The sequence below is a fragment of the Alosa alosa genome, chromosome 13, assembly GCF_017589495.1.
Source record: "Alosa alosa isolate M-15738 ecotype Scorff River chromosome 13, AALO_Geno_1.1, whole genome shotgun sequence".
In the NCBI taxonomy this organism is placed as follows: domain Eukaryota; kingdom Metazoa; phylum Chordata; class Actinopteri; order Clupeiformes; family Clupeidae; genus Alosa; species Alosa alosa.
In genome coordinates, this window is record NC_063201.1 from 2,416,691 (window position 1) to 2,488,779 (window position 72,089).

Sequence of the window (72,089 nt, forward strand, 5' to 3'; positions counted from 1 at the left end):
CAATCGGCATAACATATTTAAGACGCCGAAAGCGATGCTGGTTAACGTCACTTCTGTTGACGTTCAAACAAAACAGAAAGCTAGCTCGCTACTTCCTCCCCCTCCCTCCCATGCAATTGAAACTCTCATAAAACGGTGATTTGCTGGAACAGTTTGTTATGTTTTTATGGGCAAGGTTTGCCCAAGTTGTTTTGTGGCTGTTTTTGGAGCCTGGGTTGCAGAGCCATAGAAAAATATGTTTTATCTACCGCTCTGCTGGGTTGTCCACAGAGATCACCTTTTTTTACAGTGTATTCAGGACACAGGCAGCTAGCGGATGGTGAGGTGATGTTTGCTTTAGGCCTAATTGACAAAAAGTGTTTTAGCCTAAACGTATGACATCGCTTAGAGCACCTTTAATGACAGCTGGACATTAACCAACAGAGACAGAAGAGCAGAATAACTGGCAGTTTACGTATGCAGTTCATTAAACAGCTTCGCAGTGAACTTTATACATAAACTGCCTGTTCAAATTATACTATACACTATACTATACTATTCTTACTAAACAGGTATGCGCGTGCGCATAACAAATCGGGCAGGCGGTATGGATCAGGCGCTGACAGGGGAGCTGGAGTCTGTTGCAATATTCCCCTTGAATTTCCCCTTGGGGATCAATAAAGTATCTATCTATCCATCTATCTATCTATCTACTGTATCTATATACCATCTTACCACTAGATGGGAGGATTTTCCCCAAGAAATACACAATGTAGCTTTAAATTAATTTATTCATGCCATATAAATATACAATATAATTTTGTAGTTACCCTTATTGTAATAATAAAAAATATGACACTTTCCATGATTTTGTCCACATCAGAGGGTTATAGTTGGGTTAATTTACAGTTTGTATAGCCTATCAACAACTAAGGGTGCAGTGGGATCTAACAGCATCTATCTATCTATCTATCTATCTATCTATAGTGTCTATCCATTGTGAAATCAAATTGTGCTCTGTGTGATAGGCATCAAAGGAATTCAGAAGTAGAAATCTGGCTTTTCCTTAAACCTTTCATCCTGTGAAACTTGCTCCTATAGCTGCGTTTACATTCAACTTAAGCTTTTTCAATTATTTCTACCTGTTTCCGTAAACGCTACCATGACAACCTTATGTTTGATCCCAAAATGTTCAGAGCTCTTCCATTTACACACAGGCAAACGCTACCATGACAACCTTATGTTTTATCCCAAAGATGCTTTAAACACGGGCAAATGCTGAATTTTCATGTGGATAAAATATGCAAATGAGCAGACAGAACATTACTGGGAGTTTTCCACTATAGTGGCCAATATTGGCGAAAGAAGTTCATGAGAAGTTCACCACAAACATATAACTTTTGAAAGGGGATATATGATTTATCATATATCATTTTCCCCATAAGGACATTCACGCAATACCCCTGCATCAGTGGATCATTTTGGAATATTTAATTTAATGGATTGCAGGCTATACATGCATCCTTACAATAATAAAAAAAGATGCTTAAGTATGGTTTAGTCATGAAAATAAATGCACTTGACAACCAAATGTGTTGCTTCAATATTTTTTTTATTTAGAAGAATATTTTACAACTTATCTTTACACTAACCAAATATGACTGTCAAAGACTGTTCAGAAGCCAGTCCTCAAAAATGCTTTCGATTTTTGTTGTTTTTTGCTCTTTTTTTTAAAGCCCAATTCCATTCATTAAGGAAATAGTGCAGAGTCCTTCAACATTTTTCCATTTTTACAGCATAAATAGTTATTTTTTTCCTGTTCTTCAAAGACTGCAGTTCTAATACTGAAATAAATTATGGAGCAATCTTTTTTTTTTCTCGGTCAAGTCGCAGATGACAGAGAGAGAGATAAAGAGACAGAGACAGAAAGAGAAAGACCTCCGATGGCAAAACAATCAAGTAACGGCATTTAAGATTCAACACGTCATGGATGACTGAATTCCGTAGGCCTGTGTGAAGCTCAGGAACAAAGGGCCTGCTTCACACATCACATTCAGAGACTGCTTCCATTGGGTCCGTAGAAAAAGTGAGTCTTTCATGAATACTTAGAGCAGTCAGAACAGAACTTCACCAAACTAGCTTTTCAGTAATCAGCTAGATCACCCCTTATGTCTGCGGTTTTGACCACAGGGATGCAACAATAATTTGAAGATAGAAGGTGTCTCTACATTGGTTGGTAAGAATGTCCATATGTTCAATTTCTGTGTTGTATTGTGTGCAAGTTATTCTGCTACACACTGCAACCTCAGTACATCAAAACTGTAATACTGAATAATAATAATAATAATAATAATAATAATAATAATAATAATAATAATACTGTTGTGCTAACTGATTCCAACACACACAGAGGTTGATCAGTCTGCCGTGAGGACTCGACAGAAAGTCGTTTGAGAGCGCCAGTGGCAGCGGCAGAGAGCATACAGATTACACATAACCCATCAGATTACACAACCCATCAGATGACACATAACCCATCAGATTACACATATCCCATAGTTTGTTACAGCAGGAACATAATGCGAAGTATGCTCCTGCGATGTCAAGGACAGCTATGTGAACATAAAAAAGGGAACAATCAAAGCATGTGCACATATCATTTCTCATACACACATTCCCTTAGACAGGGGGAAAGAGAAACTGAAATAAATCTCTCTCTCTCTCTCTCTCTCTCTCTCTCTCTCTCTCTCTCTCTCTCTCTCTCTCTCTCTCTCTCTCTCTCTCTCTCTCTCTCTCTCTCACACACACACACACACACACAGGAACACTTAAAATTTCAGCACAATGTTGAAATGCATCTACATGCACAGAAATAAATAGTGAGATCAGATCAAAAACAGAAAAGAAAACTACCCTGCCAGCGCAATGACTGAAAACTGCCACAAGGAGATGATCCAAGTCAGGAGGAAAGTAAACAGATTTACATGATAAGGGGTTACACTTTACTTGAAGGTATCTACATAAGAGTGACACGACACTGTCATGAACGTGTGATAAACATAATAAACAAGTCATAAACATGTATGACATAACGCTTCTGTCATTAAGTGTCATTTGGTTTTTGTTATGACAAGTTAGGGTTCATGTGTCATAACAGTGTCATATGGTCATGTCACTCTTATGTAGATACTTTCAAGTAAAGTGTTACAGAATAAGGTTACCGTTTCTGTCAGTGTTTCTACTCCCCTTAGATGACAACTAAGTGGGAAAAGCCAGGCAGGCTCGTCTGTATTGATGTGCTCACTCTTCTTTGCTCGATCAAACTCATGATTATTTCCTCGGAGATGAGTGTAGTGTAGTGTAGTGTAGTGTGATGTGTGTGTGTGTGTGTGTGTGGTGTGTGTGAGTTTTGTTCACCAGTCTCTTGACGGGCGGGATCTCAGGTGAGTGCCCTGACCTCTGTTCTACAAGTCAAAGTTGGGTAAGACAAGTCCACCCAGAGCCCTTCACTAGTCCTTTCTGCAGCCACACCACACATCCAGTCACATCCTAGAGGTCACTCCTAGCCACGAATGTTGCCAAGACACCCATATTCTAGACCAATGACGTTGCAGATATCCTTCCCTTCTGGCGAGAAGGTCGTCCATGTGTGTCAAAGGAGGAGCCAGTCTGCTGGATTTTTTTTTTGTCTTGATGTAGATATTGTTCCCTTTGTCCAGTCATGCAGTGGATCAGGTTGGTCACAGTGAAATGCGACACACAATTTCAGTCAGTTTCCGGGCAAGTTTCCATTTGTACCTGCTGGCTGCTAAATAGTGTCTGATTCATCAGTCAGTTTAAGACGTGGTGTGTCATGGGAGTTGCAATGAGGTGAAGTGCAATGTTTGTTGCAGAAATGTATGTATATTTTAAATCACTTTTAAAATGCAGCCAAGAGTTCTTTCAGAGGACTCCTATGTCTGATGTTATAGGCATATACAGTAAACATTTATTTTTTCACAATGCTTGCTTTAGTGTAATATTTATATTGAGTTAGTGATGGGTGTGTGTGTGTGCGCGCCAGTGTTCAAGAGGTAATGACCTCCTCATTCAAGTGCCTCCATCCCTTCTGTTTCTCAGCAGCTGGAAGATATTCTGTAACAGAACAGTATTGCACACACATACACACACACACACACACACACACATACACAGAGAGAGAATGTAGGTGTTGTAAAGCAACAAACACACACACACACACATACAGAGAGAGAAAGAGAGAGAGAGAGAATGTAGGTGTTGTAAAGCAACAAACACACACACACACACATACAGAGAGAGAAAGAGAGAGAGAGGGAGAGAATGTAGGTGTTGTAAAGCAACAAAACACACACACACACACACACAGAGAGAAAGAGAGAGAGGGAGAGAATGTAGGTGTTGTAAAGCAACAAACACACACACACACACACACACACACAGAGAGAGAAAGAGAGAGAGGGAGAGAATGTAGGTGTTGTAAAGCAAACAAAACACACACACACACACACACAGACAGAGAGAAAGAGAGAGAGAGGGAGAGAATGTAGGTGTTGTAAAGCAACAAACACACACACACACACATACAGAGAGAGAAAGAGAGAGAGAGAATGTAGGTGTTGTAGAAACAAACAAACACACACACACACACATACAGAGAGAGAAAGAGAGAGAGAGGGAGAGAATGTAGGTGTTGTAAAGCAACAAACACACAGAACTAGTGGAAAGAGGGTGAAGAGGAAGAGGAAGAGGAAGGCAGGCAGGGCCTTACCTTACTACACATACCATCTCTGCTGCAGTTCTTATTGTCTTTATCAGTCACCTCCTCCTCCAGCTACAGAGAGAGAGAGAGAGAGAGAAGAGAGAAGAGAGAGAGTGTGAGAGAGAGAGAAGATATAATTGGCTACATACAAAAACATACATATATTCTTACTTAGATTCGCTAGCGATGCCAAGAGATGAAAAGGGCTTACCTCTTTCCTCCATCTGAGCTCACAGAAAACTCTCTCAAAGCACTCGTGCATGTAGTTGAACTAGGGGAGACACAAAGCACATAATGATCTACATGGTGTAAAAGACATAGCATACCACACAATCATCTTCATTTCCTTGCACTGTGTACAAGTACAGGGCAATGGTCATGTAAGACCAAGTGTGTGTGTGTGTGTGTGTGTGACCTGAACATGGGTATACCCATTGATTGGATTCAGAGAACATGTATAATCTGATGGCTATAATTTGGGACAGGTGCAAAAAAGCCACCAGACAAATAAAAGACAACCTTTTAAAATAAGGCTCTTAACATGTAGGGATAATGGACGACACTCCATTAGATTATCCGAAAATAAACGCACGTTCAAGGTTGTAATGCGGTCACGACGCACAGCGGAGTGGCCGTTCAACCTCGTAGTGCGTTAATTTTTTTTGGATAATCTAATGGAGTGAAGTCCATTATCCCGCTTATTCTACTGTTAACAACATGTTAAATATTAACTTAATTTTACATTTTTTTGTTAGCTCATTTGGATAGTTAAAGCTGTTAAATAAGTATTTATTTCAGACTGTTACTATAGTCCCGCATGAATGGTTGCTACACTGGAACACTAACCAGCGGGTCTACCACCTAGGCTACATATTAAACAGTCAAAACATTGATGGAATCAAAATAAGGCATTTTTATTTTTGTAAATTGAACTGCAGTCTCCAGTCCAGCCTCGGACAGCAGCTGAACGGCGGTAGCGTGCAAAGAATGGTTGGTGAAGCACTTCTCAAGTCCAACAGCCTCACCTGGCAGCAGGTGTTCATTGAATGTCAATTCTGGTTGGCCGTAATCAGACATATTCAGCACAGCGGTGTTTCTTCGCTGTTTTTCCTTGATACAATGTTTCAAATTAACGGTAATTTTCACTGAACGTTCTAAAGAACTCGGCCAAATTGATACAAAATATGTAGGCCTAAGAAGGTCAAAAAAATGTGACTACTTCATAGCCGTGCAAATAACCGATTTTTAATTGCACGTTCTAAAGAACCTTCACAATGGGAAACTGAATCAAGCAGTAAAATAAGACAACATATTAGGCAGGCACCTGTGCCGACACATCTTTTAGTTTGCATGACTTGTCTGCATGGTTAATGAAGTGTTAGCTTTAGGTATTTGAGCATTTAAATGCCTTAGTAATGTATAAGTTCAAAAGTGAACTTTCCTTGCTCTTGTTTGGTTCAAGCAGATGCTCATTGTCTTCCTATTTGTTTTCTTTTTTCTAAGTTGCTTTGGATAAAAGCGTCAGCTAAATTACTACTATGTCATGTAATTTAATGTAAGAATAGATTAGGCTAGATATGTGGGTGTACTGTGGTAAACATTGAGTCTTACATAGGGGGCAAAGACCTTAAGTCTTACATTGGGGGTGAAGATCTTGAGTCTTACATAGGGGGTAAAGATCTTAAGTGTTACATTGGGGGTGAAGATCTTGAGTCTTACATAGGGGGCAAAGATCTTGAGTCTTACATGTACATATGGGATAAAGATCTTGAGTCTTACATATGGGATGAAGATCTTGAGTGTTACATAGGGGGTAAAGATCTTGAGTCTTACATGTACATATGGGATAAAGATCTTGAGTCTTACATAGGGGGCAAAGACCTTAAGTCTTACATAGGATATAAAGATCTTGAGTCTTACATATGGGATGAAGATCTTGAGTGTTACATAGGGGGTAAAGATCTTGAGTCTTACATGTACATATGGGATAAAGATCTTGAGTCTTACATAGGGGCAAACAGTCTTACATGGGATATAAAGATCTTGAGTCTTACATATGGGATGAAGATCTTGAGTGTTACATAGGGGGTAAAGATCTTGAGTCTTACATGTACATATGGGATAAAGATCTTGAGTCTTACATGTACATATGGGGTAAAGATCTTGAGTCTTACATATGGAGTGAACATCTTGAGTCTTAGGGGGTAAAGATCTTGAGTCTTACATAGGGGGTACAGATCTTGAGTCTTACAAAAGGGGTAAAGATCTTGAGTCTTACATAGGGGGTAAAGATCTTGAGTCTTACATAGGGGGTGAAGATCTTGACCCAGCGTGGCTTCTTCTCTCCCCTGGCGTACTCGAAGCAGAAGGCCATGCCCTCCTCATCCGTGTCCCAGCGCTGCATCTCACCCCACTCAAAGGCAATCACCTGGTTCTGAGAGAGAGAGAGTGTGTGTTAAAACACACACACACACACGATCACCTGGTTCTGAACGCACACAACATGGAAGGATCATTAGTGTCTCACGCACACATTCCATGCCAAATTAAGCATTTAATAAATGGCGCATCTTGAGTCGAAATGCTTGAAATTCAAAGAAGGTGAATGTAGGTATATAGTAAGAAATGAATGTAGAATCCCTAAGTTCCAAGGTGGAATGTCCACTTTTGTTCCCCATGTTCTAGGCCAGGGATGCTCTCCAGCAGTAGCCCCACCTCCTTTGAATGCTTCCCCATCTCCCTTGTCACACCGGCCAGCAGTAATCTTGGTATAGTATACGTATAAGAATATATACTCTTTTGATCCCTATATAAGCATACGCATATATACTCTTTTGATCCCTATATAAGCATAAGCATATATACTCTTTTGATCCCTATATAAGCATAGCATATATACTCTTTTGATCCCTATATAAGCATAAGCATATATACTCTTGATCCCTATATAAGTATAAGTATGTGTGTGTGCGTGTGTGTGTGTCCAGGTCTGCCCTCTTGGGGTTCAATGTATCTCATATTTATCAAAATAAATATGAGATACATTGCACCTCCTGCCTCAGGGGAGCATGGGAGGGAGGTGGAGAGAGGAGAGATGGAGAGATGGAGGAGAAGAGAGATGGAGAGATGGAGGAGAAGAGAGATGGAGGAGAGGAGAGATGGAGGAGAAGAGGAGAGATGGAGGAGAGGAGAGATGGAGGAGAAGAGAGATGGAGAGATGGAGATGGAGGAGAAGAGAGATGGAGGAGAAGAGAGATGGAGGAGAAGAGAGATGGAGGAGAAGAGAGATGGAGAGATGGAGGAGAAGAGAGATGGAGGAGAGGAGAGATGGAGGAGAAGAGAGATGGAGAGATGGAGGAGAAGAGAGATGGAGGAGAGGAGAGATGGAGGAGATGGAGGGAGGAGAAGAGAGATGGAGAGATTAAGGAGAAGAGAGATGGAGGAGAAGAGAGATGGAGGAGAAGAGAGATGGAGAGATGGAGGAGAAGAGAGATGGAGGAGAGGAGAGATGGAGAGATGGAGGAGAAGAGAGATGGAGGAGAAGAGAGATGGAGGAGAAGAGATGGAGAGAGAAGAGAGATGGAGGAGAGGAGAGATGGAGGAGAGGAGAGATGGAGAAGAGACGGGAGGAGAAGAGAGATGGAGAGATGGAGGAGAAGAGAGATGGAGAGATGGAGAGATGGAGGAGAAGAGAGATGGAGAGATGGATGAGATGGAGAGATGGAGAGATTGAGGAGAGGAGATATGGAGAGATGGAGGAGAAGAGAGATGGAGAAGAAGAGAGATGGAGAGATGGAGGAGAGGAGGAGTATAAGTATAAGTATAAATACTCTTTTGATCCCGTGAGGGAAATTTGGTCTCTGCATTTAACCCAATCCGTGAATTAGTGAAACACACTCAGCACTCAGTGGACACACAGTGAGGTGAAGCATACACTAATCCCAGGCAGTGAGCTGCCTGCAACAACAGCGGCACTCGGGGAGCAGTGAGGGGTTAGGTGCCTTGCTCAAGGGCACGTCAGCCGTGCCTACTGGTCGGGATTCGAACCGGCAACCCTCCGGTTACAAGTCCGAAGTGCTAACCAGTAGGCCACGGCTGCCCCATTTGTTGAGCTAAACACACCAAAGCTATTGTAATAGCACCCACATACCGGTAGCTAACAGTACATGTGTTCTACATGTTTATGATTTTACATTCCTTTGCTACATCTTGTATGAGAGAGTAAACCCTTGGGCTTCTCTAGCCACCTTATTCATGAAACCATCCTTCCGTCCATTTTCCATCCAACTAGAATTTGCTTCAACTTATATTTCTTTTGAAATGTTGACAATTCTGCACTCAATATGGACATTCTATATAATATATGACACAGAAAAATATAGAAGTTTGCTTGTACATGGCTTAGGATACATCAAGCACTGTCTACCGCCACATTGAAATCAATAAAACGCAGCTTCGGCCGGAAATAGAAAACTGGATTTCTGAATACTGAGGATGGCACTGTTGGCTCAGCAATATCGTGGATATTGCAGCAACAAATAGTAATAGTATTATGTGTCTAATGGTGTGTGTGTTGTGCAGTACAGTACACAATACTGTAGTTTGCTATGTAGGGAATAACCTCAATGTAGTTATTGGGCCGCAAACTAAAAGGCATTAAAAGGAAAAGTGCAAAGTCTTAAGTCTAAACTAGAACTTATTTAATAATCAGGCACAATCTATTTGCAAATAAGACCATACGATAGGCAAGATGCTACGCTCAAACATCGGTGGATCAGCTTAATACTTCCACATGCCACTTGATAGGTTCAGCTTATGCATAAGACACTTTGCTCATTGGGCGACTTTATTCTTTGCCCAAGGAAGGCCCATCGAGTGTAATATGCACTATGTCACTACTAAACAATGAAGGTTTTGAGCACAGCGAGGGATGTGCCTGTCCACAGAGAGTGTGTGTGTGTGTGTGTGTGTGTGTGTAGGTGTGTGTGTGTCCATTAAACTCATTGTGTGTGTGTGTGAGTGTGAGTGTGTGTGTGTGTGTGTGTGTGTGTGTGTGTGTGTGTGTGTGTGTGTGTGTGTGTGCATGTGTATGCAGGTGTGTGTGTGTCCATTAAACTAATTGTGTGTGTGTGTGTGTGTGTGTGTGAGTGTGTGTGTGTGTGAATGTGTGTGTGTGTGTGTGTGTGTGTGTGTGTGTGTGTGTGTGTGTGTGTGTGTGTGTGTGTGTGTGTGTGTGTGTGTGTGTGTGTGTGTGTGTGTGTGTGTGTGTGTGTGTGTGTGTGTCCACAGAGAGCTGTTGTGGCGGCCACAGCGGCAGCTCACCTCCAGAGTCCCGTCCTCGGTGCAGGCGTGCAGCTTGAAGTGGTGGATGCTGATGGCAGTGAGCACATGGCCTTTGCGCCTAGAGTCACACGCGCAGTGAGGGAACACGATCTCATTGTAGCCTTCACATGTGCTCAACATACTCAAGTACTGATGGAGAAGTAACAGAGAAGTAGGGTCACAAGGGTGCTAAAGAGGGCCAGTGGAAATACAACAGCAGAGATGTTAACAGTGCAATAATAAATAATAAATCAGTAGTCAGTAGTAAAATAGTAATCACTGTCCTTTTTATGGAAAGGAATATTGATCATTTGGAAATTATTCTTGCTCATTTGACCAAGCTAGACATGAAGGCATTAGCAGGAAGATCACAAAGGAGGGTGAAGGAATGTTAACTTATTACTGTGAAGTGTTGCTTATCTTTAATATCCTGTGCATTTCTCACTCAAAGCCAGCAGGTGGCGACAGAGACTGAATACAGCAGACCTGTATATCGTCTATCTATCGCTCTGGCGCACAAGGGACATACAGACTACAGAACTGTATCTTTCGACCCTTATGCTTTAGATTGGGAGAAAATACATTGAAAACTTAATTGCAAAAATCTAAAACACCCATTACTCTAACGACATGCCACACACACACACACACACGACACGACACGACACGACACGACACGACACGACACAACTTACAATATTTATCTTCTTCTGCTCGGCGAGTTTCTGGAGCTGATAAGACTTCTCCCCCACCTTTATGGATCCCTTCTTCACGTCCTCCATGGCCTGGTGGGGAGAGAGAAGGAGGAGAGAGTGAGTGAGGAGAGAGAAGGAGGAGAGAGTGAAGTGAGTGAAGCATGGAGCGCTGTGAGGAAAACAAGCAGAAAGAAGTTACAGAAAGAGGGTTGGATAGAAAGAAACACGTAGAGACAAACACATTCAGCACATAGACAGACACATGCATGCTCGCCACACTCCCTGTCTCACTCTGTTATCTCTCTCTCTCTGTCTCTCTCTCTCTCTGTCTCTATCTCTACCTCTCTCTCTTTCTCTCATCTCTCTCTCTCTCTCTCTCTCTCCTCTCTCTCTCTCTCTCTCTCTCACACACACACACACACAAAAGGGCGTGGGAATGTGGGTGCTGAGGGCGCTGCTAGCAAACGATTTTTCATTAAAAAAATTTTTATCAATACAAATTCCCAGTTCATCATTACGCACAGTTTTTGTGTTCTTATATACCGGTAGGCTAATTAAGCACTAGGCCTACTAAGCGAGACTGGTGATATGTTGCACATAAACCATGAAGTTGGTTCAAATTTGACAGATAGAAGCAAACTTTCCCAGCAGACTTTTTTGTTTGAAATCTGAATGGTGTTGTGTGGGTTCTCAGTTGTTTGTTTTTAAACTGAAAACAACAACAACAAACAAAGGAACAAAAGACTCGGGAGGATAATTCGCAAGGTGTTCTTGGATTTTGAGTTGGATTGTTTGGATACTACACACAAGTGGACCCACTTTTTAATCGCGTAGACTACAACTAAGCCTACCAAGTTGAAATCAAAGCACATCTATTTCCCTCTCACATAAGTATAGCCTACACATGCACTTCCAACAAGCAAACCCAGCGCATACCGGACATAATTAACATAATTATTCAACCTGACAGAACAGATTGCCTGCATTATCGCAGTGACACGACTAAAAAAGATTTAAGACCTATCCAATCTGAATTTAAGACAATTTAATAGTTTTTAAGGCTTTTTAAGGACCCGCAGCCACCCTGAAAACATTCTCTCTCCCTCTTTTCTCTCTCTCTCTCTCTCTCTTACACACACACACACACACACACACAAAAGCACACAGGCACACCTGGTGGAAGCAGTAGGTTATGGCCAGCTGGTTGTCGTTGAGCAGCACTTCCTCCTCTGCGCTAAAGAGCCACTTGCGAAGGGTCAGACAGGTGCCCGGCACTGCAGACGTGTAGTTTTGCACATACAGCTTATGGGGAAACTCATTAGGGGCCAGCTTACGCACTGGACAGAGAGAGAGAGAGAGAGAGAGAGAGAGAGAGAGACTGGAGAGAGAGAGAGAGTGGGAGGAGAGAGAGAGAGAGAGAGAGAGAGAGAGAGAGAGATGCAATCATGTGGTGACAAAAGGAAGTCAGGGATTGAAGCAAAAATAAATAACAAATAATAATCAGGCCGCAACCAAGATTGTTCTGGGGGGCACTGTGTGTGTGTGTGTGTGTGTGTGTGTGTGTGTGTGTGTGTGTGTGTGTGTGTGTGTGTGTGTGTGTGTGTGTGTGTGTGTGTGTGTGTGTGTGTGTGTGTGTGATAGATACTTTATTGATCCTCAAGGGGAAATTCAAGGGTTAAGGGTCAAGGGTGTGTTGATAGCTTACTCTTAAAAGTTGGGACGCTTTGTAAAAATGTGAATTAAAAAGAATGCTATGATTTACAAATCATGTCAACCCTATATTTAATTAAGAATTGTCCCAACTTTTTTTGAGACATGTTGCTGGCTTCAACGGTTGATATGTTGTCTTTGAACTATTCTTAGTTAAATATAGGGCTGACATGATTTGTAGTAACATTAATAACAAGGGTACAGATTCTTAGTTATCTAGTTCAAATCTCTACACATACATTTATTACAAAAGGGGTCATCCCTATGTTCCCTGGGTCCTATGTTCTCTGGGTCCTATGTTCCCCGCTCGTGGTTAGGGTTAGGGTTTTAAAAAGGGTCCCATGTTCCCCGGTCCCTTACAAAGCGGGGGACATAGGACCCGGGGAACATAGGTACGCTCCCTTATAAAGATGGCAAACACACCTGTTGCATTGCAGCCTATTACGCCTATTACATTTTGACCACTATGTCCATTATGTGGATCTATAGCAGATGGCCAAGCCTGTAGTCTCAACTGACCCAGGTGCACAGACACTCAGATGAAAGCTCATGAAGATGTACTTACCAAATGTATGATTAATCACTTCAAAAAGTGCAAAGTAACTGGCTGTGATGCTATCCATTTCGACTCTCATTACAACAGCCTGAAACACACAGACCCAGACACACGCACACACACACACACACACACACACACACACATATGCACAGACCCATGTATTTTATCACCAAGCACTTGCTATTCTCTGTGTGGCATTGATATGAATTTATGACAACATGAAAGGTGCTATATGTACTGTAAGAACAAACACTAGTGTTTAAAATGGGCATTGCAGTTCAAAATCAAAACATTTGAGAGCATTAAGTAGGCTAATCTGGTAATTCAAAGGTCAAAATGCTACTAGCCGTGTGATTGGTAAAATTGGCGGAAGGTGGCGAAGCAGGCCAAAACACAAACTCAAACATAAACAGTATTTGCAGGCTGTAGTGTTGTCACAATACCAAAATTATTGTTTCGATACCAAGTCAAGAATTTTTTACATTTTGTTTGATTTGGAGGCCTTGAACACCCCAACACCTTGAAGCCATCAGTAATAATGAATATTGTGTGATCATTCACACCAGTGGTAGACTCTGCTTGACCCTCTACACACACACACACACACACACACACACATACACACACACACACACACACACACACACACACAGAAAATGATGAAAATGATGAAAATGATGGCTTAGGCCATACGTATGTTTCTATTTCATATATGTTGGAATGCATATAAAATATATATTAGGTTAAAGGACAAGTTCGGTATTTTACACTTAAAGCCCTGTTTTCAGATAGTTTATGATTAAATAGAACGTTAAAGATTGAAATTTGGACACATGCTGCTGTCCTGAGAATTTTCGGTTTCTGTGGTAGCCCCCTCCTCCAGAACGCTGCATAGGTGCACTGGAACAATCCTTCCTAAACGCATTAAACTTTTCGTTTACAAAGGCGTGAAACTCACCCGAAAGTGGTCAGGGGTGTTCACTGATATGCTCACACAAAAATCGCTGCAAAGATGCTTTCCAACAGGTGTTTACCATGCGTTGTAAAACTGTGGAGCTATTTTTCCAAAGCGCCTCACTCACACCCGTACATTCTTCCGTTGAGAGCTTGAATAATAGACACTCCAGCCCAGTTGGTGGCGATAATGCACCTTACACCGTCTTGCCAATTACAAGCAAACCACTGGCATTTCATTGAATACACAGAAGCAGCAGAAGATCGCTGTTGAAGTATTTTGCAACAGACAGCTAAAAATGAGGCGATTTTGTGCAGTTCCGAATTACTCACAGACTTCCTTTCAACGATCCAGAAAGGCTAATGTTGTGGCTGGAATTTCTGGTGTTGGATGTGAGCACACCTGTTGAGAATCTGCAGAAAGCTGATCACCGTGTCTCTGCGGTCTGCATTTTACTGAACTTCGCTGGAGGTCGAAAGAAATCGCCCAAAAAGCTCTTTCGCCTGAGAAATACAGCGGTTCCCACATTACCTCCTGGGACAACAGAGTTGGAAGAACTTGGGGTAAGCTTGACATTTTGTGACGTAACGTTTGTAACAGGCGGAAAATTAACTTATTTGTTATGTACATAACCTGTCATGTTCACATCATAAGCCTAATACTATCTGAAAACAGGGCTTTAAGTGTAAAATACCGAACTTGTCCTTTAATAATTTATAGTATTTTATGATCTGCATAATTACTAATAGCTAAAAAGTATAATTTGAATACTTAATTTTGATTTTTTAACTATTACACATATTTTCTGTCATTACATTGGTGGTGTGTAGGTCTAATTGAGTGCCTGTCACTTTAAGAAGAACGTGAAAGTCTTCAGCCTTCAGGTATTGAGCCTTCAGTGTCACAGTTTTAGGTTAGTGGAAAATGGTTGTGCATAGTGCATAAGGATAGGTGGATGTTTTTTATGTCATTAGATAAAACAAATGTTAAAAAAAATAAGAGTCAAAGAGAATCTTTCTGGTGTCATTGAAGAGATACAGTAAGTGTCTTGCACTTAATTTCCATGATTTTGGTGAGCACAGCACACTACACAAATGGCAGACATGACTTGAGCTAACAGGATAGTTAGCTAGAAGGAGCTCTCTCCAGATGTAAACGTTTGCCAATAGGTTGCGTAGCCTATTTCTGAAATGTTATTAAAACCAACAGTAGGCCTAAATGAACTGAATTCCCTAGCCTAGATAGGTTAGCAACACACACTTGCAAGGTGTAAGTCAGCAAATCATGAGCCTATTATTTGTTGCTGTACGGCCACAGCATCACTTTATTTAGCAGCCATGTCTCACTGAACTCATCACATGACCTCTGCCGTTGACAACTGCATGTGTGTGTACGTGAGGAGAAAAGACCCATGGGCTACAGGAAGCACTAGAGGCTTTGCGCACACTCACATGGGCTACAGGAAGCACTAGAGGCATGCTTTGCACACACTCAAATGGGCTACAGGAAGCACTAGAGGCTTTGCGCACACTCACATGGGCTACAGGAAGCAGTAGAGGCATGCTTTGTATAAGTATAAGTATAAGTATATATACTTTTTTAATCCCGTGAGGGAAATTTGGTCTCTGCATTTAACCCAATCGGTGAATTAGTGAAACACAAACAGCACACAGTGAACACACAGTGAGGTGAAGCACACACTAATCCCGGGCGCAGTGAGCTGCCTGCTCTGACGGGCGGGGGGGAGCAGTGAGGGGTTAGGTGCCTTGCTCAAGGGCACTTCAGCCGCGGCCCACTGGTCGGGGCTCGAACCGGCAACCCTCCGGTTACAAGTCCAGAGTGCTAACCAGTGGGCCACGGCTGCCCCAATTTGCGCACACTCACATGACATACGTAGGCCTATCTTACTGCAAAACAACACGGTCATTCTTAAAAGTATCGATACTAGTACGGTAAAAAAAAAATTTTTTTAATTTAGGGTATTGCGATACTTTTATAGTATCGGTGCACCATGCAACACTAGCAGGCTGCAAATGTTGACAACCATTGTTGTCAGTGAAGTCGGTATTTGAAAATAACATGTTTTTTCAATCTCTGATGGCATATAAAGGTAATTTTATGATTTATTACAACAAATGTCCTACATATAGCACCTTTTATTTACTCAAGATGAGTATGGACATTTCATCTGTTGTAAACAAGGGTGCTTCTGGGCTGTGGATGCAGAGGTGACCTTGAGGTGCTTATTTATACTCTATTTTATTTTATTAATTAATCTGGCTGACACTTTTATCCAAAGCGACTTATATCTACTTTTACAAGGGCCAATCTCCCCGGAGCGACTCAGGGTAAAGGGCCTTGCTCAACGACACAACCACAACCGCAGCCACGATTTGACCCAGAGCCCAGCTCCTTAACCAATAGGCTACCACTGCCCCCAATAGCCAGTCTTTCATAACCTACAGTATCTTACCTGATAGACCTGGTCCGTGGTGCTGTTCTTACGTACTCGGACCGTGGCTGTCGTTTTGTCCGGCATGGCTATTCTCAGCTCCACATCTGACACACCATTAAAGTTCTGGAGGCAAGAAGAATTGAAACATAACACTTAAGAGACATTCGTATTTGAGGGGTGAAGGTGGGGAGTTCCCAGCCTGTTCGCATCAGTTTTTCATATCCTTTCATGTTGTTTGAGGAACCATCCGGAGGCAATGATTTGTGTATATGTGGTTTAGACAACCACATATACACAAATGAAATTAGCTCCTTCTGGGGACATCATGTGAATGAAGAGACATTTCTCCCATTCGACTCAGTGTCAAACCAAAACAACCCAGCCACCTTATTTTATTTGCCTCGATCTCATCATCTGAGCGAGCGAGACACCAGTTACTCTCTGCTCAAAGCAATTGTGTTAAATTGGTCACTAACACCAATGGTAGCTTGTCACCTGAAACATGCAGCAGGAGAGAGATCACACTGACGTCTGAAGTCTGACCACAGGCATATGAATGTCATATGACATAGACATGTATGCCTTACATGATGTCAATGTGCTTGACCATCCATCACACTGTAATAAGATACTCTTGAGTAATACTGTCTCTAAACACATACATAATGATAATAGCCATTGTCTTTTCATGCTTTTGGAGGCGTTTTAATATAAACATAAGGCGTTTTAATATAAACAAAAGGCGTTTTAATATAAACATAAGGCGTTTTAATATAAACATAAGGTCATTTAATCAGAAAAGGGAAATACAGAAAAAGACAGAGGGGAAGAGTGAGGACCCATTAATATGAAGAACCAGCACAAACACCAATACACATACCTCATCTGATTCAGACAGGAACTCTTGCATTATGTCACTTTCTCCAATCACCCTCACAGAACAGGCTGTAGATAACACACGGCAGAAAAAGAGCAAATGTTTAGAAAGATCCAGGGGCCCGTCATGAAGACACATTTGTGTGAACTCACTGTTCACAGAATGCTTAAGTGCTATAAATAATGACTACAACAACTTGCATTTGCTCCCATAGCTTTCCCTTTATGTCCTCTCTTTCCACCCTTCAGCTGACCCACCGTTTGCTGTCTGTCTGTCTGTGTGTTCCGGGTCGTGCCATTCATCTAGGAACTGGCCCTGGTTGGACCCGCGTCTAACTCACCTGACACCTGCGTCGCCAAACTGAGTTGGACAACCCAGGATAACCCTTTCAAAACAAACAGCAACCCAAGCTGAAACCTGGCTTGAAAGGGGTACGATTCTAAAGGCCTCCACAAAGAGGTGGCAACATTAATCTGGTGCACTTCGCTTTCAATGTTTGATAACATTACATTGTTTCCAATACAACACCGCACACCACCATCAAACCTCTCCGCCGCCAGATTACAATTCAGTTCTATTTTTGTCAGCACTGCTCAATCCATTGTTTATTGAATGCTATCTATGCTATCTTGCCAGCGGTAAGAAAGGTCTCTGCGCCAAGCGCATTGTTTAAAAGGGTTGTTCTTAAGGTTAACGCTTCTTAATTAGTCATGGATGTGTTTTGAGCATAACATCCATTCAACAAATGAGCGTGATATCTGCCATCTAGTTTTGCGCTCCAGTACAAGGAGCGCAAAATCAAACAGCGTGTTGCTATTTTGACGGCGAGTACCAGTAGGCACATTTCAGCAGGGGTCTGCTTGCATGCAAAACCGTATATGGAACAGCAGGATTCCACTAAAGCTTGCTTTGCTAAAACTGTGTCTGTGACAAGCAGAGTATACACGAGTCTGTACTCCCCTAGTATTTCAAGGCAACGACAAAACCAAGGCTTATACTTATACTTATTTACTTTCACTACCGGCTGACAAGGGATTACAATTGAGAAAAAAAGCAAGTGCTAGACAAAACAACACAAAGTGTGATGTCCCCATTTTGGACATAGAGATGTGTTAAAAAACAATACAAGTTGTGTTATTTTCAAAATATTTTTTGTAAGAGTGTACACAGTAAACAACACACATTGTGTTGTCCCGATCTGGACATGGAGATGTGTTAAAAACAGCAAGTTGTGTTATTTTCAACACATTCGTTTTAAGAGTGTATTTGAATGACTGAACAAAAATTAACGGCATTCATCCAAGCACACCAGTCGTGCTGCCTGGGACTTTTTGCTAAGGTCTTGCCAAATGTTACATTTAGTGAAAGTGCCCTTTCAAAATACCTGTAGAACACACACGTCACTTCAGACCAGGTTTGCCTTGGTCAGTGGGGCTATCATTTTCATTGCCGTTAAAATAGTAACTTGCGATCATGCGCCGAACCACAACTAATTTTTGTCTTTGATACGCCTGTGGGTGCGCAAGGTTCATTTGACAACTTGGCCGAATAATGATCACTGCATTGGGTATAAGCTAGGAACAAGATTTGTGTGCCAGGTATAAGATAAGTCTCGGCATGTGTCGGCGCACTTGTATTGCTAAGTGCGGAAGCCTTAAGTCTGTTCTAGTCTGTATATGAGCTTATCTATCCTCCCCACACCTTTCTCCAGGTACTCCTCTAGTCTGTATATGAGCTTATCTATCCTCCCCACACCTTTCTCCAGGTACTCCTCTAGACCTCTGCGCCGTGCGTCCAGCTGCTGCTCGGACAGGGAGAAAGGCCACTTTCCCGGCAGTTTGGAGAAATTGTAGGTGCTGAACTCCCTCTTTAAGTTCTGGTGCAGGATGGCAAACTCCCGATATCGCTTGGAGCATAGCTGTCGGCCTGCCATGTACACATTGTATACCTGCAGAAAAACAGGCAGTTTATAAATACTACTACAACTGTGAATAATTATAATTACAATAATAATACATTGTTAATTTCTTATAATTATTACCATATACAGCTTTGGAAAAAACTAAGAGACCACTGCACATTTTTCTGATGTCATCTTACGGTTGCTGAGTAACATTCGAATGAGTTGACTGTCATATTCAAAATGAATACTGCCTTAATGCCTGCCGCAAACTCGGAGGACTTTAAAAAATTCCAACCTCCAAAAAAGTGTGTTCATGAGATCAGCTCGGAAAAAGAATACAGGAAACACATAAATAAGTTATCAAAACTGCTTACTATAGCTGAGTAAGAAGGATAATGCATTTAGTCATACCGTGCCTATTTGTAATGAGAGTGAGATTCGCCTCTCGTGTTGTTGCAAGGAAGGCCGCTGTAGTTGGAGAACATGACGTCAAGTCGGGTATCTCGGGGCACAAGAGTTCCGCACGAGTCTCCCGACTTTGCGTTTAAGTCATTTTTCCTCTATCGGAGGTCCGAATTTCCAAATATCCGATGTGGCATGAATGTGGCAAGAGACCACTGCAAATTTGAATATGACCATCAACTCATTCAAATGTCACTCAGCAACTGTAGGATGACATCAGAAAAATGTGCAGTGGTCTCTTCATTTTTTTCCAGAGCTGTTTGAAACTAATCTGACTCCCTTAAAGTTCCTGTTCTTGCTTATAATCCTAATTATTATAATACATTGTTTCTTCATTATAACTATATGTAACCAATCTGACCTGCTTAAAAGTTTGTAATAACTTTCCATTGCATTTTTTATTTCAGCTAAATTATCTTTGCATTGCTATTATCACTGTCTATCCGCTCAGTGTGTGTGTTTGTGTTTGTGTCAATAAACACTGGCGTCCCTGTGCTGAACTGTGTATGTATAGGAAATAAGCATAAACTATTGTCTAACTGTGTATAATCCACAACATTGTTTCAGGAGTAAGGAAGGGAGGGACTGCTGAGCTCTAGCATCAAACCATTCCTCACCAGGAATGAAGACTGTAACTTTAAGAAAATAGTCTTAGAGTTGGTATGCAGGTTTGCCTTATGGATCTATGGTATCAAAATTACCATCAGTATCAATTCTTTATCAATGTGTGTGTGGGTGCATAAGTGAAATTCTCCTTCGTACACAAAAGCAAGGAACACCCACCACAAACTTCTCCGAGTTCTGCTCTACATGCTTGTAGGTGGGTATGGAGATGGGCACTGCCTGCTTGTCACTGTAGTCATAGCAACACGCTGCAGGGCTTTCGTCGGTCGCCTCGAGGCTGTCCGTCTCGGCCTGGGGCACCGACAGCACGGCCAGCACCAGTTCCCTCTCCCCCGCCCGTATCAGGTCCACCACCTGTTTGTGTGTCGCCCCCTCCACGTTCATCCCATTGCTGCCAGAAAACAGAGATATAGGAGAGAGACCTGTAACGCAACTTCTTCCAACCGAATGACAACAGCAAAACAAGCGTTTTTTTATGTATACAACTCTTGCGCACGTTCTGTCACTGACTTAAGCACCTTCCAGCTACGCATTCCTGAGGGCTGTATTAAGGTCAAGCGCCACTACAAGGTGAAACAGCATATTGCTCGATGTCAGCAGAATAGGCCTAGTTCTAAATACATAGCCTATGTTACACAGAACGTTACAAATTAACATTACATTATCAAATTTGGTGCTTAATATGCTGAGACTGCTTTATGTTTTTCCCTATTACAGTGTCACACGGTGACACATTTCCCAACATTACCTTATCCATGAGGCTTCATTGATAAATAGGGAAAACCCCGTTATAATCGCTCACTTTGGATATTGGAGCTTACCGAATGTGCATCTTCAGTTTTAACTTGACGTGAAGTCATAATCCCATAGCCTACTTTGTTCTAATCTGTCCATTTCTTTCCAACTTGACCGAAGTCATCCATACATTTGCACAGACGTCTGCACTATTGTAAAGCAGCATAGTTTATATTCTCCTGTCTCTTGATTTGTTTGTAATGGAGGTTTGCATTGTTATGCCAGTCTCTCTACTGTATTCGACGCTGCAGGAGTCCCAGAATCGTTAGCATAGATAAATTGATTTTATGAGACAAAGCTGTCATTGAAACGTTCTTTCTCAACACTGAGTTTTTAAATTATGAATCTACACACCTCAAGCACGTCTTGACTTTTTATAAACTAACCTCAAAGCAAAAGGGACATTTTGTGAAGTCAATTCTTTGTTAGGCTATGTGATGACACCATTTTGTAGGCCGCTCTCTATTCAGTTCACCAGGTTTGTGTTCTTTCTGGATTTCAATGGCATTCAGAAGGTCAATAAGAAAGTCCACACTCCACGTTTTCATATCAACCTAAAGTGAGGTGGTGGATCAGTCTGGTTCTATTTTAAATAAATCACGCCTGTGGGTTGTGGGTGTGACAGAAGCGGGAATGGGAGAATACGCTTAACTGAAATGTGCGTAACTGAAGCGTGTAAAAAAAAATCTTACGTGCCAATGGGAGAATTCCCCCCATAACGAATAAGAATGAAGTACAAGCAAACATTGAGTGTCATAATGAAAGCAGAAGATAAAGGGCTTAAGTTTTGCCTGTTAACAATCATTCTTTTCTGAGGTGGTGGGTCCAGTGTTGCCAACTTAGCGACTTTGTCGCCATATTTAGCGAGACATTGGCATTTTGTACTAAATGCCCATACACAGTAGGGCTGTCAATCTTCCTCCATAACCTAATTCGAATTTCATTCATTATTATTTTTAGTAATCAAATTATATTTGAATATTTAATGCTCAAATGTTGCCTATTATTAACCACATGGATCTCAATACAATTTTTTTCAAAGTTTTTGCCTGAAATTGCACTGTGCCTATTTAGAAGGGCATTGTTCCCACCTCTTTTGGGGCCTATCATCAAATGTTGGACCTCTATAGAAAGCTGAGAACCTGTAGTTTTTGTAGGAAACAGTCAAAATAACTGTGTGATGCACTCACACAGAGTTACAGAAGCTAGAATATCATTTTTTCTTTCTGCCGGATTACAAGCATCTCTGAACTGACCACATTTCAGCCCTCTAGGTCACTTGATATCACTTAGAAACACAACTGAGCACTAGCACCAGGTCTTGTGAAGCTGTGTGCAAAAGTAGATCAATATAGAATGAAAATATGAGTGCTTTAGACCATTATTTGCCAAGGCATGCGTTTTTTAAAATGCCTATGGAAACTCTCCATAGGACTTTTTGTTATCCAAAATGCATACTGACAATCAAAATCTTACTGCACATGAACCTGGTCTCAAATGAAAGGTAACACTTTGAGGTTTCTTGTGGACTATTTAGATTGTATTTCAGGTGTTCTGATATAGACTGACAACACAAAATATGGAATAATTACAAAAAAATCACTATTTTTGGATTTACTTTGTTGGTTCAATGAGTATGTGTATAAGATAGACTATACATCTCTACAACTAATATTGGATAATACAACATGAAGATTCAATTTCTATGGATTCTTGTGAATATTTCAGTACCCAATATGTTGCATCTACTTATTGTGCTGCAGCTACACTGCAGCCAGAAGTCAGGGAAGCACCAAAAGCGGATGAGGGGGAGGGGGGCATTTTGGATCAAATTTAATTGAGACATAATAAGATTAATCTGAGAATGTAAAGCACTATACAGATTTTACATGAAAAAAGTTGTCATTTTTGGATTCCCAAGAGTCAAAGCTTTGAAATAGTGTATAACATTATTATGCTACATAGCAATATGGTGCATACAATTAATTTAGAATGTTGGGGGGAGGTGGGGGAGGGGGGTACCTGTCCCGCCGGCAGGACACTGAAGATTACGATGCATCTCTATACACTGTATAAACGGGCTTATGCATTGCCAATACCACTATAAACGCGTGGTTGACTTGTTATATTGAACAAAAGCTCAGTCTACCAACGATATCTGTGCAACTTGAGTGGTTTCAATTTATTTTGCGAAGACGCGCACACACACTGAATGAACGCCCATACCACTACCACTTTATTGATTGCCTCTATGTTTGATGACGCCAAATTAGCAAGTATTTCCTGATTGGGGAAAAGTTCCACACATAGCTGAAATGGTCAGGAGTGGTGATCTCTGTGGGTGCATGCTTCTGCCATATTTAGATTGTGCATTAGACGTGACAAAAGCATTTAGTTTTCACATATTCGCTAAAGTTAGCCAACACATAAAAAAACTCCCCAAAACACCACATTCCAATAGTAATTTCCAAATTAGAATAGTATAGATTTTTTAAATATTCGATTTATATTCGACTTTAGAAATTCGTTCCAACAGCCCTAATACACAGAGCTACATTCACATAGATTTTCAAGTAGCTACTAGCTACCCCACATGCCATTTTAATCCTACGAAAATTACTGAAAAGCAGAACCTTGGAGAGCTCAAACATTGCCACAACATTAATAAGGTAGAGTAGGGTAGAGTGGGAAAACCCCCTCCTGTATTTCACAAACTAATCACTAGATGAAGTAAAATGTTGTTCTTTTTATTTCTATGCACTATGTTGACGATGGTGATGTACAAGTACCCACCATAAAATGGATGCATGCTCTGTACTTCAAGAAAACAAAAGAAAAATGGATTTTTAGCCAAGTGTTCTAATTTTCAACAGTGACTAAAACAAAGTTGGATATTGATCAAATATAGTAGCTTGTATCAATTTATTGATTATATTTTATTGCTCCAAAATAGATTTTGTTTACTTTAGTTGTAGTACTTTTGGTTTTGCTATTAATGTATGAGGGGCATTGCTTTGACAGGGTGGGGGCATTTTACCCCACCCTTGGGGGGCGTTTTACCCCACCGCTGGGGCAAAACGCCCCTTTTGCACTATTTTTGTTGTTGGTAAAATACTAATTAACTGTTAACTCTGGACAATTTTCATATTTGGTTTATAATTCATGACATTGTCACTCAAAACTAGGATAGCAATTCTACATATATTTAGCTTTTTGTTTCACAGTAATATCACATATTCCTTAAGGGGTGCGTTTTCCCCCACTCTACCCTATGTAAAGAAAAAAAATAATGATTGATAACAATCAAAAACAAGTTTACTGCCCTTAATGTCAGTCTTTTTGCACGTTTTACCAAATATAGGGCCTTTTAGAAAATCAATGAGCACGCTGTACAAACTTGTAATGGTTCAGTCATATTGAGAACATGTTTGTCTTCCACCCTGCAAAGTTTGGGCTGCCTGCAAATAATACTTTTCATTATATTAATGCCCAAACATTGCTTCCCAGATAATGTGATTTTCAGGCTGTAAAATCTAAGTCATTTCAAGGGCAGAAAATAATATGAAGACATAGGATTTGAACAGAAATATTTTTACAGGCCTTGGTTTTGGAACCCATTCTTGATATGGCCAAGGTTTGAACAAAATCTGAGACGGTGCAACAACAACCGTATCTGATTTGACACGGAATGGCCCTCAAGTTGTTTTTACCAGCCTATTTGGGAGCTATTTCAGGGCCATGTTTATTGATGTTTACACTTCCTTACCATGATTCTACCAAAACACTTCCCAAATAGCACAAATGTAGCACAACATATGCACAGAGGAGACACATTTTATATTTTTTTACTGTTTATTAAGCCTATTTGTTAATTTGTTTGACCCAAATTTGTTTGTCATGCCTGTCTGTGATAGTTTTGGGTATGCTGACGAGTGATGCCGCTCTGTCCAGCATCGTGTTTTTATTTACTTATTTTAATTGATAATATGTTTGTTATGTCATAAAGTTACCATCATATTCCTCATTCATATTGTTATCACCACTGTGTGATGTCGTGTGTTTTATGTTGGCCTGTCACCACGCTGATTGCTTAGTAACGGATACGCTGGCATCTTTCGCTGCTCCGTCTGGCATGCTGTTAGAGTGCTTTGAGGTGCACTCTGTTGCATGAAAAATATGCTATATAAATAAACATTTACTTACTTACTTATGTAACCCACCTTAAAGTTTGGTTACTAAGACCATAACTTTAGTTTTAGAACAGTTTGAGTTCAATAAATATTTTAATATATAAATAGAATAAATATGAATAAATAGCAAGAAGCTGAGTTTACATGATTATATGTATTTCTTTTTTGGTCTGCTTGAAAGTGCAGGTATTCTAAAATACATTTATTGTGGTATAGTCATCTCCTAGGTGACGGGTTTGTTTTTTCACTCGAGACTCCACTTGAATGAAATTGATTAGACGTTACTGATAATCCTCTTAAGAAAATGAATAATATTCTTTATCTAACTCTAATCTAACTTTTTCTAAATCTATCTATCATATTGAATCATTTTACCTTTCTTTATATCTATTTTTCTACGGATTGTTGAAGACCTGTGTTGTTTGAACCTCGAACTCCGGTGAGTTAAAATACTTCGCTAGCATTCTGCTAGCGAGTGATTAGCACCGTTAGCTGATAGTGCATTCAAGTCAATAGGATGATTAGCATGCTAGAAAACTGAGCTAACTAATTAAAAACCAATCGGAGATGCTTTTACTTTATTGTTCTTTTTTAAGTGCTGCTATTGTAATAATATTGTCTTTAAGTATGTTTTTGAGTAATAGAGAAGTTGTTAATGAATATATTGAATTACATGATTTTAAATATATGATCGTTGGTAGTAACAAACTCCCCCCCCCCCTACATACACAGCACATTATTTCATCAGGAAGCTTCTCCAACACACATCCCCAACATACTTACAGCACACTCCCCCCCAATACACAGCACATTGTCTCATGAGGAAGCTTCTCCAACACACATATTGCACACTGCCCTCTCCCCCACATACACAGCACACTATCCCATCTCCCTGTCATCCCCCCAACACACACACCAAGACCCCTGGTAGTTGGGTTAGCCCCTTGAGCCGTGGATCTGCCCAAGGTTTCTTCCTTGGTAAGGGGTTTTTTCCCTGCTTGCCCCTGTTTCTTTGGTGCTCCTTGTTGGTGCCCCCCACCCAATCCCAATCCTCCCCCCCCTTTTTTATGCAGCCCTTGCCACTTAATCTACTAAACCCCTCTTCTACTGCACTTTTTACCCCCCCCCCCCCCCCATTAATGCACAAATAGGCTGACACCAGACATAATTTCACTGCATTTCTTACTTCCAGTAACTATATGCATGTGACAATAAACTTCCTTTGTATCCTTGTATCCTTGTAAGAGATAGGGAGAAGTTAATATTAGAATGTTTAGAGAAGCGCGCACAGTAGTAGCCTGTGTGTGTGTGTGAGTGAGAACGCACCTCTTCTCTCTCATTACCAGCTTAATGCTTAACGTCAGAGTTTGTGCCTAGCTAAGTTAATAGGACTTAATTGAACTGGAATTGTAGTTCAATTGAATTTAATGATATCTTACAACTTTGCTATTGAATATATATCCTTAATTGTATTCTCAAACTGCTGTATGCAGATTGGTTTTTTATGTACACTGGAACACTGGATGGCGAGTCAGTCCCCTTGGATCGATTGAATTGTTCTACCCTTTCATACTGGATAACCAACCCCTTGAACTGCCCTTTCATACTGGATAACCAACCCCTTGGATCTGTTCCCTACAGATAAGCCTTCACACATACACTGACATTGTACACTCACACCACCTTACCCGGTATTTCTTTTCTTTTTTGGACATTTGAGTTTTTAACTATTGATTTGATACTTTGCATTTTTAAGAGCTCTTTTATTATTTTATAGGGTTTTGTATTTATTTACTATTTATTTTCTATTTACTAATATTTCTCTTCTTTTCTCATAGAGAAAAAGATATTCTTGCATTTAATAAACCTGCATTATTTATTTTATAACATTTTACATACTGGTGTCCTTGTCAATTTACTCCCCCTTAATGCCTAACCTAGAACTGGCCTAAACTTAACAGTAACTCATATAAGCACCTCCTTTACTTTTAAAGTGCAATTTATTATTAAGTAGAGTAGAGGGGTGCTACATAAATCTTTACAGCCAGAGCCAGGAGGGGGGCAGTGTTGACAATTTTTGTAATTAGTATTTATAGTGTATATATATTTTGTTTTTGCATTTACATATTTTCTATTGGACTTTAGATTTTACATTGAAACTGTATGTTTGAAATGGATGTGGTTAGAAAAAAAAAATGTTAAAGTGCCAAATTCAGTCTTAGTCAGTGGTATGAGTGGATAGTGATGCAGATGGAGAAATGTTTAGGTTTTTAGAGGAACATGGGCCTTTTTCACGGGTGATACACGAAGTAGCTCTGATCCAGAATTACAAAAACACAGTCATTGTTGAGTTTGAGTCAGGGCTTACAGTAGAGAAGCTAGGTCAGCTACCACTCTATAGGCCTTCTCCAGATGACTCCAGCACTGTCCACTGCATTAGGCAACTGTCTAGTGTTTATTCAAGGTATGTGGGAAGTAATTTAACACAGACATACCTTGACTCCTTAAGAGACATAGCTAAACTGATGTCTGGACTTGCAATCACTTCTGCATGATGAGCTCTCCCCGCCTCCAAGGTTCTCTTTGAACTGAAGCACCCCTTCCTTACCGGCCCATCCCTGTTGAAAGCTCAGGTGTCTCAACAATGCACAGCCCAGCATCAACCTCCTGACGACCGGGCATGCATCTCTTCATCGCCACAGATCAGCTTCACCATCCACCATGGCAGCCAATGTTCTTAGTGGCACTCCTCCTCCCGCTCAGCTTGACACTGATGTTCCCTCGCTTAGCAGATCGACCATCCTACACACTTCCTGTGAGTCAGCTCACAACGCCTGAGGTGCAGAAGGTGTTAGTGGAGCACATTGTCCGAGGCACTGAAGGCATGTCTTCTCACAGCAGCACTAAGCTGCGGTTCTTCTCTGGTAGACTGCCTACTCTCAACCATGAAGTGGGACTACGGTAGACATGGCGCAGCCACACTGAGTTTCTCCTTTCTGACCGAAAGTGTGTCTGCAAGGCATGTGACAAGGAAGATTGTGGAGAGCCTGTTGCCTCCTGCAGCCAACCTGGTGAAACACTTAGGGCCTCACATTCATGTCAATGCCTATCTCCCACATTCTTGATTCTGCCTACGCACAGTTGAAGATGCATGTATGAGCTTTTCGAAAGTTTCTTAACACCCACCAGGATGCTGGCGAAGCCCTCTGCTTACCTGAGCCGCCTGCAGACAGCACTCAACCGGTCGCGGCAAAGAGGAGGCATTCTATTTAATGACTTTGACCGCCAGCTGTTAAAACAGTTTTGTAGAGGTTGTTGGAACAACGCCTCATCTCCAGTCTTCAGCTTGAGAACAAGAAGAATGTCGCCTCCATTCTCTGATCTGTTGCTGCTTCTCCTCCGACTGAGGAGGATAAACAGGCTGCAAAATCCAGTAGAATGTCTCAGCACCTGGGTCTTTCCAGAACCAAAGCCCAGTCCAAATATCACCACGCTTTGGGACTGCAATGTAGATGAGTTCGCATTGACACAGCAGTTCACGGAGACACTCTCTGCAGGTGAGAAGCAAATGAGAGAGGAGATTGCTCAACTTAAAGTTCAGCTTGCCTCCCCTGACAGCCTCACAGTCTGAGCAGTCCAAAAATCTTCAATGAAGAAGGAGGGCGTAAGCAGAGCTGGACTGAAGGCCAACTCCAACCACGCACTACCCATGACCAGACAGTCTCCAAGAGGCCAAAACCTGGTTACTGTTTCAACTGTGGAGAAGATGGCCACCTCTCCTCAGTGTGCAGTGACCTGGCAAATCCAGCTGGTTGATGCTAAGAGAAGGGGAGCTCAGAGAGAAGCAGCAGGCCTGGGACAGAGTCCATGGTGTTTCAGGTTCTGCTCATTTAAACCAGCATTAGTTTCTGTTAGGGGGCAAACAGGAACTAAGAAAAACCCCTGCCCCACCACCACCACTCCACAGGGACCAAAAGCAAGGCTCTCTTATGCAGGCTCAAAGCAACATCCCAACGCCCCTAGAGGGCTCATCGGGTCATAAGTGCACTGCTAACCTCACCATCTCCCGGGCAAGTGCACTGCAACGGCTTGCTTGACACAGGCTCTCAGGTGACAACTGTATCTCTGTCCTTCTATCAAGACCACCTGTCTCATCAGCCCATCCATCCCATGAGCCATCTCCTTTGAAGTTGAGGGAGCTAACGGACAGTCTGTTCCATACCTCGGGTATGTAGAGCTCAAGATAGCTTTCCCCAAGGAGTTCATTGACACAGAACCTGAAGTACACAGCCTGGCTTTAGTCATCCCTGACATCCGCCTCCAGCAGTGACATACCTGTTCTGATTGGCACCAACACACTGGACCTGCTTTTATGATGAGCACTGTGATCACCACACCTCCAGCCTGACTTCCCCTTTGCCTGGATACACACAGATCTTGGAAGATGCTGGAACAAGTGGACACCTTGGAACAGTGACGCTTTTAGAGGGAAAGAGCCCAAAGTAGTCCCCCTGGAGGGAAAGTTCCTCTAGAGGGTCACGTGAGCACCAGCAATGTCACCGCTGAGAGATGTGCCCTAGTTGAACATCCCCACCCCAGCCCTGCCAGGTGGAATCTTTGTGGACACTTTGCCTCATCACTTTGCCATCACAGAACCCTCCAAGCTTCCTGTTTGGGTCAGAAATGAAACAGAGCATGACATCACACTACCCGCTAACTCATGCTATTGCTGAGCTGAGCACCCCTCTTGACATCATTTCCAGTCCTTCTCTGGAATCCAAGCAGCCTGGAGACAGTCAAGTGTTGTCAGCTGTCCCACCAGCAGCCATGTTTAGCTGAGAGACACCTGACTTGAAGTTCGATTTCGGTGAATCTCCAGTACCAGAGTCCTGGAAGAACAGAGTCACACACAGACTGAGGCAGTTCTCTGACGCCTTTGCCCACCACGAAGTTAGATTATGGCCATGCAACCAGAGTAAAAACACCACCTCAAGCTCAGAGATGAAACACCCTTCAAGCAGCGGTCAAGGCCAATCCATCCCCAAGACTATGAGGCAGTCCGTATTAAAACACCTCCGACCCTCCTTGACGCAGAAATCATCCGGGAGTCTGAATCTCCCTTTTCCTCTCCCATTGTGGTCGTCCAGGAAGAAGAGAGAGTGGCGCCAGACTGTGTGTCATTACAGAAAATTGAACAACCAGACCATCAAAGATGCCTATGCACTGCCTAATGTGGAAGAGACCTTTTTTTCCGCCTTCTGGGTCCCAGTGGTTCTCAGTCATGGACCTGAAGTCTGGGTACTACCAGATTGAGATGGAAGAGACTGACAAGCCCAAAACCGCCTTTTGTCTGTCCATTAGGTTTCTACGAGTTCAATCAAGATGCCTCAGGGAATAACAAACGCCCCCTCCACCTTTCAACGGGCTGATGGAGAAGTGCATGGGAGACATCAACTTGAAAGAAGTCCTTGTCTTCATTGATGACCTGATTGTGTTTTCCAAGTCTTTGGAAGAGCATGAAACCAGGCTGACCCACGCTTTGACACGCTCAGAGACAACGGGTCTGAAGTTGTCCCCAGACAAGCGTCGGTTCTTCCAGACCTCTGTACGCCACCTTGGACATGTCGCGGTCAAGGGATGGAGTTCACACTGATCCAGAGAAAATCAGAGCCTTAACCACCTGGCCAGTGCCCAAGACTCTCAAAGAGCTGCAGTCTTTCCTGGGATTCTCTGGATATTACCACTTTGTCAGAGACTACTCTAAGATTGTGAAACCCCTGAATGCCCTCACCACCGGGTTATCCACCCGCCTCGAAGGGACATAGGAGCAAGACTGGCGTGGAAATACTTCCACCCTAAAGAGCCGTTTGCAGACCGCTGGACTCCTGCATGTCAGCAGGCCTTTGAAACCCTCATTGAGAGACTGACAACCTCCCCAGTCCTCGGATTCGCTGATCAACAGCTGCCCTATGTGCTACACACTGACGCCAGCACCATCGGCATAGGAGCAGCTCTGTATCTAGAGCAAGATGGGCAAAGCGGGTCATTGCTTATGCCAGCCGGGTCTGTCATCCAGCTGAAGTCCAGATATCCAGCTCACAAGCTAGAGTTTTGGCCTTGAAGTGGGCTATTGTAAAAAAAGTTTCATGACTACCTGTACGGCAACACCTTTACAGTCATAACGACAATAACCCCTTGACTTACATCCTGACCTCTGCAAAGTTGGATGCAGCAAGCTACCGTTGGTTGGCAGCTCTCTCCACTTTTGACTTTAACATCAAGTACAGAGCTGGAAAACAGAACCAGGATGCAGACGGACTCTCCAGACGTCCTCACAGTGAGGTGATGAGTGACCAGGCTTCGCTGGAAGAGCATCAGAGGATAAAGCAGTTCACCTCCCACCACTTGTTTTCAGCTACTGAGACCAACTTACCTGCTGATGTGATCACCGCTGCCTGTCACAAACACCTCCTCTGCAATACTGAGCCAGACTCACCGTGACGCTGGTCGAATCCCTCGTGACTCCATCCTGAGGCGGTGCCAGATGCCTTTGAAGAGGACGACTGCCTTGAAGGACATGCCACCATTCCCAGGTTTTTCAGAGGAAGAGCTTGGGCTTACACCAGAGGGCTGATCCTGCCATAGGCCAAGTCATCACCCTGCTTGAGTTAGGGAGAACAGGTCACACCCCCAGCTCATGGCTGCTTCTCCAGAGCTCAAGTTGATGGCGAAGGAGTGGAACCGCCTGGAACTCAAGAATGGCATCCTGTACAGGAACCGCAGTGTGACTCCCCGCCCAGTCTGTCAGCTCGTGCTACCTCATGAGTTGAGTTCAGCTGTACTCAAGAGTCTGCACGATGACATGGGGCATCTTGGTATCGACCCAGACTCTTGACCTGGTCAGATCTCGCTTCTATTGGCGTAAGATGGCTCTGGCGGAGGTTGAGAGGAAGATCAAGTCCTGTGGCAGATCGTCAGGGCGGAAATCTCAGCCAGATAAGGCAGCACCCTTGTCAATATCCAGACCACTAGACCAATGGAGTTGGTCTGTATGGAGTTTCTGTCCCTGGAACCTGACCGCAACACCAAAGACATCCTGGTGATCACCACCACTGCACCAAGCACGCAGTTGCAATTCCAACCAAAGATCAGAAAGCCTGCACTGTGGCAGCGGTGTCTGTGGGAGCAATTCTTTGTCCACTATGGATTCCCTGAGAGACTCCACAGTGACCAGGGCGAGACTTTGAGTCTCACACCATTAAGGCTCTGTGCCATCACTGGGATCAGGAAGGTTAGGACAAGTCCTTACCACCCCGTGGAAACCCAGTTTGCGTACAACCCGCACCCTCCTGAGTATGCTGGGAACATTGAAAGACAAGGAGAAGAGCAGATGGTGATTTTGTGAAACCCCTCACCTCGCCTACAACTGCACTAAGAACTAAGTCACCGATTTCTCCCCTTATGAGCTCATGTTCGGCAGACGCCCGCCTCCGATTGACATCGTTTCGGGACTGCCAGTTAGAGGTGTCCAATCTACCTCCCACTCTCAATAATGCGATAAAGCTCAAGTCTCACCTCAAAGAGAGTTTTCACGAACTGGCTATGAAGAATGCAGAGAAGGTTGCTGTCAGAAACAAAAAGACGCTTTGACAAGTCTGTCCGCCAGTCTGCTCTAGCGGAGGGAGACCGTGGTCCTCGCTCGACATCTGCGGCTACGGAACAAGCACAAGCTGGCTGACCCGGTGGGGAGTCAAGTGTCTACAAAAGTGATCAAGCAGGTGAATGACTTACCTGTCTATGTTGTCCAACCTGAGGGACAGATGGTCCAACACGCACTTCCACAGAGACCTGCTGCTGCCTTGTGGAGTGTTGACAGATGAGGAACCTCTAGAGCAATCTGAGAAGGGAACAACACCTACCCTCGAACAAGGAACAATCCTGTTCAACGGTCAGAAAGTGAAGCTTCAGACCCTGAGAGTGATGACTCATCCTGCTCTGAAATTCCCCCGGCTCTCTATGAGACCAGATTCTCCAGAGTCTACAAGATTCCCAAGTGCGCCATGACTCCCCAGCTGTTCACCCAGCCGACCTGAGAAGCATGAGGGATACTTACCTGGGAATCCCTGGATGATGCCTTACCTGTCTGTGCTGCTGCTCCTGAAGGTTCTGTCCATGCTGTCACTGCTAAGGGTCGTGGTCCATGGTGCTGCCATTGCCAAGGGTCCTATCCGTGGTGCTGGCGCTGCTGGAGGCCCTGTCTATGCTGCTGCTGCTGGAAGCCCTGTCTCTGCAGCTAGAAGCCCTGTCTCTGCTGCTGCCACTGGAAGCCCTGTCTCTGCTGCTGCCACTGGAAGCCCTGTCTCTGTTGCTGCTGCTGCAGAAGCTGAAAGAGCAGCGATCGGTGAGAATTACTTTCCTGAGCCCGTGGGTGACTGTTGGAGAGACATAGCAAATGAGTCTCAAGATGACCCCCTCTTTGAGAACTTGGAGAAAGAGCCCTCAGAAGCACCTGGACTCCATGAGGTGCCAGATGATGAAGTGCCTTCTGAAGATCCTCCCACCAGGAGATCTGAGAGATCACGGAGAGCTCCCCAGCCGGCTTCTCAGTATTCCCAGCTAGGGAACCCCTTATTTCTTTTCGCCCACACCATATTAGATGGTCTTAATAGGGCCATGGTCTCTTTTAATGAGCTAGAAAATCACTCACCCTGAGGATATAGCTTTCAAAGTTAGACCTGTAGACACCCATGAAGGGACTCAGGGTGATTTAAGGGGGAGGGTGTAACCCACCTTAAAAGTTTGGTTACTAAGACCATAACTTTAGTTTTAGAACAGTTTGAGTTCAATAAATATTTTAATATATAAATAGAATAAATATGAATAAATAGCAAGAAGCTGAGTTTACATGATTATATGTATTTTTTTTGGTCTGCTTGAAAGTGCAGGTATTCTAAAATACATTTATTGTGGTTTAGTCATCTCCTAGGTGACGGGTTTGTTTTTCACTCTCGAGACTCCACTTGAATGAAATTGATTAGACGTTACTGATAATCCTCTTAAGAAAAATGAATAATATTCTTTATCTAACTCTAATCTAACTTTTTTTCTAAATCTATCTATCATATTGAATAATTTTACCTTTCTTTTATATCTATTTTTCTACGGATTATTTGAAGACCTGTGTTGTTTGAACCTCTAACTCCGTGAGTTGGGGAAAATGCCAGCAGCATTCTGCTAGCGATTAGCTTTACCGTTAGCTGATAGTGCATTCAAGTCAATAGGATGATTAGCATGCTAGAAAACTGAGCTAACTAATTAAAACCAATCGGAGATGCTTTTACTTTATTGTTCTTTTTTAAGTGCTGCTATTGTAATAATATTGTCTTTAAGTATGTTTTTGAGTAATAGAGAAGTTGTTAATGAATATATTGAATTACATGATTTTAAATATATGATCGTTGGTAGTAAACGAACTCCTAAGAGATAGGAGACGTTAATATTAGAATGTTTAGAGAAGCGCGCACAGTAGTAGCCTGTGTGTGTGTGTGTGAGTGAGAACGCACCTCTTCTCTCTCATTACCAGCGGCGCTTAACGTCGTAGTTTGTGCCTAGCTAAGTTAATAGGACTTAATTGAACTGGAATTGTAGTTCAATTGGAATTTAATGATATCTTACAACTTTGCTATTGAATATATATCCTTAATTGTATTCTCAAACTGCTGTATGCAGATTGGTTTTTTATGTACACTGGAACACTGGATGGCGAGTCAGTCCCCCTTGGATCGATTGAATTGTTCTACCCTTTCATACTGGATAACCAACCCCTTGAACTGCCCTTTCATACTGGATAACCAACCCCTTGGATCTGTTCCCTACAGATAAGCCTTCACACATACACTGACATTGTACACTCACACCACCTTACCCGGGTATTTCTTTTCTTTTGGACATTTGAGTTTTTAACTATTGATTTGATACTTTGCATTTTTAAGAGCTCTTTTATTATTTTATAGGGTTTTGTATTTATTTACTATTTATTTTCTATTTACTAATATTTCCTCTTCTTTTCTCATAGAGAAAAGATATTCTTGCATTTAATAAACCTGCATTATTTATTTATAACATTTTACATACTGGTGTCCTTGTCAATTTACTCCCCCCTTAATGCCGAACCTAGAACTGGCCTAAACTTAACAGTAACTCATATAAGCACCTCCTTTTACTTTAAAGTGCAATTTATTATTAAGTAGAGTAGAGGGGTGCTACACTTACATTAAACATGTTACATAGACGTTATGATAGTGTCATACAAGCTGACACTGAGCATATCTATGACTATGACACTGTCAGGCATGACATTTAAAATTATGCATTCAGCACCTTGGTGATGAGACCTCCTTTTGCAACTGACATAATGGAGACAGTCAGTTCTCCATAGCAACACATCTCACCATCACTGGGGTGCTTCTATGCATACCAACAGTGAGCGGGTGAGTGACAGGGAGTGGAAGCCAAGGCATGCAATTTTACACTAGCCTACATTTTACAACTAAATGCTTCAATTAAAGTTATCAGCTAGGTAAACATATGACACAACCGTATAATGTCAGAGCTACCAATGATTCTTGATTAGTCTATGGCTCCGCTTCAACCTTCTCAGTAGCAACTGGTGCATGTCAACAATTCTTCAGAGACAGAGGCTCCAACATGCTTCCTCAGCTAACGTTATTATAATCCACAGCAATCCATTAAGCCCTATGCTAAATTCTAAACCTGAGTTTGCCACTGGAATACGACTTCCCACACTTGGTCTTTAAATAAAATGATATGCACTGTTATTCTACTCAACGGCTTGGCTTGACATATTAACATCAACATCAGCAACCATCCAGCTAGCTGTCAAAGTGGTGGCGTAACGTAACGGCTTCCTACGGTTCAGGAACACAACAAACCAAGTCAACCCCTAGCTAACTGACCGATTGTAGGTGATTGGCTCATTTAGACTAGTTATGTTTGATAGCACATTTTTTATTAGGATGATGAGCCACACGTCAGGCTCGCATTGCCTTATAAACCAATTAGCTTGACTGGTTTGTTTGACAAGTTTGACAGACGTGATCAAAGTGTGAAGTGTTTCCAAGTCAACACAGGGTAGTGGGAATCGCATTTTTCTGCTTGAGCACAACGTGAGTTATGGATCTCGTACTATAATGTTACCGTATAAACTTATTCTAGCTAACGTTAGGTTAGCCGGACAACTTACACTTCGAGAATGCGGTCACCCTTTGAGATACCCGCTCTATCTGCCGCACCTCCAGGCAAAACAGCACTGACATGCTGGAGAGGAGCGTACAATTCCCCATGTATGCTTCGGAGCTGTCCTCCCTCGCTGACTTGTCCTCGCACATTAAAGCCATAGCCCGAATCTGACTTGACAATCCGGACTAGCCGAGGGCCTGTAGTTACAGTGGTGACTGTGAGTCCGCTCTCGTTACCGGTTGCAGAATCCACGCTAGTCCCATTACGAGAGGACGAATGCAGCAGTGATGGGACAGCAGAATGAATTCCATATTCCTCCGCAACATCCGCCATTTTTTAAACAAATCTCCTTTTCTCCCCCTTCGTTACTCTCTTCTGCGAAACATTACCGAGGGTTAATTTGTCTCTTCGGCTAGCTTGCTAGCAGAGAATCCGTACAGTAGCAGATGTGTTCGAGACCGCCCTCTATGCCGTCTTCAGTCTCCATCATGACATAACAAATTAAAGCATTATGGGACTTGTAGTGTAGCCTAGTAGGGATGGTTGTGGTCATATGGCTCTGGTTGTGGTACAGTCAAGGTAGCCTAGAAATCTAGACGCACCCTAGCGGCAGCAAAGGCCATATTTATGAAATAAAACATTTCACTGACTCCACCTTCAACACATAGCCTACTTGTTTGAAATTCTTGCAAATATTTTAAACATTGCAATTCAGAAGTCTTCACAGATTAAACAAATATAATTTGCAAATCTTTTATCAAATCTTTGGCTACACAGCATATCAAATGAAAATTACAAATTTGACTTTTTCAAGGAAGATATGTTCATTTTGAATTTGATGCCAGTCTCAAAATGGGACAGGCATGCTTACCACTGTGTTAAACCATTAAACATAATGATTAGAAACTGAGGAGACCAGCTGCTGAGTTTTGATAATGAAATGTGGCCCCCTTCCTGCCCAATACAGGATTTCGGCTGCTCTGCAGTATGTGGGCTTAATCATGTTTCCTATTCCATGATGCACCGAATTAGACAGGTCTGGACTGCAGACAAGCCATTTTAGCCCCTGGACTCTTCCATATGGAAAAATACCGTTTAAATATGAGCAGAATTCATTTTGGCATTGTTGCCCTGAAATATTTGAGGTCTTCCTGATAAGTAGGGCAGGGATAAACGATTATTTTTTAAACGATTAATCTAGCGATTTATTTTTTCGATGCATCGATTAATCTAAGGATTCATTTTTTTCAGTCCAATTCGATTTCGATTCGATTCGATTATCTCCCCATTAATTCACTAATGGCAACTTATACATGTTTATTTACACATCTGAATGAAAAAAACATGAATTCTTTAACATTGCAATAAATGTTTATTGCTCTTAAGATTCCAAATACTATACAAGTGCAAAGTAATGCATTCTTAGTCAGAGGTAGCAGTCAATAAAGTTCAGTAGTGTATGTCTAATTGAGTGCCTGTCATTTTAAAACGTTCGTGTGGGAATCCTTGCAATTAACATTAACACAGTTAAAAGGCTGCTCATGTGGATGCAATTCATAACGTAGTTAGTTCAAATAACGGTTCGACTTCTCCTTTGGACAAGCACTTTTGAGTCTTGGAAAACACTTTTCCATTTACATCGGGATTTTGCAAACATTCAGTCAATAAAATTAGCCCTGCATTAGTAACGAATAAGCAGCTGCGAGTAAGCATGCTAAACTTGACACCCAAACAGTATTCTAATGTTAGCTTTGAGATACTGCTTGATTGCATAATGTAACTTAACTTAGTTAGTCTCCTCAATGTACTTTGTTGTGATAAGACCTTAGCAGAGTTTACTTTAACTTTAATGCAGCAGTTTTAATGCTGCAAATTTGCGCAGCATGGTCACGATGCTAAGCGGATTTAATAGCAATTTAGCCCACTGTGTTCTATGCAGTGCTTCTATGTGGCAACAACAATCCTTCAACAATCGTGAATACCTATTTTGTTAAATGCACATGCAGAGGAGGAGCAGCTGGCCTCGTTATTTAGAGAGAGCGGGCGGGGCGAGGAAAGGCTGTGTGAGTAAAAAGTGCAGCTCAATTAAATTATTTTATCTTATCTTTAATTTAAATAGTAGGCCTACAACATAGAACATCAATTAGTCAACGTATGGAAAACACTGAGGGCCAGATGGACTAACGCTTTTGCGCCCATTTCAGGCGTATTTGTTTTGCAATGTGCGTGTAAAATCATTGCGAGGTATGTACAAACAGGCCGCAATGTAGCCTAAAAGCGCAAACTGGCCTGTCGCGGGAGCTGAAAGTGGCAGATTGCGATTGTCATGTCATGCATATGCATTCATGGGAGGATCCAGGGGAAAGTGGGAGTTTAGCGGAAAAAGATGGGAGGGGAAGAGTAAAGAGCGCCTAGTTATGCATTCCGGCGGTATGTACAAAGACTGCTCCTGAAAAGACGCCTATTCTGCGCCTAAATACTTCCACCTTGTAAAAGCAGGTGTTAATCCACATTGCAGTTCAATGCGTCAATAAGAGAACCTTTCAAAGACAACAGAATCGCTATTTAGAACACCAGTTTTTGTACTACCAAAAGCAACCTTAACTTTCGTTGGCCTTTCGCATGTCTTACTTTCACTTTCACGTCATTCACTTAAACTTTCCTACTTGCTAGATTTGACCGATCTCCCATAGCCTACGTGCACAAGTAGTTTGAGTAGAACTACTGATCTTCATTATCTCCCTGCTTGTTGACATCTTATCATGTATGGTATTATTTCATGATCGCTAAACGTTTGATTCTTTTTAATGTTGTCATCAGTTAACTTCATTCAACTGCGCTTGTAGGCGCTGCCATTCAGTTGTGGACGTTCGTAAATTGCGTTTATGGGCGGAGAAGGGCAGAGACAGGCGCAGTTTACACTAAGGATTGAACGATTGATAAATACGACGGAAACTTGGGTCTGACAGCGCTCGCAATCTGCTGTGTGTCCATGGCGCTGATAACGCTACGTTCGCAAATGTACGTACATCTGGCCCTGAAGGTGTAAAATTAAAAATATTTAGCAGCACACGTTATGCTTGACGAATCGACGCTCATATTTTGCATCGATGTATTTTTTGCGTCGATGTCATCGATTACGTCGACGCGTTGTCCCAGCCCTACTGATAAGACATTGTCTGAATGACAGTATATGTTGCTCAAAACCTGAATACTGTACATCATTGATTGTGCCTTGCCAGATGTGCAAAACACCCATGCAGGCACTAATGCACCTCCATATTGTCACGGATGCTGGCTTGCCAGATGTGCAAAACACCCATGCAGGCACTAATGCACCTCCATATTGTCATGGATGCTGGGTTGATAATGACACCCTCTGAATGCATGCTGAGTTTCGTGGAATTCCGTTCATATGGTGGCCATACAATACATGAATTAATGTGTACATTTAGTGACTATACACACATCGGCCTGCAGATGGGATGGTGGTGTTGAGCGAAGGGTTGCTGGATTCAATCAATCAATTTGAAATGTATACATACACACACTCACACACTCACACAGACACACACACACACACATACACACACACAGAAGCACACATACACAAAAGCAAAGACACACATGCACACACTCATTTACATGCACAAAAGTTACAAGAGTAGGGGATTGAGTAAGAGATACTTTATATATAAGAGATAATTTATACATTTAGTGGCTGTACACTTATCGTGACTGTACACCCATCGGCCTGTATACGGTGGTCAAAACTAAGGAAAACTAGATGTACCGCATAGCGGTACAAAATATGACTGCCACTCAGTTGTGTAAATGATGCTTGTCAATTTGTCTCCATCTCCTACTCCATCCCCTACTCTTGCAACTTATATGTATGCTTGTTTGTGTGTGCCTGTGTGTGTGTGTTTATGTGTGTGTGTTTGTGTCTGTGCGTGTGTGTCTGTGTGTATGGATGTGTGCGAGTGTATGTTAATATAGTAGAGTAGAGGGGTGCTACACTTACATTAAACATGTTACATAGACGTTATGATAGTGTCATACAAGCTGACACTGAGCATATCTATGACTATGACACTGTCAGGCATGACATTTAAAATTATGCATTCAGCACCTTGGTGATGAGACCTCCTTTTGCAACTGACATAATGGAGACAGTCAGTTCTCCATAGCAACACATCTCACCATCACTGGGGTGCTTCTATGCATACCAACAGTGAGCGGGTGAGTGACAGGGAGTGGAAGCCAAGGCATGCCATTTTACACTAGCCTACATTTTACAACTAAATGCTTCAATTAAAGTTATCAGCTAGGTAAACATATGACACAACCCAGATAATGTCAGAGCTACCAATGATTCTTGATTAGTCTATGGTCCGCTTCAACCTTTCAGTAGCAACTGGTGCATGTCAACAATTCTTCAGAGACAGAGGCTCCAACATGCTTCCTCAGCTAACGTTATTATAATCCACAGCAATCCATTTTGCGTGTGTGTGTGTGTCAGTCCTGCCTTATAACCCCTGGGGACCAAGTCTAGTGGGGCTACAGTACATGCCCACCCAGTTTCATGTGCCCTGTTGAAAAATAAAATAATATGATTAACTTAAAGTTACTTTTCTCGAGAACCGTTACCACAGCAACTAGCGGCTAACATTGTTTAATAGCTAAAAAAAACACTCTTTTATTTGATGTGATACGTGTGATACCTGTGATGTCTATGTGATGAGTAGGCAGGCTACGAGTAGTTCAACAGAGAAGAATGGGTGAATTTGGACGCACTTTGTGGCTAAATAGCTTCATAGTGTTCCGTGAAGATGTCACGGCGGATTAAAATAGTGGTAGTATGCAGCCGGGTCCCAATCTGTTGGCAAACTAGATGTACCGCATAGCGGTACAAAATATGATCGCCGCTCAGTCCTCTACATCCTCTCCACCAAAATAAATCATGCTTGTCAATTTGTCATCTTCTACTCCATCCCCTACTCTTGCAACTTTTGTGTATGTGTAACAGAGGTCATAATTCATCCGCCGCTCACGGCCCTCGAATCCCCCACCTCAACATTCACCGGTATGGGAGTCGAATGCTCTAACCACTGAGCTAAAAGCCCAGGCTTCCAACTCAGCGGTTTGCAGCGTTCTTAAGGTTAGGGGTGTGAGGATTTACACGTGCAACTAGCGTGCTAGCTGAGTTCGCCTCTGTTACATATGCTTATATGGACCTCTGAAGTTCGCCTACAAAAAAATCTACCATCTTTGCCCATATAAGGAGATCTGGTATCTTGAGATTTTTCCTGTGGAAATATAACATGGGGATTTGGAATTACACCTGTTAGACTCTGGCAGGGACGATGAAATCGGAAATGCAAACGTTTTGCTCTACATACTTTTGTCCTCTGCCTTTGAGTGGCACACATTGATTTTTGCTACCACAGAGCTTTGTGGTGCAACTTGCCATTAAGTTAGTTAGCAAGTAAGCTCTGTGTGCGTGTGTGTAGCTCTGCGTGCGTGTGTGTATGTATGTGAGTGCCTGTGAGTGTTTGTGTGTGTGCGTGTGTGTGTGTCTGTGTGTGTGCATGTGTGTGTGTGTGTGTATGCGTGCATGTGTATTTACACGTGTGTGTTTATATGGGTGATTCCTGTTTTGGATCAAATTTTCATGTCCCAATGATTTCCTTACTTAAATTCTTTAATAAAATCGGACAATGTGTTTAGGTGTTTTCTATTGCTTTAACATGGATAAATTACTTTTATTTTAATTTTTTGTCTCTTTAACACCTTTTTCTTTGGTAGGCTATTTCTGTGGTCAATAAATGTAAACTATAAAATAAACTAAAACTAGCTAACTAAAAACTTCAACTTATTCTTTATTGCTTTGATAGGGTACACTTCCTTTAGTCATGGAAGTAAATCTGGTGAAACTACATTTGTTTTCTGTAGTTATATAATATATTATATGTCCCTGCAGGCCTTTTCTAGCTAAATGTTGCGCACTCAAAGAGCTAGAGCTAACTAGCTAAAGAGGGCTGTGTCTCGCATAGTTGCTGTATTTTCTGGTTACAAAACCTGAGTTTTTAGATTTAATAGTGCTTATTTCAATTTGTGCTTAATCCACCTTGCTTGTGGCATAGCAACCACTTGTCGCTGTGAAACGGCCACTCCCATTGTCTCTAGCTAGGCTACTTGAATGTGACCAGGATTACAGTGAGGAAGTATGGCAAGTTTGATAAAGAGATCCTTCAAACATCTCTAGAGATATTTGATATCATGATATGCTAAAACATGATTTGGACCAATATTGATGTCATTGTGTTTCATTGAGATATCTGTTATTATTTGTCCATTACGGATTGGCATTGTAGGCACAAAAAATCACTCACTCTCACTCATAGCCTATAGGATGCCTACAATTTGGCGGTCGGGGTAGATGATACTTTTAAACTGTTTTCCTCCACAAGGTGGTGCTGCTCTCTGTAGTGTCAGCAGTTCCCAAACTTTTTCCCTGTGTACCACCACATACATCCTGACTTGGCTCGCGTACCCCCACCATCCGACACATAAAAATGTAACACATTCCAGGCATCATGTTTAATTAGCCGTCCTATGATAACAAATAACAAAATCAAAATGTACAACTGGTCTATGAACTCTCACACTAAAAAAACAGGGTGGAGGACAACACTATGAAACACAAAGAACAAAGAAAACATAGGCTTAAGATATTTAAAAAAACATTTTTAACACCTTTCCGACTGCCTTTTTCATCTCGCGTACCCCCTAGTGGAAGCTCGCGTACACAGTATGGGAATCCCTGCTCCAGGTCTATCGCTTCCTCTCCTGACCCCTCTTATTTTATGGCCTGACCTTCTTGTCCCTCTCCCTCTTCCTCCCACTGCAAGGTTGCCTTCGAAAAAGGAACAAAGAACAGCCGGGCACTTTGGAACCAAGTTTAACTGTTTATTTCAAATATGTTTTACATGTATGTATTCCACTGCAAGCCAAGATAAGTTCATGGTTTTGTGAGGGTGTGTAAGATACAGTTTGAATGTTTTTTTTGGGGCTATTTTTTAATTAATCACACCCTTACAATTAAACACTGCAGCCCTCTGGCACTCTGGACAGGGTGATGGTGAGACCCTGTGTGTGTGTTTGTGTGTGTGTGTGTGTGTGTGTGTTTGTGTATGAATGGGCCTCTTCCTCTTATCATTATGAGCCTTGCAGAAGGACAGTTACAGCAGCCACGAAGCTGACGAACTCTGTGAAGTCCACCTTGCCATCTGCATTGACATCGAGGTCTTTGAATAATTTGTCCGAGGCAGCCTTGTCTTTTGCATCCTGTTTGTGCATGTAAATGGAAAAGAGTGTTGGGGTTTACAATCACTTTTCACAACCTTGCTAAAGCAGCTCTCTTTAGACAACAGGGAATCAATATTTGTGAGAGTGTGGCGACATTCTAATAGTCATTGTCCTTGTGTATACAATTAAAACAAAAATGAATTTGATTGCTAGCAAGCATTAGTATTTTGTGAGAACATGATGCATACAAGTGAAATTCTGTGTCTCTAAGGGGTTTCCAAGTTCTGGGAAGCAGTGGGAAAAGTAGGTGTAGAAAGTAGGTCATCAATATTCAATATTAACAGTTAGGAGTTAGGAGTTTTAAACCACCCAGCACACTGGAACTACAGTATATAGTTCTTATATAGTTATAGTATCTTGAATTTCCCCTTGGGGATCAATAAAGTATCTATCTATCTAGTTTTTTTGCTGTAGTAATACTGTAAAACACTGTATATTAGAAATCTCACCTCAAGGTTTAGGTGAAATTCATTACTCAAAAGAGTCTTCAATTCCCCTTTGCTCATGGTTTTAGCATCTCCTTCTTTACCTGCGTATTCCTGGAAAATTTCAATGAGGGTACCCATAGCTTTTTCGATACGGGTCATGGTGGCTCTGAAAAAAAGGATGGAATTGAATACTGGTGCTGAACATTTACATTTACAACACAAAGCACACAGTTGGCTAAAAAACTAAGAAGGCTAAAACATGGCTTATCGTTTTTTTAATTTTTTAATTTTTTTTTGGCATGATGCCAAACATTTATATGGCCACTCCTTACTCCTTATACTCTATGATATATACATTCTCTCTGCATGCACGCACATGCACACACACACATTGTGACACACCCTGGTAAGACACAAGTCCCTCACACTTCACCAAAGGGAGGGAAATAGAAAAAGAGGAGGGGAGGAGAGACATGAGAGAGAGAGAGAGAGAGAGAGAGGGCAGACCATTGCCAACGCCCTACCAGGCCCCTCTCTAACATGAGAGAAACAGAAACAGAGAGAGGGGGGGTAAGAGAGAGAGAGAGAGAGAGAGAGAGAGGGCAGACCATTGCCAACGCCCTACCAGGCCCCTCTCTAACATGAGAGAAACAGAAACAGAGAGAGGGGGGGTAAGAGAGAGAGTGAGAGAGAGAGAGAAGGGGATATGAGCGATACAGACGAAGAGATAAACTTTAGTGACTCTGTACACAGACTTCGCTCTGTCTTGCACCACAGAATATGTGTAGGAGTTCACTCACTTTATTCTCTTAAACAGCAGAGCATACGGTATTTATTTTCCAGTGTGCACAGAATGCCTTTCTAAATTGCTGGAACAATCAGCCATCTACTTGTTATTTGAATGCAATGCAAACTTTATGAGCTGCAGTTGAATGCAATGCAAACTTTACTAGCTGCAGTTGTTCCGCCTGGCTGCGTCGTGGTGCCAAGCTAGCCGCTAAACATGATGGAAGGACAGAGAGGCCAATCAGGGTGAGGACCAGAAGGAGGGAGAGGTTATGCCAGGACAAAGAGAGTGGGAGGAGCAGTCAGAGTGGGAATGCTGGAAGAGAGAGAGAGAGAGAGAGAAAAGAATGATGGATGTTGCATGAGACAGAGAGGGAAATAGAAAGAGAGGATGCGATGACAGAGGAGCAGAGTTTTAAGAAGCCTTTACTGAACCATCATGTGAACATGTGGATATCCAACACGCCCCAGGCCTCTACAAAACCAGCACAGTCAGAGCATATATATATATATATATATATATATATATATATATATATATATATATATATATATATATATATATATATATATATATATATATATATATATATATATATATATAATAGAGCACACATCAGCAAATAAATGCAAGATCACCATCGGCTGAAATGAGGGAAATACCTTTGTCTGAACATGTACATGGAAGACCCCAAAAGAGAAGTAGTCACACAATAAAAGAGAGCCATGTCTGCCTTTAAATGAAGAGTTCAGATGCAAAACCCTCTAAACGCCACCTCCATCAAAAATGAGATAACGGTGGTGAGTGAATGCTCAAAATAATCAGATAATTTAGCTTCAAAACCCACTAAATACCACTCTCTTCCTGGTCTGAAATATTGATTTGTAGCAAAACCTATAGAAGCCTGACAAAAAAAATTGCTTACTAAAAAGAAAAGTGGTCTGACGGATTTAGAGGGATTTGTATCTGAACTCTTCAAATATAATTTCAGGGCAAGTTTGTTTGCTCACAGCCAGGCTTATGCCATTGCACATTGAGTTTCACTGCAGTGCACGCAACCTCACAACTGCACATCACATCAACAAAAAGACTTCTGCAAAAAGTTGAACTCACCGGAAAGTATGATCCAGAGGACTTTACAGTGAGATGAGAATCAGGGTGTGAGGGGAATGGTGATGGACAGAGGTGGCCAGTCAGTTTTATCCTGAAGTTGCCACACCTATCTTCTCTAAGTCCACCTCTCTTTCTCTCTCTCTCTCTTTCTCTCTCTCTCTCTTTCTCTCTCACTCTCTCTCTCATTCAGCTGTTTATCAGAACCACATGGAAATAGTAACATGATCTGTTAATTAATTTCTGCTCTTTCTATCTCTCTCTTTCTTTTTCACACGCACACACACACACAGACACACACACACACACACTCTCTCACTCACACTAATACTATGTTTGTACAAATATCTAAAAAAATGTGGCAAGGCCGGATGTGTGTCAGCTGATGATATGTCTGGAGGTTTGGCGTTACACAAACATACCTAATGCCATGTTGCATGTCTGATGTCTGGAAGATGTGGCATCCTCTCTGTCGTATCTGGGTATACATTTGTGTAATAATAACATCAATATACTACTGGATTGTTGCTTGTACACACACACACACACACACACCCTCTGGTATCTGCGCTTGTGTCTGAAGAACGCTATCAGTTTTACACAGTGTTATTAAGGACTTGGGGCGTATCTGAGTAGCACCGTTGCCAGCTCATTACAGAGTCTCTCTGCCTGATGCCTCCAGTAGCTCAGCTCTTAACAAACCCAGAGCTTCCTTTGTCTACCTGCAATTAGGTTTATTACCCACACACACTCTCATACAAGCGCAAACACCCACTCACATACACAGACGGAAACACACACACAGACACATACACACACATGCATGCTCTCACACACACACACACACACACACACACACACATACACACACACATATACACACACACAAACACACACACACACACATATCAGGGGTACACATCAGTGGTAAAACAGTATATCTATTGTGGAAAAGTTCTCAAATGAAGAATGTTCATAGGTCTTAGGTACACACAGGTGTGCTGTACACACACACACACACACACACACACACACACACACACACAGTCACACACAGAAAAAGAGAGAAGTGGAGTTGGGGGGTGTTCTACTTGAAACTAGTGAGTCAGAGTCAGCCATGTTGCCGTGGTGATCACCCAGTTTATTACTGTATAGCAATGAGAGGAGTGGTCTAACATAGTGTTTTGATGTTCTTTTGGCATGTGTGTGGCCTGTCCCCACACTGTAGTATGTGTGTGAGATTATTAGGGGGGTAGAAAGTAAGATTGATGTTAAATTTTGCACCTTTATCTGCGGGATCCAGTCCATATGAATGTTTTAATCTCTTGTCTATATGGTAAATACTTTGATTCAGTTGAGGTGAAGGCAGAAGCGATCAAATAGTGGAGAGCTGGCATCTTCCACCAGAAAGAGCAGGAGAAAACCTCTGGGGGAATAAACGGAGGCATAGTCGACTCAATTACCGCTCCTGATGTTACATAACAGACTGACTCATGGGACAGGAATCCTTAGTGTGTGTCATTCAATGCTTGTGTGTGTGTGTGTGAGAGAGATAGAGAATGTGTGTATCTAATGAAAATGTGCAGATGATTGTGTGTGAGGATTTCTATGTATACACATGTAGTTTGAGTCAGTGTGTATGTGTATTTGTGAATATTGTGAATGTGTTAAGAGTGAGTTTGTGTGTGCGTGTGTCTGCGTGTGTGTGTGTGTGAGACAGAAAGACACAGAGTATTTGTGTGTGTTTGTCGCACATGTCTCAGAGCATTTGCCCACCTCATGATTTCGTGCACAATTGCAGTATTTATCAAACCAGCCAAGTAGCAGCTTGTGATTTGATTTTGGCGGCTGTGGTTTAGATTCTCATGGTGACTCACTCCCCAGAAACATCCCCAAGCACAGAGGCACCTCCCTTCTGCCATTTTGGTTCCATTCTTTTCCCCCCACCACTACCCCAACCACTTTTCTGAGGACTTCAAATGCAGTCAAGTGAAGTTGCTCCGCAACAATGCTAGTACTGTGGTAATACACGTGCCATTATTTTGATTCTTAATGGGGGTCTCTCTCACTGTCCTGACTAAGACTACCAAAACATTCATACACTACTTTTAGACCTACACACTAAGACAAACAAGTACTGTTGTGTTCCTAATGGTCTGTGTGTTATGTACTCATAAATACGGGTACTTTTTCATACCCTAGTCATCTGTAATGAGGCACACTTCGGTACCTGCAATTTTATTTTATTTTTTTTATTTATTTATCACAGACACTAGTACAATGTCCATAGCAGAGAATAAAAATCAGACAGAATAAATATATTTAAAAACAAGAAGACAAAAGACAAGAAAACAAGACAACCCATCAAGACAACCAAACAAAACATCAAGACAAGACAAAACCAACCATCAAACATATAGGCATTCTCTCCAATGCCTCCTAAGCTTAGAGGAGTACCTCAAGGAGCTCTTGGCTGGGTTCACTAGAGCTTCAATAATACTGTTGTGTGAGAGATCCAGGCGGCACCTGAATTTGTACATTACATTTCTAAGGACTGCCTCAAAGGTTGGCACATTGAAGAAGACAAACAAGTAGCTGGCACTAAACCATCTAGGTAGCTGCATCAGCAATCTCATAGGCCTAGTCCACACGTACCAAACTGATCTTTTTTTCCTCCGTCTTCCCTGGAACCATTACAAGAATATTTATGTCCAAACGGATCCATCTCAACACGACTCAAGCTAAGCGTTACTTCATACCCCAGGCCAATAGGTGGCACTGTGTCTTTACAGAAATTCACCAAAACTTGCAAAACTTGCGCTTTTAAAACAGACAGAATAGGCTCTGGCTAAAATGGCTAGTGCAATGAAACCAGAATTGTTTGTGTGGACTGATGGTGAACTGTAGTCAACTGTAAAACTAATAAACTTTATTTTACGGTTTGTGAAGGGTGCAGTCCGTCCTTTATTTGGCTTAACGAGGTAGGCCTAATCACCTTTACTTTCTTTGGTTGTAGGATAGTCCGTGATTCACATTAGTTTTGCCTATCACCGCAATTAGGCTACTAAACGCAAGGCTTACCCAAGTTCTAGGCTATTCTGTCGCCACATTTATAATATTGCTATAAAACCCCGTTAGCAATACTTTTGCCTGCATCAAATCGTGCATTCAAGATTCAGTGTGCTACCATCGGCTTAACGTGAGTTCTAAGCGTCTTTGTATGCTTATATCTGATTTCACTCAACTGTGAATGCATGTACAGTATATATGTTGTAAGACATGTAAAATAAATTAATGACACTGGCACTACGCACAAATTAATGTAGCCTAAACTTACACCACACTTTCCTAATAACTTAAGTTCTCGGCGTCACTAACAGTAGCTAGAATGCATAAAAAACACCGGGAAAAACAGTGTTCAGTCCACCAAGTCATGAGCTATCGGCGCTTGGCAGCATCAGTTGTGATATTTATCTTAACGGATTGTAATCGTAGGTAATGTCATGTATGAAAACTAGTATTGTTAGGCAATGCTATAAGTGCAAGTCCAGGGCAGCTGAGGTGTGGCGATGACATCATCGCCACGCAAGCAGGATGTGCGGTTTAGCTGTCTAAACGAACTCAAAGCGGGCTACGGTTTCAGATTTCTCCACTCTGGGACCAGGTTTCAGAAAAAAGTGCGGTTTCGGGCAGTGCGTTTACAGGATTCGTTTGGACGCTCGGCCAAGACGAAGCAAAACCTCTGCGTTTAACCTAAACAGCGTCACCGTGTGGACAGGCCGTTTCATTTTAGGCAACTTTAAGCTTCTGCAAGCTGCTTTTCTTATATCTACACCAAAGATGAGCAGTATACATAGGTGTACAAAAGGCTTTAAACAAAGAGCATTTGACATTAGAAGAGCACATACTGAACTTGCGTAGTAACATGTTAGCCTGGGCATATAATTTGCAGCGTTGACGATATATATCTTGATCATCACTAAGATCATCTGAGATTATATGACCAAGATACTTTACTTCTTTACACACCACAAGTGGGCTACACAGATAGAAAACAGGGAAAGTCAATTTTTATCCTCTCTGCTTCTAACTATCATGACATTGCTCTTTTTTGCATTAAATTTAATGTCATACTCAAGGCCATATTGTGTGCATACCTTAAGTAGTTGCTGCAAGCCAGCACTGCATGGACTAACAATGGCCAAATCGTCTGCATACACAAGATGGTTAATGAGAGCTACCAACGAGGCAGCCAGTAGTACACAAACTCAGTTGGATTGACAAATCATTCATGTATACATTAAATAAAGCCGGGGATAATAATCCCCCTTGACGGACACCATTTGATACATAAAATGGGGAGGATATTCCACAGCCCCATTTGACCCTCCTTGTCTGGTGACTGTACCAGTATACTAGAATCCTGATAATGACCTTTGGTACCCCTCTTTGAAGTAATTTAATAAATAATTTTCCATTGTTGACCCTATGTTGACCCTATCAAACGCCTTTGAGGCATCTAAAAAACACATAAATACGGTTGGATTCTGATCCACATATTTTGCAACCATTTCCTTTAAAGCAAATATACACATATCTGTGCCATGTTCCCTTTTAAAGCCAAACTGATTATGTGATGTTAGTAGAAAGATATCAAGCCTGGTAATGAGGACGCGTTCCAAAACTTTGGATGGAATACTAGAAAGCGCTATTGGTCTGTAGTTGTCAATGCTATTCAGTTTCCCGGCTTTAGGACTGGAACGAGCTATATGGAGAGAAGTGAATCAGGTAGCACCCCATGGATAAGGAGCCCAGTAAAGCACATTGATAATAAAGGACAGAGTTTCTGACTCCCATACTTCAAGTGTTCTGCATGATCCATGCCACACGCCTTGTTATTATCTAACATTGAGATTGCATCTAAAATTTCATCAGGTCTAATTACAAGATTCTCATTTGGTTCAATGTCATTTAACACAATAAGGGTTCATTCTTAATACAGTTAAACAGTTCTTGATCATGTTCACGCCATTTCTCAGCTATTTTCTCAGTACCAGACACTCCCTCTAATCAATGTCTGAGAGTAAGAAGAAACAACATTCTTAACACATCTCTATGTCCCGACAGTAACAACAAAGTTTGTGTTGTTCATAACATTCGTTTTAAGAGTAAACAGTTGTGTTTGTGGTGTGTATGTCAACTGGAATGACATAAAAGTAAACTACAAAATTATTAATAACAGTAAACAGTTAATACAGTTAATAACCTGTGTCACATTGCTTTAAGGTTGTATAGTACAGTAGTCTACTGTAAATTGAAGCTATGACTAGAATGGGGTTTGACTAAAGTGCAATTAACTCCTGACCACAGGAATGTTGATCCTATGGTTAAAATACTCAGACATCTGACAAGAAGCATGTGTTCTTTTTGTGTTTGTGTGCGTGAGACAGATGAAGGGATGTAAAAGAGAAAGAGAGAGGGAGTGACAGAGAGACAGTGAGTAATGATGGGGACGAGACCGCCTATGCCGAGTCCGAGACAAGACGGAGTCTTTGAAGGGTCGAGACCGAGTCCGTTGGTTTTCAAATACAGTCGAGTCCGAGTCAAGACCGAGACTTTGAGGAAGCAAGTCCGAGTCGAGACCGAGTCCTTTAGGAGTCGAGACCAAGACCATAAAAACATGTCAGTTTTCATATGATTTAATATCACCCCAATTAATAAGTATACAGTTAGGCCCAGGCTTGGAATTTCACCATTTTAGGGGCAAGGCCACTTGGCCTTCAGTTGGGCATATTTAGTGGGGGGCACAAAGGCCACATGTCAGGGCACCAAGGCCAAAGTTAACTATACAGTAGTAGGCTATAAAAATAATCAAAGTTGTATTTAGCCTATTGACAGCAGTAGACCTGAATCACTGTAACATTACAAAAACATGAAACATGACATATTACATAGAACTGTAAACCATCTGATCATCTAATATTTAGATGTCTAGGCTATATTTAATATTTATATTTATTTTATATTTGGCCTGTTATGGAATCATGTATTGAACAATTTAAGCACAGCTCAGCTTTAAGAAACTGATGCAACCTAGATGCATTCTTAGCATTTTTTGATCATTAAGACTCCTTTCACAAACTCTTACTCAGCTGTATATCCTCTGATTTTAATATTTACCTATATCTAGGCAATATTTGTAACATTTATTTTGTATTTGGCCTGTTATGAAATCATGAAGAACGATTTAAACACATTTTGAAACCTAAAGACCAAAGTTGGAGACATGAATGTAGACCTTGCTGCAGATTACATTTTTAATTTAACCGGAATACTCTGGAACGGCTTACTGTACAGGGGACTGCTTTACACCTTTGTGTTCGGTTAGGTCTGCTGTTTATTCTGATATATGGTTTGTCATGTGCTGAACGAAGGGTTTGTGAAATATTCCACCGAGATGAATGGGTAGGGAGATGGGTGTAGCACCTTATGTAGACGTTATGATTAAATGTAATTATATTATTTACTTTTCTCGTGAACAGTTCACCACAGCAATTAGCGGCTAACATTGTTTAAAAGCTGAGAAAAAGTTCTTTCATGTGATGTGATACATGTGCATGTGTGATGAGTAGGCTTAGTATATTAGTATAGGCTGAGTATTTCAACTGAGAAGAATGGGTGAATTTGGACATTTTCTCCACTGTGTAAGACTGAATTAGTTTGTGCTGTGATGCTAAGATTATTTTGACAGGCTATAGGCTAAATAAAAATCGCTATTAAAAGGACGCAAAGCAGAATATTGAAAGAAGGGGGCACCAAGGCCAACAAGGGGCAAAGATGTGGCCGCCGTGACATTTCTTTTTGTTTTTTTTTTTTATATGAACATAAAAAAATGTGTTGGTCTCGAGGACTCGGTCTGAAATGACGAGTCCTTCTCCTCCCACTGTGGTCCGAGACCGAGTCAAGGCCGAGTCTTTGAAGGAACAAGTCCGAGTCGAGTCCGAGAAAGCAGAAATCGGTCTCGAGACCGGACTCGAGTCCGAGACTGGACTCAAGTACTACATCACTAACAGTGAGAGAGAGAAAGAGAGAGAGAGAGAGAGAGAGAGAGAGAGCTATAGAGAATGCCACCAAATGCCAAATGAGATGTTATAATTGGAGACATATTTGTGCATGGTATCACAGTCAACAAAACAGACCCCTTTTTTGCTATTTCGCAATTGTTAAAACACTCTCTTTCTCTCTCTCTCTCCCCCTCTCTCTCTCTCTCACACACACACACACAAACATTTTTTCTCTCCAAAAGACCAGTACCCAACTGTGTGGGCTTTATAAACCAAGCACAGCATCTTATTTCCTACTGAGGACTGTTCTGAGAAAGAAGAAGTTCTGATTTGACCATAAGGGCAAATTTGAAAATCAAATAAGTCAAAGAATGTTTTTCAGGGACTAGGGTGTGGGTGTTTCAGGTAGAGATTTTTATGATAGGTAAATAAAAATATATAGATATGAAATATCAAGACCTATATGTATAGGTATATAGAATATATGTATATAGAATATATATATATATATTCTTTGTGAACCTGTCCCATAATTATATTTAGTTAGCCTCCACTTCTCATTTCAATCTTTTAGCCAATATGTTCTTAAATGCATCTTGAAAATTTGATTTAGTCTGTTAGTGATATTTGTATTTTTTGTTTTCATTTAGGCTATATGACTTTAAACTATTTTAATGTTAATGTACTGTTTATTGATGTCATTGTATGTCTCTTTGGACAAAAGTGTCTGCTAATGCTAAGGCATGAACATAAGCTTTTCCAAACAGCACAGTGCATGTCTTAAGAGTACTTTAATTTGTTTGCTGCTCCATTTTTTTGATAATGTCCTTCTCCTTTTCCTGGTCTGACTAATGCTTTGGTTTCTCCACTTCTCCACAGATGCAGACACCGGATTGGGTGTTGTCGTGCCATGAGCCACCAAATAGGCGCAGTCCTGTGACATCCTGTTATGGCCACCCTAAAGAACAAAGTCCAGAGAATTCCCCACCATAGTTACTTTGCACAATCAAGTGCTGTGAGCAGTAAACGTGCGTAAACTGCCTTTTTCACTAAGTTGTCCCGGTTACTGTAGGCTATATGTGACCGAGGGAGGTGTACAGTATTTGTTAGAGGATTTGTGTCAATGAACAGAGCTCAGATTACATGTCAGTCATCAGGGGTAGCAGAGCTGATCCTAGATTTGTTTGCTTATAGGGTGGGGGCAAAACAGACAGAGTGTGTTTGTCTCTCTCTCTCTCTCTCTCCATGCATGTGCATGTTTTAAGTGCTTTTATCTGTGTATGCAGGGACCATGCTGTGGTTATAGGCCAGGCTGCGTGAGTCATGTCAGGGTACTGCCTTAGCCAAAATGGAGGGCAAGTTTCCAGTGCAAGAGTGAGACTAAGAGAATGAGAGTGAACGAGAGAAAAAGAGAAAAAGAAAGAGAGGGAATGTGTGTGTGTGTGTGTGTGTGTGTGTGGGTGTGTGTGTGTTTGTGTGTGTGTGTGTGCTTCATGCACGGTTTTGAATGTTTGCAAGCGCTATGCAAGTCATAACCTCAGAGTGGAAAATTACTACAACTCTACAAGTTTCCCTCCTCCTTCCTCCGTTTTTGTGCCAAAAAAAGGGTGTGCCGTTAAAGAGAGAGAAGGATATCCTTCGGCAATCTTTGCACCCATTGCAAATTTCTACCTCTCTTCCTTTTCCGATTTCTCTCTCTATCCTTATATTTTGTTATTTTGTGCTCTTGCAGCACAATTTATCTGTTTAACTTCATGGTATTTTCCATGAGAAACACTTTATCTTTTCACTTTATTTGTCTTCCTTTATGGGATGCTGCAAATATGACACTAGACTGAGATGGGTAAAAGTCCTATTCCTTTCTCAGTTTTAAAAGGTATTGCCTTTGCCCACCCGCACCTCTCCGTGCCACCCGCACCTCTCCGTGCCACCCGCACCTCTCCGTGCCACCCGCGCCTCTCCGCACCTCTCCATTGCCACCCGCTTTTTTCTCCGTTGCCACCCGCGCACCTCTCCGTTGCCACCCGCCTCTCCCTCTCCGTGCCACCCGCACCTCTCCGTGCCACCCGCACCTCTCCGTGCCACCCGCACCTCTCCGCACCTCTCCGTGCCACCCGCACCTCTCCGCACCTCTCCGTGCCACCCGCACCTCTCCGTGCCACCCGCACCTCTCCGTGCCACCCGCACCTCTCCGCACCTCTCCGTTGCCCCCACCTCTCCGTGCCACCCGCACCTCTCCGTGCCACCCGCACCTCTCCGCACCTCTCCGTGCCACCCGCACCTCTCCGTGCCACCCGCACCTCTCCGCACCTCTCCGTGCCACCCGCACCTCTCCGTGCCACCCGCACCTCTCCGCCACCCCCTCTCCGTTGCCACCCCGCGCCTCTCCGTTGCCACCCGCCTCTCGCTTCCTCTCCCGTTGCCACCCGCACCTCTCCGTGCCACCCGCACCTCTCCGCACCTCTCCGCACCTCTCCGTGCCACCCGCACCTCTCCGTGCCACCCGCACCTCTCCGTGCCACCGCATCCGCACCTCTCCGTGCCTGTTCTCTTCTCCTTTTCTCTTTTTTCCCCCATGCCTCCATCTTCTCTCATTTGATGGTTGTTCTTTTTTCTTGCCCACAGAGACAAAATGGCTTCAGGGGGAGGGAAGCATACACACACACACAATTAAAGATGACTTAGGAACTGAGTCACTGTATAATGAGAGAATGTTTTTAAGAGCATAGATGCGCAACAATTTCCAAAAAGTTAATTTCATTAAGTAACCTTCATTGCAGTTGAAGTATAAGTTTAAAGTTTACTTTATGTATGAGTAAAGTATAAGTATACATGTACTTTGGTTACTTGTAAATGTACTATTTTAATACTTCTTCTGACTAAATTGGTCCACTTTTCACTTGTAAATATATTTTATTTTTTATTGCAGCTGTACTGAGAACTATAGGCCTCTAAGTAAACTAATGAAGATACTAATTATATACTTCTAGCTCACTTTTTAGTTCATTATAGTATATACCTAAAGAAGAATTCCTGCGATTTTTCACTTAGATGCTAAATCTGAAAAAATTGTTTCTATAGGACCTAGCTAGAGTTGCTGCAGGCAACAGCTATAGGCTACACTCTAGGCATGTCCATGAGCCTCCATGTTCACTGAGGTTGAGCGCAGAGTGTAATCATCATCAGTAGGCAGATTAACATGATCATCCAATCAGAACACATGTTCTGTGGTTGCCCTGCAGCATAGCCCTTAGCAAAAAGAAATGTATGGATGTGTACTGTTGGTCTACTTATTTTAACTAAGTATAGCTTACTTTTTGTGTACTGATCAGAAACACACTAAATTGATGTATACTTGGCTTATATTGGTAAGAATATATAAAGGTTTAAGTATATCTAGACTATACTTGGTACTTTAAGGAACCATATGTTAGCCTGGCGGGCCATCCTATATCATTGGAATGTATAGTCTGGCATCGAACCATTCACCTCGCTTAATCCAAGGGGCGGGCATTGTCTTTCAAACTGCCTAGGCATGCAATAGGCCAGCTGCCATTTACCATATCCGTATCCGTCGGCAAAACGGCAAATACATCCTTCTTGAAGGGAATGACTAAAGTGCATTGTGTTGCTCAACTTTCAAAGAAAAGCACAAGTCCAACTTCTCAAAGTTCAACAAAGTTGACACCAACGCCGATTCAAACAACCGCTCTTCGTTCGCCATTGCCACCTTCCTTGTTGTTCACCGTCGCAGGACTGTCGTTATCCTGTTAAGCCCGCCTTAAGACTCTCTAACAAAAATAGAAGCTGTGATTGAATAACATCCACGGTGTTAGCCAATAGAAATCCCTATGGTTTGATACTAGACGTACAGGCTGAGCAAATTAATTTGCCGCCGCTAGGGTGCGTCTAGATTTCTAGGCTAACCATATGTAAGATTATGGCCAAAACTGGTACTGCAATCACTTTCAAATTACTGTAGAGTGGTGTATTCCCTCCCCCTCCCCCTGACTCGAGGTTTAGTAGATAGGTAGAGGGTGGTGCATCAGGCCAAAACACAACATGACATGACAAAAAAGGGGCAGCCGTGGCCTACTGGTTAGCGCTTCGGACTTCGAACGGTTCGAACCCGACCAGCAGGCTGAAGTGCCGTTGAGCAAGGCACCTAACCCCTCACTGCTCCCCGAGCGCCGCCGTTGTAGCAGGCAGCTCACTGCGCCGGGATTAGTGTGTGCTTCACCTCACTGTGTGTACACTGTGTGCTGTGTGTGTTTCACTAATTCACGGATTGGGATAAATGCAGAGACCAAATTTCCCTCACGGGATCAAAAGAGTATATAAGTATATATACTTATACACAGATTGTAATGAAGTGTGAGGCAGACTCGGACTGATAATCTGTACAACCGGGCAAATGCCCGGTAGGCTGGTCCACATGTGGGCCAGTGACCTCCGGGATTTTTTTTTTTTTAAAGTTATTTAGCCTATTTGCAGCCCGTCATGTAGACCTAGGCCTAGACTATAAATGCAGTTGCATCCATTTGGATTGGGAGGTGACAGGTCAATCATTTTGGCCTCTTCATGACAGGTTCAGTGTGTGTTACGATCGCGCCCCCCTGCCCCACCCCTCAAGTGGATTTGTCCAAGCAGCCGCTTGGTTTGTGGGGAAATATAGCCTACGAGTCCATGCATGGTAGCCTAGGCTATATAAGTGCCCTCCGCTGGCTTGTGTTCACATCATCGCAGTTTAACCGTAAACAGCAATCAGAGGTGTCTAGTTTTATTCCATAAATATATTGTTTTTATAGACGTTAGTTGCGCGCACTACGAAGAGCTTCCATTTACTGCACCAGGCTACTGTAGTGCGGTTTGTCTGTCAACATAAAAAAAACTCCGGGTAGCCTACAATTTTAGCACAACTTGTTGGAAAAGTGTAGCACAGGTTAAAGAAAACCTATTCATGTTTGGACTCAAAAGGAACTTCAAAGTATTTCCCATATAGTAGCCTTTTAGCTCACAACGACAGTGAAAGTGAAACTTGGAAAGTGGAAGTCTCTCCACCGAGTGTTAGGCTACATTAGATGCACAATCAATCGCGAGTCGATTCACATAAAAAGTATCAACTGGTAGGTTAGTAACGAAGGTAGCCTAATTTTCCAAAATGTGATGACGGCACACAAACTTGGGCAAAAACGTTTAGTATGCACTTGTGGTGATACCCTACAGTTAATGTGAATCGCTGACTATAACCAAAGTAAAGGAGAAGATTTGCACAAATAGGCCTAAAGGCTGTGGTTGTGTTTCTACAACATGTTGGCACAAATCGTAATTTCTGTCAACTATGACGATCTCCATGCATGTTCAGTAGCCTATATTTTTCATTTAGTCAAGCAGTGACAGTGGTTTAATGCATGGGGTAACATGACATGAGACAGATAGAAGATGAGCCTGTCTTTAGTAGCCTATCCCTGAATCCTGTCCCTCTCAAATCACTATCTACCTAAATAATTTAACCATTTAAATTATCCACCTATTTAACTGTTCAGTCATTCCAACTATATTAAACCTTATCTAACTATATTAAACCTCATCTACCTAGCAACCAATATAGTTTGTTTTTACTCTATATGATATTTTACATCATATTTTTTGCATTTTCAAAATTATTATCAATATGCATCTATTGGCCATGTTTAACTAAAACAGCTGATTAAGTTTATCACATTAAATGTTCATTTAAATTATTTCTCCAGAGACCTAATTAATACTGTTAAGGTAAAAATATGATTTGGCAACTTAATTTTCTCTATTGCTTCAGGCCTAGTACATTTATCACAATAGAATTTAAAATGTCAATCATACGTTGGAATTATATGATGCCATTTTGCACCTCAATAACGGCACATTCGTTCAAATTCCACACACTGCAACCTAAGTCCTCTTGCTAAAATCAAATTTAAAGATTTTAGATAAAAGACCATGGCTTTCTCAGTCAGTAAGGTTATGAGTCCAATTATCCTAATTGTTTTATCAATAGAGTAGGAATATCGGCGCAAACCATACACAGTTTAATCTTTACACGTTTTGAATCAACTTAGCATGCTAGCAAGCATTTAGTTACTTAATGAAGTTTAGTTCTTTAGTTAGAACTAAACTTCATTAAGAGAGCTCATGAAGACAACTGCTATTGGCAAATTTATACAGCCTAGTTTTAGACCCCAGGCCACCACTTCCTCATAACCCGATAACAAAAAAATATCAAAGGGCTTGAATACCTAGAATATTTGTTTTCTGCTCAGCATGGTCTGAGGCAGTGTTAACAAAGATCTTTGGTGTTAACTTCGCATAGCTGCTATCAGTTAGCTGCAAACTGTTAGCAGCTAGCGATATATCGCCACTTAGCAAGTTGAACTTAACATTACCCCAGTTGTTAATGAAACCGAATGTACAGTTTTGCACAAATGCTGTTAGTTCAACCTATACTGTAAACATTTGACACATTAATACATAATGGTATGTATATGGATATGGGCCTGTAATTGTTTAGCATGGAGGCATCCAGGTTATTCTTCTTGAGAAGTGGCTTTACAACAGCTGTTTTCAGTGACTTAGGAAAAGTGCCAGACAGCAATGATACATTTACAATTTGAAGGACATCCGCCGCTATGAGGTGAAAAACAGTTTTGAAGAAATTGGTAGGCAGAGTGTCTAAGACACATGTGGAAGGGCTGAGATTCTGTACCGCTTTTTTCAAGTGTTTAGAAGTCTATCAAGCTGAACTCTGACATCAAGTTTAGTTTCCCTCTGTTTGTTGCTGGAAGTTCAGGTTGTTGAATTTGTAATTGAGCAGATATGTTGAGTCTGATTTTGTCAATTTTACCTTTAAAAAAAAGATGAAAACTCATTGCATTTATTAGTTGAGAGAAGTTCAGGCTTAATTGTGAGGGGGGATTTGTTAACTTATCAACAGTTGAAAATAGAATACTGAGTGTTATTTGAACTTCTATTGATAATGTTAGAAAAGAAAGACTGTCTTGTTTTGCATATTTCAGAGTTATATGTGCGGAGCATCTCTTTTGGATTTCATAGTGGATCTGAAGTTTGTATTTACACCATTTTCTTTCAGTCTTCCTACACTCTCTTTTTAGAAGTTTAACTGCTGGATTTTGCCTCCATGGTGCTTTCTGTTTGTCCTTAACTTTCTTGAATTGTAATGGAACAATGTCATCCATAATGTTTGCCATTTTTGCATTAAAGTGATCAAATAAGTCTTCAGAGTCTGACAGTTGACTTGACTTTTAGTGAAAGTGCTTGCTCAAAGAGAGCACTTGTCTGATCATTTATGATTCTCCTTTTACCATCATAGCTGTGTTTTGAGTGTGTGGGGACATAGACACATCAAAGAACACGCAAAAAAATGATCAGATAAGGCCAGGTCTTTAACAGCTGTAGAGACATCGAGACCCTTTGTGATAACAAGGTCGAGGGTATGGCCGAGAGAGTGTGTTGGCCCCTGTACATGCTGTGTTAGGGAGAAAGTATCGATTAGTGCAATGAATTCCTTGGCATAATTGTTTTCAGGATTATCCACATGCAAGTTTAGATCCCCTGATATAATAAGACAGTCATACTCTATGCAAACAACTGATAGCAGTTCACCTAGCTCTTCAAGAAAAACTTTAGCTGAATGTTTTGGAGGCCTGTAAATTGTCAGTAATAAAATCTGAGGAGAAGACTTAATGCATGCACACAGATATTCAAATGAAGTAAAGTCACCGAATGACGACTGATTGCACTGAAAAGACGTCTTGAAAATTGTGGCTATCCCCCCACCTCTTTTATTTGCTCTGGTAGCACTCAAAAAAACTGAAGTTTGGGGAGCTGATTCGATGAGAGTAGCAGCACTGTTTGCTTGATCTAACCATGTCTCAGTTAAAAGTAAAAAATCAAGGTTGTGTGTGCAAATTAGATCATGAATTAAGAATGATTTGTTTGAAAGAGATCTGATATTTAGGAGTGCTAGTTTTGTTAGTTTAAGTGTTGGGGAAATATGATCCATGGGGGAAATCTGAGGTTGATGTGGTACGGGTAGGAGATTGGACTGGTTTACCCTATAATTAGAATCCTATGGCAGGTGTTCAGGCCACCTGCAGCCTCAGGCTTTAAGCATACAATCTGGGTCAATTAAGACTACACATCCTATTCAACTGTTTCCTCTGCCCAAAATTGTTTCAAAATAAAAGTCCTCACTACAATAATCCACTGTTAAACAATGTAACCCATTAAACTACTGAACTTTTTTTACATTCAACTTTTAAACGGTCTACTTTTTAAACTATCATTAAACTATCTATCTATTAAACTAGCTGTCTATCAACAACGTTTAAACTATCTACATTCAACTTTTTAAACTATATACATTCAACTTTTAAACAGTCTACTTTTAAAAATATTATTAAACTATCTATTAAACTAGCTGTCTATCAACAACTTTTAACTTGTCATCAACTATGTCAACACTTGTCATTAACTATGACTCCTACCCACTGTAGCTAGTTAAGATGGTTAAGATAGTTAACATGTTAAGATTGCTAACATTGTTAAGATTTTAAAGGAAAACTGATAAAAATGATTAGCTAGGTTAGCTAAGTCATATGGCTAGCATACTTAGCATGTTAGCATGCTAGTTAGCATAACTACTAAAAAATGATTAGCTAGGTTAGCTAAGTCATGGTTAGCCTGTTAGCATTGGAAGATAGTTAAGATGTTTAAAAAAAACTGCTAAAAAACGTTAGTTAAGTTAGCTAAGTAGCATGGTTAACATAGTTAGCATTGCTAGCATGTTTAGCAAAACTACTAGAAAACGTTAGCTAAGTAGCATGGTTAACATTGCTAGCACTGCTATAAAACATTAGCTAAGTAGCATGGTTAGCCTAGTTAAAAATCTTAGCATAACTGCTAGCAAACATTAGAGCCATTCCAACTTTCAGTTATCGTCAAATATCTACCTATACACAGCCATTAAACTATTTAAATATCAACATTCATTAAACTTCCACTCTGTCAACAACTTTTAAACTATTTACCTTTAACTTTTAAACGGTCTACTCTTAAACTATCATTAAACTATCTATTAAACTAGCTGTCTATCAACAACTTTTAAACTATCTACTGTCTATCAACAACTTTTAAACTATCTACATTCAGCTTTTAAACAGTCTACTTTTAAACTATCAACTTTTATTAAACTATGCAACCACCATGTCTATCCTAGCATCACCGTAGTAACCATCTCTGTATTATCTGTTTTAACTATACATGATATTTCACATCACAACTGTAGCATTTTCATGCACTGGTAATTCATTAATGGCAATTCTTCCAAGGCTTCTTCTTATTACAGTGCATGAAAATGCACTGTACTGTTCTTCCTAGGCTTCTTATTATAGTGCATGAAAATGCACTGTACTGTTCTTCCTAGGCTTCTTATTCTTATGCTTCTTCTTATTACAGTGCATGGAAATGCACTGTATTGTTATTCCAAGGCTTCTTATTCTTCTTCTTCTAACGCGTTTAATGCAGCTTCAACCGTTTAACGTAGAAACTTCATTCAAACTATGTTAATTAGGTCTTACTTAGGACATGGGTGCTATGTATTTTTCAGCTTTGTAACTTTTTTTTACTTTTTTAAACTATTAATTAAAAACTGTTCAAAATTTCCCCATAGACTTAACATGGGCTGATGACATCACAATAGAGCCGTTAAGCAATTAGAATCCTATGGCAGGTGTTCGGGCCACCTGTCCCAACTGCCATTCTCAGGCTTTAAGCATACAAACTGGCCCTATTAAGACTACACACCCTATTCAACTGCTTCCTCTGCCAAAACTGTTTCAGAATAAAAGTCCTCACTACAATATTTCACTGTTAAACAATTTAACCCTTTAAACTACTGAACCTTTTAACTGTTCAGCCATTGTAACTGTTACTTGTCATCAACTATGACTCCTACCCACTGGAGCTAGTTAGCTAAGTCACATGGTTAAGATAGTTAAGATGCTAGTTACCATTTTTAGCAAAACTGCTTAAAATGATTAGCTAAGTTAGCTAAGTCACATGGTTAGCATAGTTAGCATGCTAACATGTTAGCATGCTAGCCAAGATTTTTTAACAAAACTGCTAAAAAATGATTAGCTAAGTTAGCTAAGTCACATGGTTAAGATAGTTAGCATGCCAAGCATGCTAGTTACCATTTTATGAAAAACTGCTTAAAATGATTAGCTAAGTTAGCTAAGTCACATGGTTAAGATAGTTAAGATGCTAACATGTTAGCATGCTAGTTAACATTTTTAACAAAACTGCTAAAAATGATTAGCTAAGTTAGCTAAGTCACATGGTTAAGATAGTTAAGATGCTAGCATGCTAGTTACCATTTTTAGCAAAACTGCTTAAAATGATTAGCTAAGTTAGCTAAGTCACATGGTTAAGATGGATTAAGATCTTAATTAGCATTTTTAGCAAAACTGCTTAAAATGATTAGTTAAGTCAGCTAAGTAACATGGTTAAGATAGTTAAGATGTTAGCATGCTAAGAAAGCATAACTGCTAAAAAAATAATTAGCTAAGTTAGCTAAGTCACATGGTTAAGATACTTAAGATTTTAACATTGTTAGCATGCTAGTTAGCATAGTAACTTGGTTAACATTATTATCTTTGTTAATATAGTTAGCATAACTGCTAGCAAACATTAGAGCCATTCCAAGTGTCAGTTATCGTCAACTATCTACCTAAATAATTTAACCATTTAAACTATCCACTTATTTAACCGTTCAATCATTCCAACTATATTAATCCTTATCTACCAAGTAAATTATTTACCTATATAAACTATCCACCTATTTAACTGTTGAGTCATTCCAACTATATTAAACCTCATCTACCTAGCAACCAATATAGTTTGTTTTTACTCTGTATGATATTTGACATCATATTTTTTGCATTTTCATGCACTGTATTTCCTTCAGGAAATGCTTTTCTAGTTACAGTGCATGAAAATGCACTGTACTGTTCTTCCTAGGCTTCTTCTTATTCTTCTTCTTCTAACGCGTTTAATGCAGCTTCAACCGTTTAACGTAGAAACTTCATTCAAACTATGTTACGTAGGTCTTACTTAGGACATGGGTGCTATGTATTTTTCAGCTTTGTAACTTTTATACTTTTTAAACTATTCATTAAAAACTGTTCAAAATTTCCCCATTGACTTAACATTATGATTATGACATCACAATACGGCCGTTAAGCAATTAGAATCCTATGGCAGGTGTTCAGGCCATCTGGATCAACTGCCAGTCTCAGGCTTTAAGCATACAAACTGGCCCTATTAAGACTACACATCCTGTTCAACTGCTTCCTCTGCCAAAAACTGTTTCAAAATAAAAGTCCTCACTACAATATTTCACTGTTAAACAATTTAACCCTTTAAACTACTGAACTTTTTAACTGTTCAGCCATTGTAACTGTTACTTGTCATCAACTATGACTCCTAGCTAGTTAGCATGTTAGCATTGCTAACATTTTTAGCAAAACTGCTAAAAATTATAAGCTAAGTTAGCTAAGTAACATGGTTAGCATAGTTAGCATGCTAGTATGTTAGCATGTTAGTTAGCATAGTTAGCATGTTAACATGTTAATTAGCATAGTTAGCAAAACTGCTAAAAATGATTAGCTAAGTTAGCTAAGTCACATGGTTAGCATAGTTAAGATGCTAGTTAGCAAAACTGCTAAAATGAATATCTAAGTTAGCTAAGTCACATGGTTAGCATACTTAACATGTCAGCATGCTAGTTAGCATACCTACTAAAAATGATTAGCTAAGTTAGCTAAGTCACATGGTTAGCATACTTAACATTTTAGCATGCTAGTTAGCATAACTACTAAAATGAAAACATTAGCTAAGTTAACTAAGTTAAGTAACTTGGTTAACATTATTATCTTTGATAACATAGTTAGCATAACTGCTAGCAAACATTAGAGCCATTCCAACTGTCAGTTATCTTCAATTATCTACCTAAATAATTTAACCATTTAAATTATCCACCTATTTACCCGTTCAATCATTCCAACTATATTAAACCTTATCTACCAAGCAAATCATTTAACTATATAAACTATCCACCTATTTAACTGTTCAGTCATTCCAACTATATTAAACCTCATCTACCTAGCAACCAATTTAGTTTGTTTTTACTCTGTATGATATTTTACATCATATTTTTTGCATTTTCATGCACTGTATTTCCTTCAGGAAATGCTTTTCTAGTTGCTATTGTGATAATCTAATGTTAAGTCAATGGGGACATTTTAGTAGTTTTTAATTAATAGTTTAAAAAGTATAAAAGTTACAAAGTTGAAAAATACATAGCTGAAGTCACATAAGTAAGACCTACGCAACGCAGTTTGAATGAAGTTTCTAAGTTAAACGGTTGAAGCTGTATTAAACGCACAAAAAGCGTTAGAAGAAGAATAAGAATAAATCGGATAACAGTAGAGTGCATTTTCATGCACTCTAATAATAATAATAAGAAGAAGACTTCGGATAACAGAATTTTCATGCACTGTAATAATAATAAGAAGCCTAGGAAGAACAGTACAGTGCATTTTCATGCACTGTAATAAGAAGAAATCGGATAACAATAGAGTGCATTTTCATGCACTCTAATAAAATGCCTTGGAATAACAGTAAGAACAGTACAGTGCATTTTCATGCACTGTAATAAGAAGAAGTACAGTGCATTTTCCTTGTAATAAGAAGAAACGGATAACAATATTTGCATTTCATGCACTATAATAAGAACTGTAATAAAAGCCGATACAGTAGTCCATTGCATTTACATGCAATGCAATAAGAAGAACAGCGATAATAGTCCATTGCATTTACATGCAATGCAATAAAATGGAGATCAGGATGGTCTCACGAGGCTAATGACATTTATCACTACCTTTTAGCCTAAAACTTTTCACTGAAGCTAGCGGTACTTAAAACTCACTGAAGTTAGCGGCACCTGTTTCTTATAAAGGGGCAGGTAACCTGGGAGATGGCTACCTTGTTTGTGAGGGCCAAACTTTGTGCCTGCACCTTCTCTGATTTCCAGAGAACAACTGATCTGATGGACGGCGTTGCTGTTTGGCTACACTTTGCTACTGCATGTGAGTCGTGCTTGACTTTCTCTCCTGCTCCTATGGTTGGCTACTGGTCGGGGTGTTTTGACTTTTCTCCTGGTCCTGTTGGCTACTGGTGGGTTTCTGTAACTTGTTTGTTTTGTAATGCTGGTAGTGTAGGTCTGTCTTGTCGTCTATCTATGTAATTGTCAACAGCGTTTGACTTTGTTTCATTTGTGTCTGTGCTGGGAGCGAGGTGGTTATCCTCCTCTTGTGGTAGTTCCTACTTGTTTGGTGTGTTGTGCTAATTGTTCTGAGCGTTTATGCTCACCCTCTCCTTTCTGTTTGTAGTGCAGAACACTTGCCTGTTGTCTTCAGGATAATTTCCTCAGTCGTTGGGTTAGCCGTGATCCATCAGTAAGCCCCAGTCAGTACGATTTTGTTTGTGCATTGTGGCCTTATGTCACCAGTGTTTCTATACAGTATGTCCTGTGTGTCTGTCTAATAAAATATCATATTTTACTTGAGCCACGTCTCTGCTTTATTACTCAGTGTACTGACCTGTGTGATCTTGGTGGTTGAGGAAAAAGCTTATGGGCAACTATAGGGGGCATAATCAGATGCGTGCTGCCAAAGCCGTGTATAGAGAGAGTTTGGCCAACTAGGGAATCGAATGGCGCCATGTTGGATACCAATATTTCTGTAAAGGCCTTTTACATATTGACAAACATTGATGATAATATTTATATGCCTATTATAATGGTGAAAATAGGCGATTTATTTCAACATGGCATATTCACCCCATAGGGTTACGTATGTTATCTGACGTTGGTATCCAACATGGCAGAGTTGGCCAAACTCTCTCTATATACGGACGGCTCTGCTTGGCGCTAGCAATCAAACCCCCTCACACGGTACAGTCACACCTACTTAACCCCCTCACACGGTACTGTCACACCTACTTAACCCCCTCACACAGTACTGTCACAGTGTAATGTGTGGAGTGTAATGACGAGTTGTATAGTTTTTGGGCTATAAAGCCTGAAATGCATACATTGCTCAAATGATGGCTGTGGATGATTTATATTTGAAGGTAGATAAACTACATGTAAGAATGGATTATCAATACTATTTAAATACGTAGTAGGCCTGTTCTATGTATAGAACTTCTCAACTGTGAAATGTTATTCATTGCTCTTTAGTTTTCAAATTCCTTTCATTGGAGCAACCAAACGCAGCACAAAAGTAAGGCATTTTCTGAGCTGCTCAGGATGGACCTGTAGGTATATGGGCGTTGTCTAAAATCTTAGTATGCCATCTGCTGCCATCTACCGGAGGTGTTTGATGTTGCATTTTGTTTGCGATGTGCCTATGGCCTATTTGCCTGGTGTTTTCTGTCTTTGTTCATTTGTGTGTGTGCGTGTGTGTGTGTGTGTGTGAGTGTGAGTGAGTGAGTGAGTGAGTGAGTGAGTGAGTGAGAGAGAGAGAGAGAGAGAGAGAGAGTATGGACGTGAGTTATGGGGTCCATTCAGTGAGCATAGCTACACTAGATGGGACAAACATCATATAGAAAGCCTACATGCAGAATTCTGCCGATTGATCTTAACAATCCAAAAGAAAAAGAAAACACCAACCAATGCATGCAGGGCAGAACTAGGCAGATTCCCATTGGCCATCAACATACAAAAAAGATCCCTCAAATTCTGGATGCATCTTTTACTGCAGTAAAAACTCAAGATCTGACCCCTGAAAAGAGTCCTCTGAGTCAGCTTGTACTGAGACTAACTAATCTCCCCCTAACACACATTAATAACTTCGGTAACACTTTATTTGAAGGGGTCTACATAAGGGTGACATGGAACAGTCATAAGAATGACATGACACATGTCATGTACATTAATGACACATTATTGATGTTTATGACTTGTCATAATGTGTCATTCGGTTTTTGGAATGTCAAGTTGACATTGTTTGGGTGTCATCATTATGACAACTTGACATTAGTCAAGATGACATTATTTGACGGGTCTTTGTCATGACGACTTGACATAGCCAAGAAAGAAATGCAAGGTGTTTGGCATGATATTGTCATGACAACTTGACATAAAACTGTGTTTGGCCTGACTTATCTTCTAGGTTTGTAAAATGAAGGGCCTGAACAATTGACTGTCATGACACCATTATAATTGTGTCATGAATACTTTCCTTGAACTCAACTACAGTGGTACAGTTTTGACTTGTCATTAAGCTGTCACAAAGAACTATTACACACCAAAATAGTTTCCTGACAGTGTCATGAATACTTACCTTTGACCTAAAGTACAGTGAACCATCTGAGATGTTCCTGAACATGTCATTAAGTGTCATATCATGTAGGTCCTATTTCTGTACATTTTACATTTCTGGAACACAGAGTCTAATTTCAACTATAATGACAACAAATACCATACTCAGTCATGACTTATGAGTTTATTTCAGCAATGCAAAACCATAACACATGGACATGTTACCATGCCAGCTAACCTAACTGTGCATGTGGAACATGCATTCAACTATTCACATACTAGTCTTTAAGCACCATTTCATTGCCATCATTTCTGCAGCTTTTTCAAATCATGCACGAGTCTACCCAACAAACCATTACGACGACGGATTCCTAACCAGTAGTACCATTCAATCATTTTAAGGTGTGTTTTGAGGGACTGAGGGGTTCGATTTCCCGTGAGACGCCATATTTGTCTGTGTAAGGGGCACTTATTTTAATGTAGAGTAAAGTTCTGCATTTCTAAGGAACTTTTCACAAGAGGAGTAGACAAATGAAAGTACCAAAATAGTTTACCCAGAACATATAGCCCGCATTTATTAAACATCAAACAGTATGACCTTGTTTCTCTTTTCTGTCCTTTTAGTTGTGAAAATTCAGTATTTCTCTTAGTTTTCAACCTTTTCACACAAGTTGAGAAAAATATAAAGTAAAATGACCTCAGAGCTCTGATAAAATAACCCCAAAATAATAAACCAAAGTCCATCTACCTGGGTAGTATGTTTTTTTTTAAGTGGTGAGATCTCGCGCTTATCTGTAGGCTACGATGAAATGAAGAAATATTGAGTAGAAGCAGTTCATGTCGCAGGCAAGATGATCATTCGCGCCCTCTGCTCTTCTGCCTCCCGTGTCCAATGGCGAATTTGTCCAATGCTCTCTCAAAGCATGCATCCAAACAAAAAAACAACCTGCGTAGCAGGGCAACAATTAAATTCAATTACTCTCTCGATACATTTTAGCATATCTGGAAATATAACTCATATTCATGAACTGTAGTAGCTTATTCTTATTTTTAATCTATACATTCACTATATAGCCTACATGAAACTTCAGCACTAGCATATCACGTAGTAACATGGCTTCAACATAGCATGAAATAGCACTTCAAATCATTAAACTCATGTTCAACTCCGATTGGTTTTTAGCTTATGCAGTACCATCAATACATTTCCACACAATGCATTAAACAACTGAGTTACAGCAAAATAAAACTTGTACGTGCTTAACTCATTAAACACATCCATCACGCCATGTCTGCTACTAACATAAATGACAAACACGTGTAAAACACTCACCGGAGAAAACTCATACAAGTAAGTAAACTCCTTGTAGTAATTTCGACCCTTTGCTGTTATTCCTTCCTTAGAAGTAGGTTTGGTGGAAAAACCCCTTTTAACTAGCTATTCAATGTTATTTTTAACTTTTCTTCTCAGTGTGGAAAATCTAAATATGGCTTCAGCTCACTATCGTTCTGCTGTTTTACTGTCTATGTCATAGACAGTAAAAGAAAGGTCTATGTTCTGCTGTCCTGCTGTTTGCGATTTCTGTCTTCTTCTCTAAGAATCAGTGTAGCAGTTTCCCCTCTATGCAGCGCCACCACTGCCACCTACTGGACAAATACGGTGTGCAGGGAAAACATAACTAAAAGTAATCAAGAAATTAGATATTAAACTAGAATAATGTAATCCTATTAGTAGGCTATTTTCGAGTGGGTTACATCTGCAATGCACCTTCAATATGTTGAGTATATCTAATTTATAATGGTGTCATGACAGCCAATTGTTCAGGCTCATCACTTCATAAACCTAGAAGATAAGTCAGGCCAAACACAGTTATATGTCAAGTTGTCATGACAATATCATGCCAAGGAAAGTATTCATGACACAATTATAATGGTGTCATGTCAATCAATTATTCCGGCCCACCACTTCACGAACCTAAAAGAAGTCAGGCCAAACACAGTTATATGTCAATTTTGCATTTCTTTCTTGGTTAATGTCAAGTTGTCATGACAACGGTTTACATTTTCTTGGCTAATGTCAAGTTGTCATGACAGAGAAACCCTCAAATAATGTCATCTTGCCTAATGTCAAGTTGTTATAATGATGACACCCAAACAATGTCAACTTGACATTCCAAAAACCGAATGACACTTAATGACAACAGCCATAAACATCAATACTATGTCATTAATGTGCATGACATGTGTCATGACATTCTTATGACGGTTACATGTCACCCTTGTGTAGACCCCTCCAAATAAAGTGTTACCATAACTTCTCTCAGACAAGTGCTGCTTTCAAACTGAACACCAATAAGACCATTCAAGAATCTAAAGAAAAATATTTGGAACATTGGCAAAAGGAGACAAAAAACCAAAGCAAATTAGAATGTTACCGGTCAATAAAATCTGAATACCAATTGGAGGAATATCTCTTTACTGTTAGAGATATAAAGCAGACACAGATCCTGACCAAATACAGACTCAGTGACCACAGTCTAGCCATAGAAAAGGGCAGACTAAGACAATCCTGGTTGCTAAGAGCTATGTGGTCACTGCCTAACAGGTGAGGTTGAGACTGAGGTGCATTTTCTTCTTCACTGTGAGAAATATACAACAGTACGTAAGTCATACTTTGACAGGCTTACAAGCCTAATCCCAGGGTTTAGAACTCTAGAAGAACAAGAAAGAATGGCAGTCTTACTTGGACAGCAGGGACAGACAGCAGATCTTGCTGCCAAATACGTCACCAAATGCCATAAGGCAAGGCACAGTGGTTAAATAATTATGGTGCTGACCATGCAGTTACAGTTTCAGGCAAGTCCCACCACTCAGCGGCCATATTGCAATGCTTTTTGGGAACTTATCGGGCATGTATTTGCACAACTGCGCGTGCGCAATGCTTCACAAATCACGACACACCAACCTCGCTCCAGCTGCGAGATCACACCACATGATTGGCACCATGTATTCACATTTCAACTTTTGGCAGCGAAAGGGGCGGAAAATGTGTAGACGACTGCCATGTTTGCGTTACAAACTAACCCCAGACATTTCTATGGGAGATACTAACCCCATACATTTCTATGGGAGACACTAACCCCATACATTTCTATGGGAGATTCTGTGCTGTGTCTCCTCATTAGAAAGTCTCTGGTTACACTAAGCAGTTCAAAACCCATCTCCATATGTACACAAACTGCACACTTACATACTAAAAGTATGTACATTTTACTGACAGAAAGTATTTTGTGTCATACATTACTGGAACTAGAAAGACTCC

General features: G+C 41.0%; 2 protein-coding genes and 1 long non-coding RNA gene across 4 annotated transcripts; all 3 read right to left on the reverse strand.

Moving 5' to 3' along the window:
- Positions 1-1,570: 1,570 nt before the first annotated feature.
- Positions 1,571-37,046, reverse strand: snx27b (sorting nexin 27b). 2 transcript variants are annotated; one of them, XM_048261378.1, is made up of 13 exons: positions 36,570-37,046; positions 20,481-20,712; positions 19,088-19,280; positions 17,336-17,400; positions 16,474-16,578; positions 13,052-13,130; positions 11,950-12,113; positions 10,777-10,866; positions 10,082-10,231; positions 7,065-7,193; positions 4,971-5,030; positions 4,783-4,831; positions 1,571-4,113 (listed from the first exon to the last, which is right to left on the reverse strand). In XM_048261378.1, the coding sequence occupies exons 1-13, from the start codon at positions 36,896-36,898 to the stop codon at positions 4,046-4,048; spliced, it is 1,713 nt and encodes a 570-aa protein (XP_048117335.1). In that variant the 5' UTR covers positions 36,899-37,046; the 3' UTR covers positions 1,571-4,045. The 2 variants fall into 2 exon arrangements, with proteins under 2 accessions (XP_048117335.1, XP_048117336.1); XM_048261379.1 differs by having other exon boundaries at positions 4,769-4,831.
- Positions 37,047-43,523: 6,477 nt separating this feature from the next.
- LOC125305687 (protein S100-P-like) lies at positions 43,524-46,366 on the reverse strand. The gene is made up of 3 exons (XM_048260596.1): positions 46,265-46,366; positions 44,386-44,530; positions 43,524-43,915 (listed from the first exon to the last, which is right to left on the reverse strand). Exons 2-3 carry the CDS (start codon positions 44,521-44,523, stop codon positions 43,787-43,789), a joined length of 267 nt encoding a protein of 88 aa, XP_048116553.1. The 5' UTR covers positions 44,524-44,530; positions 46,265-46,366; the 3' UTR covers positions 43,524-43,786.
- Positions 46,367-68,936: 22,570 nt separating this feature from the next.
- On the reverse strand, positions 68,937-70,778 carry LOC125306244. The gene is made up of 2 exons (XR_007195524.1): positions 70,101-70,778; positions 68,937-69,713 (listed from the first exon to the last, which is right to left on the reverse strand). It is a non-coding gene; the product is annotated as an uncharacterized LOC125306244 (long non-coding RNA).
- Positions 70,779-72,089: the final 1,311 nt, after the last annotated feature.

Coding starts and splice junctions, on each gene's coding strand:
- snx27b (XM_048261378.1), bottom strand. CDS start 36,898: ATGGCGGATGTTGCGGAGGAATATGGAATTCATTCTGCTGTCCCATCA. Junction 19,281..20,480: donor AGAACTCGGAGAAGTTTGTG/GTGGGTGTTCCT, acceptor GTTTTTCTGCAG/GTATACAATGTGTACATGGC. Junction 7,194..10,081: donor CCGAGGACGGGACTCTGGAG/GTGAGCTGCCGC, acceptor TCTCTCTCTCAG/AACCAGGTGATTGCCTTTGA.
- LOC125305687 (XM_048260596.1), bottom strand. CDS start 44,523: ATGACCCGTATCGAAAAAGCTATGGGTACCCTCATTGAAATTTTCCAG. Junction 43,916..44,385: donor AATTTCACCTAAACCTTGAG/GTGAGATTTCTA, acceptor ATGCACAAACAG/GATGCAAAAGACAAGGCTGC.